Source organism: Rousettus aegyptiacus, unplaced genomic scaffold, assembly GCF_014176215.1.
Source record: "Rousettus aegyptiacus isolate mRouAeg1 unplaced genomic scaffold, mRouAeg1.p scaffold_m13_p_4, whole genome shotgun sequence".
NCBI lineage: Eukaryota > Metazoa > Chordata > Mammalia > Chiroptera > Pteropodidae > Rousettus > Rousettus aegyptiacus.
This window is the reverse complement of record NW_023416307.1, coordinates 98,331,222-98,403,310: the sequence shown is the minus strand read 5'-3', so window position 1 is coordinate 98,403,310 and position 72,089 is coordinate 98,331,222. Positions and strand designations below refer to the sequence as shown.

At 35.5% G+C, this 72,089-nt stretch overlaps 2 protein-coding genes across 2 annotated transcripts in view; both read right to left on the bottom strand.

The window, feature by feature from the left end:
• Positions 1–24,835, bottom strand: part of CPA3 (carboxypeptidase A3) — a 25,088-nt gene extending 253 nt beyond the window's left edge. The window contains 11 exon segments of the mRNA XM_036219669.1: positions 5,072–5,156; positions 6,857–7,056; positions 8,067–8,157; positions 9,085–9,195; positions 10,510–10,611; positions 11,626–11,727; positions 11,825–11,942; positions 20,134–20,258; positions 22,944–23,019; positions 23,114–23,209; positions 24,786–24,835. Coding sequence (XP_036075562.1) covers positions 5,072–5,156; positions 6,857–7,056; positions 8,067–8,157; positions 9,085–9,195; positions 10,510–10,611; positions 11,626–11,727; positions 11,825–11,942; positions 20,134–20,258; positions 22,944–23,019; positions 23,114–23,209; positions 24,786–24,835 — 1,156 coding nt within the window.
• A 4,173-nt stretch (positions 24,836–29,008) lies between these two features.
• Positions 29,009–59,841, bottom strand: CPB1 (carboxypeptidase B1). The gene is made up of 11 exons (XM_016150086.2): positions 59,713–59,841; positions 59,527–59,602; positions 53,072–53,196; positions 47,115–47,214; positions 46,927–47,028; positions 45,989–46,090; positions 43,468–43,578; positions 43,289–43,379; positions 42,302–42,504; positions 31,144–31,228; positions 29,009–29,380 (listed from the first exon to the last, which is right to left on the bottom strand). Exons 1-11 carry the CDS (start codon positions 59,781–59,783, stop codon positions 29,193–29,195), a joined length of 1,254 nt encoding a protein of 417 aa, XP_016005572.2. The 5' UTR covers positions 59,784–59,841; the 3' UTR covers positions 29,009–29,192.
• Positions 59,842–72,089: the final 12,248 nt, after the last annotated feature.

Sequence of the window (72,089 nt, the reverse complement as noted above, 5' to 3'; positions counted from 1 at the left end):
TTCACTGGAGTTCAATTAGCTATAAAAATAATTATATGTAAACTTAATTGCAGTAATGAATGGGGGAGTGGTCTGCATAGTATAGAGGGTAGAGTAAAATATAATCATGGCGTTGGAACACTCTACACATTTTAAATATATGCTGCATTTTCATAATTACATTTTCCTTAGGTCAGTACTTGAAATTGAGTTTGTTTCCTGGGAACAGACTGTCACAGATGGAGGTGATCTGAGCAAGTGCAAGCAGCTGAGAAAATCAAATGAAGAGGGGTCACTGGTCATTGAAAATCCACCAAGAAAAGCTATGTGGACAAACTATGCAAAGTTATGTTCTTTCTAGTTCAGTTCTATTTCTATTCATATTGCTTGGATAAACTCTTATAGTTAAAAGACCAAGAAAGCATAAATCAGACATATCAAGGAGGTATTTAATCCCCTAATTCAACTTCTCCATGTCAATTTTCATGGAATTTTATGAACAATGTCTTTATTTGATAAAAGATTGAAATTATAAACACATAAAGAGTTTACATATATGATTTACATGAATGCATATAAATACATAAATATAAATTTATGTATATTTTGCTTCACATAATAGAAAAACTTTTTTTTGTATACCTAAAATTATTTATGTTCCAGGACAAGTATTGAGTTTAATTGATATTAATATTTTAGGTTTGAAAGATAAGAATTCAAAGCTGTGATGAAGAAAGAGAGAAGGAATTATTTTGGTAGAAAGAGATAAAGTTGGCTCTTAAGTTAACCAACAAATAGTTATTAAATCTTTAATATGTACAATGCACTTTACTTGGGTGGTTTAGGGTGCAAATGTGAAAAAGATGCTATTGGTGTATTTGGTAACTTACAAATTAAAGGAGAGAAGTCAATAGAGACAGGGCAGAAATGGAAGTACTGGAGGTGAGGTACGATACCTTAAAAGATTTTAAAGAAAAAAGAGATTATGCCTGGTGAGGAGGATAACATTTTGTGCTCAGTGCCTGCTCAAATACCACCTTCATGATGGAGGTGGTATTTGCGGAGAACCTTGAAGAAAGGCTAGTACTTTTTTCCAGATGGAGATGGAAAAAAGGCCATCTTGACAGTGAACTACAAGAATGGGATATCATAGAGGCATTTTCAGGGACCTGTGAGATCCAGATAGACTGGAACAAACAGAACAGTGACAGTTTGTAGGCAAAACTCAGAAAACCTGGTATATCAACACAAAGTGTTTTGTTCAGGAGGTAATAAAAGTCATTTCAGTGCTGTATTTAGGATAGTTTATCTGGATTGGGAAGGTTAGAGACCAGTTAGGAGGTATTATGAAATAAAAGCCTGAACTAGTGTAGACTCACTGTGCTGGGAGTAGAACTGAGAGCTTTATGTAAGAAATATTGGAATGAAAGTCATAAAATATGATAAAAATAATTGAGATTTCAATTTAGGTGGCTTAAAAATATCTACGTTATTAGCAGAAACTGAAACTCTGCTTATCTTTTTTCAGTTTTTCTTTTCCTCTTCATATTAGGTGAATTCTATTGTTTAATCTTTGAATTCACTGATTCTTCTCTCCTTTATATTCAGTCTACTATTGAGCCACTCTAGTGAGTTTTTAAAAAATGTTTAAGTTATTGTTTTTTGGGTTTTTTTTGTTTTTGTTTTTTGTTTTTGTTTGTTTTAGTTCTCTAATTCTACTTGTTTCCTTTTCATATCTTACATTTCCTTGGTGAAATTTTCTGTTTTCATTTGTTTCAAGGCTATCTGTAATTGCTTATTAAAGCATTTTTACAATGATGACTTTGACATCTTTGTTAAATAATTCCAACATCTAAATCATCATGTCGGTGCTGGCATGCTCGTCTTTATTCGAGCTGTGACTTTTCTCACATTTGCTATAACAAGTGATTTTTGATTGTATCCTGGATATTTTAGCTATTCTGTTAAATCTTAAATCTTAACTGAAATCTTTTTTAGCAGCAGTCATCCTGTTTTAAGTTTAGCATGCAGGCCCTGGTCTTCTATTGTGACTTATAGTTCCAATGACAATATAGTTTCAGAGCCTTTGCATTGATGTTTTGATTTGATTGGTTCACCTAGTGCAGTGGGGGTCTCACTGATTCCTTTAGGTAACTGCTGCATGGATAAAGGTGGTTTCCTAGCTGGGCTACCTAGTACTTCTAGGTGGCAAAAGCAGGCTTAAGCCAGGGAAGTTAGAGAGTACTTCCTGATGAGTTAAGAAGAAGAAGAGGAAGGGCCTGAACAGAGAACCTTGTGAAGTATCTGTATATCACATCTATTTTTTAGAAAATATCTACTTTTAGAAGCTGTCAGCAGAGACAGAGTGGAAAAGAAAGAGGAGGCAGACCAGGAGAGTTCAGTGTCAGGGAAGCCAAAGGAATGGCAAGAAGAAAAGATATCAACAATGTCTAATGTTGCAGGGAGTTTGTGGAGCTTGTAAGCTGAGATAATTGTACCGGATTTAGTGATCAAGAAGACTGCCATTTTTAGCTAGAGTTGGGTTTAAGTTCATTAGGAAAAAAGCACATAAGGGTAAGAGTTCAGTAGCAATGGGAGTAGGGTAAATAGAAATTGTCTTGCATGGTAATTTAAAGTGTGTTAGACATTTTAATAAACTTGGCTAGTTTCTAGCAGTACCACCTCTTCAATCGCAGTTCAATAAACTTGTGATTTCAAAGAGTTAAAGAGTATGGCTATTTCGTTTTGACAAATCCACTTCATGTAAAACTTCTCATTAAGATTAATAGCGGTGATTGAAAATATATATAACTTGTGATTTTTCATAATTGTGTGTAACACATTTTCTTTTATGATACCACATTTTATATCTTCAAAACCTTACATTTACAAACCAAAACTATATTAAGGCATAAAATAAATGCAACAGTGAAAGCTTTTACTTGTGAGAATACATTATTATAGAACTTAATTTGTTGAACATGCTACTTAGCCTTTTATTATTTCCATCTGTACCCACAAAATATGTGTATATTTATAAAATATAATAACAATCACTTGTTAAATACCAGATACCCTTATAAGTGTTTTATGAGTGTTAACTCATTTTATCAATTCCTATCACAACCTTATGATTTAAGTACTAATTGCTGTTTTACAGAAGAGGAAACCTAGCTATAGAGAGATTAAGTAATTTGCTCAACGACATATAGCTAGTAAGTGGTTGAGTTGGGAATCAAACCCAGGCTGCCTGTCTTCAGAGTTTGTGCTATTAACCATAGTACTGTCCTACCTACTCTGTGCTAATTTATAATTCTCCAGATACAGAGTCTTCCTTAAGACAATTTGTTTTTGTGGACAATATTTTCTTAATGTATCAATGTTAAAATTTTTTTTACTCCTTTCAAGGTACATTAGATGTGAGAACCTTATTGAAATACAATCAAAGCAAGTCAAAATAAAACTGAACTGAACTAGGAATCTGGTTTCAGCCCAAAGGAATTCACATAAAGTGATGCTGGTGAATTAATACATGTTTTTTAAAAAAAGTATTATTGATATACATTAAACATAATAACCTGCACTTTTATATTAATACCAAGTGAAAATTTTATTTGAAGCAAGAGCTAAAGCTGGAAATACATGATGATAAATCGAAACATTTTTTCTGCACTTCTATTGTTCCTTAATATAATCTCACTTCAATATCTCATAGTATATAGATATTGGGTGTTGTAAGCTACAAATTCAAGGTCTTGATTTTCTCTTTTTCAAAACAGAATAAAACACAGTACAGGTTGAGAAATAAGAGCAGATCTAACAATTTCAATGTGTGGGGAAGGCAATAAGAAAGGCGCTTTGAACTTAACTTTTTGATTCATGATGCAACTCACAGATGGATGATAGTAATGATACAAGAGACCTGGTTCCTATTAATTTAATGAACTATTCTTGCTAACCAGGTGCTATGTTTAGTTATTTCTAAGATGGTAAAAGATTGGATACGCTGTCAATGTGTAAATGTTAACATTTCACAATCTTTAACACATCAATTTTTGTACTATCTAAATACTTCTGCTTTGTGACAAAGTGCTTGATATACCATTTGACTGTGATCTGGAATGAGATTTTTGTTCCTATTCTGCCTTAAAGTGATAAAAATCTTTCTATATCTTAATTTTACAGTCTATTTTTTTTTTCCTGGAGATCAGAAATCTCTCCAGAGCTTGGGTTTTAAAAATGTTCCCTCAGACTTTTTCTTCTGTCTTTATCAAATCAAAGAGAGAAAAACACCGGCAAGTACTGGATGCTTTCCCCAAATTCTGGAACTTGTTAAGTAATGATCAGGATATTGGAATGACTAAATTTTAATCGTGGGATGCCCTTATTTTCCATTTTTATCAAGTCAACAACTTTACTACCCCTTACTTATGAATGCTTAACATTGAATCAGATACTTTATTAAAGCAGTCACTCCTAAAAATTTTGAACCATCTATCAAGCTGCTACAGCCCTGTATGGAAGAGGCAATTCTTTCTATATCTGAATTCATTAAAAAATCATTTTGATAGAAAGTTTAAAATACTGCTGCACAGTTGTGCACAATAGTAATTCCTCTTCACCTTATTCTCTCATTTTGAAAGTGACACACGATGGCATGGACCTATGGTATATTTGTCTATCTCCTTCTCCCAGTTACAATATGACTCCTTGAGAGCAGTTATTGTGTCCTAAATCTCACTTATCTCTCAAAGCTCTAAAGTGCTGGGATATTACATCAATGCTCCAAAAATGTATTGCTCATTGAATGATTGTAATGCAATGCCATGCATAGCTCTAGTATGCTCATAATTTGCATATATATGCAAATATACATTGCATATGTAAATGTGGAAAGTTGAGAGTAACAATTCTTTGATTGTCTAGTTGCCATTTGCAGAATTCCAAAGGGTGGAATCTCCTAGATTCACATATAATTCAAAATACCTGTTAAAACTGAAGCTTAAATTAGCAATTCCAGAAGTTCTAACTTTAATTTACAAATTCTGTAATTTTCTTTAATATTTTAAAAAAAGAATTAAGAAAAACTTACAAATTGTTAATGCTATTGGACCATAGATGTAGAGGGTTTCATAACGAGTTGATAAAACATCGGTGCTGATTTTTGCAACTTTGGCCTGAAGAGAAAGGGAAGTTAGGAATAATAGGATACTATGTAAATGACATTAATTCACTGGGGATTGAGAAAAATTAATTTTACTAGTTATATGTCATTTGATCTAAATAAAATAAATAGTTAAATGAGAAATTTATTTTCAGTAAGATATTGTCATTATGAAGACTTCTAAATGTGAAATCAGTTATCTACAGTGATGGTTTATCTCATTTTGATTCTACACTTTCTTTTTTTCTCTCTCCTTCTTTCCTACCTCCCACTGTCTTTTTCTCTCTTCCTCCCTTTTATCCTTCCTTTTAAAAAACATAACTTCTTCCTCTCAGATTTGTTTCTGGCTTCAGATTTTTGTCTCTTCCAAGTCAGTTTCTCCTTTGTTCCTCCTTTGCCTTTATAGGTTCCACATCACCATAGGACTTCCTTTGCATTCAATTTTAGCATGCCAGGGCAAGAAAGGTGGTTGACTCTGCTTTAAAATAGTTATGTTAAATTAGAGTTTTTCTTCCAGAGTGGTATTTCATGACCTTTAAGATACATTAATGTTTCGTGCTATGAGAACGATTATCGGAATGAACCTTAGTAGAACATAGTAACATGTTTGTACTTTAAATGAAAATATTTTTTAGTCTACATGTATAACATATATAACCAAGAAATATTTTTTTCTTAATCAATTCAGTTGCCGTGTAAGAACTCTTACCTTACTCAAAGTGGTTTGTTGTGTATATTTGTATTTTTTTTTTTAGCCACAATACCATTTTTTTAAGGGAAGATTGAGATTGCATTGCTGCATCTTTGCATGAGTTATTCAAACTCATGGGTTCAGATTGGTTGAATAAATGACTCTATGGGCTACATATTGCTTATGTATTTCCTTTGTTGTATATACACAGATGGTTTTAATGATTGGTCTAAATCTCTGCTTCGATTCAAAATTAAATGTGCTGAAACAATCGACTGAAGTCAGAATGACAATTGTGACCTCTTAATTTTTTTTTTTAAATGTGTGAAGCAGTATTTGAAGCACAGCTTTTACTGGATCTAAGCAGTTAAAAATATTTATCCATTTTTATGGATATTCATTTATTTATACTGTCAATTCTTGTGATTCCTTGAAACCCAAATGTAGAATTTTTTTTTTTCAAAGCTAACATAAAATCGTTTTCCTAGAAAGGAAGGGCTGCTTAGTGGATCATAGTTCTGGGAAGACTGTGTTGTTAATGAGACAAAGGTTCAAAAACATTCTTTGGATAGTAAAAGAATTAATATTATTTCCAAGTTGATCAGGAAGATAAAAATACAACGGATCTTTTAAAATCTGGTGTCTTTGGAACAGGAATAGTAAATGTGTTTGCTATTCTATTATGCTTTTGCTGTGTGTGGTTTTATAGTGTGACACACTGCACATGTTTAAATACACAACAGTCTTTGTGGCAATGGAATTCTACTCTGGATGGCCTAGATATTTCTTCCTACTGGCCTTTTCTTAGAATCACGTTGAAAGATCTTATTATCTCTATACTTTTATCACCTGAAAAGTGAATCTAAGGATTATGATTTTAACTCCAAGGTCAACTTTATTGGTTCTTTTCTTTGGTATTAAAATATGGAATTTTTTAAAACATAACCCAAATTACTAATGAAGAACAAATTGAAAGTCAATAATGGTGTCAATGCATAAACCACAGGCTTTTGTTTACATACCAAGTCCTCATGGTTAGGTGGCAGTTCTGATGTATATTCGTAGGGAAACAACAGCATCTGGGAGTAGGAATGGATGGTGATGTAGGCCTTGATTGATTTCAGATGGCTTCGAATGAAGTCATTGACGGCTTTGGTCTCCTCAGATTCTGGAGCGGGGCCCCGATAGTTCTCCTTGCATGGGTTCTTAGTGTTAGGAAAAGCTGCAGAGGGCATGGATGGATGAAATCACCATCTGCTCTCCATCAATACAGGCCCCACTTCTTCTGATGTAGAGTCACAAAATCTTTTAAACATTTTAGTCTCCTGAGTTTACAGGGCTGCTTTAATGTCTCCGGCATCACAGTTACTGCAGACTAACTGTACACACAATTCAGTAGGTAACAGACAGCCCACTGGAGTATTCTTAGCTTTGTTTATTTTCCTGCCTTTTCCCAGGATTGCAGGACTAATACATCAGAAGCAGCCTAGTACCTGCAGCCAATAAGTCCCAGTTCCATTCAGCCCCAGCTCTAACTCTTTAGGAACTGGTATAAATTACCTTCTTTGAGCCCAAGTCTCAACCTGTTTCAGCAGGCAGTTCTCAACTGAGATAGTTGCTCTTATCATCTTCGTTAGAGTAGAATTGTATTAAAAGCTAAAGTAGTATTTTTAACAAAGTTAGGGAAAAATTTATGAATTGGGGTAGTGGTGATTTTTTCTTGAATATATGTGATGATAAGTAATACTTGTGAAGCAGCTACAGTGTCATCTGATGTAGCAGGCCTTTGCTTATTATTGCATTTCCATTAAACCTTTTTCTTTGCCTCAGGTGTTTATTTTCACTAAACATCTGAAGAGCTACCTTATGTTGGTTTTAACCACTGGTGTTTCTCAACTTTTTTCAGACCAGGAGGAGGGACCTGAGACTTCTCATCAGATTATCTGAAATTTTGTACATTTGGATTATGCTTGATTTTTAGCAAGCTAGATATATTAACTAAGAGATAGTTTGATAAACAACCCCACCCTCCACTACCTCCCACACAACGAAACATTCATAATACTTCTTTGGTAGTGATGATTATCTTTCTTTCTTTCTTTCTTTTTTAGATTAGAAAATTAACACTCACCCATCAAACACATATATTTACTGAAATAAGTAGGTGGTTTAACTAAATTTGGGATCTAAACACTCTATGTAGCTACCCTCCTTGAGATAAAGTCAACTCACAGTTCTATGAGGCATTAAAGTTCCTGTTGAGGTCAGTGCCGATGCATTTGGAGTTTTGGTTCTTGGAACGATTTTTTCTCCACATGCAGTTCTGTAGGATTCAAAGATGGAAATGTTTAGAGCAGATAGGTTTGCATTTTTCGATTTGTCATTTTAGATTCTCTCTGTAAGTGTCTATAGCTTTATTTGAAATCTATCTAGTTAACCTGAGGCTCTTTATTATAAAGAAAAATATATTGTTTTCTTATAACTTGTAATATTTTTAGAAACATAGCTTTTTATATTAGTATTCTGAGGCATTGATAAAATAATTCAGTTAGTTTTAAAAACTGTTGATTAGTTTTCAGTATTAGAAAATGATCAACGATGTTCTGAAACTACCTATAGTTTAAATTATAACTTCATTACATCTTTCACTGTATATATATATTCAGATATAAGACAGGTCAAATTGTGACCATTGTAGCATAATTTTTAGTAAAAAACTTGATGTGATAGTATCTGGCTGAAAGTTTATTATTAATCTTATTTAGCAATAGTAGGGCAACAAAGTATCCTGTTAAAAGAGAAACAAATATGAGTCACTTTTTTATTTTTGATACAATTATTCCTCCTCAAATTCTGTCCCAAGTTGATGGAATAGAGTGTTCGTTGCTTTGAAGTCAATGTGTTCCTAATATCTTTACATGACTTGTATTCATAGCTAGAATATGCTTTTGCCATGTCATATAATATACATCATACAGCATATAACATATATTTCCTTTATAATTACTGCTTTATTTAATTCATTCACATTACCATCACCAGAAAATATTTCATATTATTTCAAGGACACTTATGCAACTGGGAAATTGTGCTCGCCTTAGTCTAAAATTGATATTTAAAAAAATATACTTTTCTGAACTTGAATTAACTGGTTACTCAAATCTTAAACTTAATGCATGATAATCAGTGTGCATTAAAATCAGTAAATAACATACTATCTAAATGCAAATGAGAATTTACAGAACAGTACCTGTGTCCATGACCAAATATATCCATCAATGTTGAACACAGGAAGAACATAAAAATTCATTTGGTCTAGGTGTTTGGTCATGATTTTGTTTTTTCCATAAGTTTTGCTTGCCTGTAGGTTTAGGGAAAAAATAAGCGATTGCTATAAAATTTAGCAACCATGTGGAAAGTTGTGGTTATAATGACAATAGCTACTACTCCTTAAATCGTTTGCCTAAGGTCACATGATTTTAAACATATTTCCCCTAAACTGTACAAAAGTAAATGACCTATATAGATAATGAGGAAAAATGACATTTATTCAGACTAGCAAAATTAATTGAACCAAACTTTCTTTAAAGAATCATGTAATTATTGAGACTTGTGGCATTCTAAATGTAGCATTCCAAGATATATTTCATAGGAAGAATAGCGGACAAGTGAAAATTTAGCTGTACAACTCGTTTTAAATGGATTATTTCCCTCACATCTTTTAGGTAAACATGGAGTCTGCTGGCATAAGAATATATAAATATTAGAGAGGATTCATAAATTAATTATAAATAAGATCAAATAAAAATGACCTATTAATTAAAAAAACTCAAGTTGATCAATCAGCTTTTTCTCATATCTGGCTGAAATTTCTCCAATTATCTAGACTTTTTATGGCTACCTAAAATCTCATTCATCATTCTTGGAAAATCTCTTCCAGGAACATCTGTACCGAAGTTAAGAGATGTCTTGTAGTCCTATGATGTGTGTTCCTTTATAGGTTGAGTAAGGGGCACTCTGGACCATCATCTGGAAAAGCTAAAACAACCTAAGGGATAAATCAGTTCTACTGACAGATTCCTTCCTAGTGAAACTATCCATGCAAGTCATTATCATGCATATTCTATTGGTGTGTTGTATACAAAAGCTGAGGAAGAGAAAGTTAAAAAATAGTAGGAGTCAGAATACAATAGAAACAGAGTGAGAGGAATTACAAACTTATAAACTTAAAAAAAAGTGAGTTATTTTTCTTTTGGAAAGGAAAATTACATATAAAAATTCCAACTGCATGTGTGGACAATGAAATGCCTAGACAGGAACTAAAGGCCTATGCTTTGAGTTTACTTAGAAGAAAGACCACATCTGTGGGTAATAATATTAAGATAATTTCATATTTTCCATACTTAACTCCAAGAAAAACTCATATTGCAACCAAAAAAATTCTTTTAGTTTTGTGAACTTTTAGCTGTAGTTCAAGAAATTTGAAGGAAGGTGTCAATTTTATAAAAACTGAATGCTGAGTAAAGTCCAGAGCATTTATTTCCTGACAGCACCAAATATGAGCTCTTCTAGGTAAGTGGAGCTGCTCTTGTTTGGAAAGGGGTGCTGCTTCTCAGTGAAGTGCTGGAGACCTGATAGTCACGGGAGAATCATATGTGCCTTCCAGTTAACTTACCTGATAGACAAACCATTGGCAGAAAGCTGGGGAGATCCATTCTCGTGCATGAATGTCACAGTCCATAAAAATAGCCTTTTTTCTTTCATTATTTTTCCCAATCTATTTAAAAATACAGCTTAGATATCATTTTGCACAAATTTACACATTGATCACTTGTTGTCCAATAACTCATTCATATTCTCAAAGAAAATTTCTCCTGTCTCCTGTTGAATGAGTAACTCTGTTAGCATATATTATTCTCTGGGAAAACCATGGCATATATCCTTAAACATCTATACATAGTTCATAGTCTAGTACATAGTATATTTTTCAAAAATTTATCCTACTGTCAGAGTTGCTTTTAGGGTTTTTTTTTTTTTTTAAATCACAACCTATTGTTTTTGTTTTTTACTTTTACTGCTAATGTTCTTTGGTCTGAGAAATAAATTATAAAGTTCTTTTGTTTTACTGTCTTCATAAACTAGGATGTTTTACTTGCAGTGGAAAGATTTTGTAGTTGTGTTCACAGTGGGGAGGAGGACTAGTGGCTGGATATTGCTTTGAAGATAAGTTAGGTTGTTTTGAGTGGTTGGAGAGAATGAATGGATGGGAGGTCAGGGTAAGAAAGGGATTCTCAGTTTTTAAGAGAATGCTTCAGGGAGTGTGTCTTCGGATGCACAAAAATCCAGCAGAAGTTGAATGACCATTGTTGCTTCGATTATAGAAGGGAATCCCAATCAACATAGGTGGAAATGGTTATGATTCTGTGATTATTTCTCTCTTCTTCATGACGTTTTAGTCATCAGTTTCACTGAATTTTAATGGATGGAAAACTGTTTTATACATCAGGGAATTATAAACTCTTACAGTCTAGATATAGGATAAAATATTTGTCTGGATTTGTCCACTGTGTCTGACAAATGGTTTAATCAGAGAGTTTCTTGGTTCCATCTAAAACCACCTGTCACTTTTATTCTTGAATGGCTGTCTAGAGCTTAAATGTTCTTCAAAAAAAAAAAAAATAGTGACTTTTTATTGTATCAAAATTTACTGAATGTGACAAAAAAAATCACAAGTTTTAAATTCATGTTTTCCAACAATAATAAAAATTGCTAGTTCCTGAATTATTTTTACCTTGAGAACATATAGTGGATTGTCTTCAAAAGTGGTTCCAATTTTAATATGAGAGACCAATTCAGGATGCTTATGCACCATTTTTTCAGTCCAAGCAACAATCTTAAGAGCAAAACCAATGTTAGGAATTAGAATAAAAGAAAACTAAATGACAACATGTTTTTATGTTGAGGACAATTTTTTTTTTTTTTGGAAGCACAGGCATTATATACTGTATCTTGTCCCAGTTGTTGTATTTTGCATAGCTGTGCCTGCATGAGATATCTTTGACATCAAACTGTTTCTCTATCTCTTCTTGTAGAGTATGAATCAAGATTCTGTTTAACAGGGAAATAATAAAATCCACGTTTACTACGGAAAGAAAAACACAGTTATCTTTCAGTTGCAAAAAATTTCTTTCTTTATCTTAGATCAGGTTTTCTGTTTCTTGATTATTTTCTAACCATTTCCTTTAGATATGTCATACATCTGGCTTCATATCTTCCCATTTATCTAGAGCTATGCTATTTAATATAATCACCTATAGCCACACATGGCTATAGGCCACTTAAAATAGGACTTGTTAAAAAATAGAGATTGCTATATGTGTAAAATATCTTGCTAATAAGTTATATACATGTTGAAATGATACTATTTTGGATATATTTTGCTAAAATTAATTTAGCCTGTTTTTATTTTTTAATGTGGCTTCTAGAATATTTAAAATTACACATGTGGCTCAAATTATACTGCTATTGGTCAGCACTGTCACTCCCAATCTTTCTTCAAAGCACACACACATTCACAAACACACAACACAGGCAACAGTGGATATTCTTATGTGTACATTTACTTACCATTCCTATCATTTCACATTTTGAGAGCTGGGAAAACTTGAGTAATTACAATAACAGTAAGCACTTACTTGGCACTTACCATGTACCAATCTTTGTTCTAACCAACTCATGTATATTAACTCAATCTTCACATGAGATTATCATCCTCATTTTGCAGATGAGAAACCGAGGTATAAAGTGTTAAAATAACTTGCCGATGGTTACAGACCTAGAAAATGGCCAGGCTGGTTTGAAGAGGGTGAAAAAAGATGCAGCAAGAATCACTGGGAGGTTAGTGTCAGAGACCAGAAGGCTCATGTCTATACCCTCTCATCTATTTTCATCTCATCACCTCGTTGAATCCATGGCTATAGTGGTAACCTAAGAGTCACCCATATTTGTATCTCCAGTTACAGCCTCTGCCCTGAGCCTCCTCTCCCTAATCTCTTCCCCTCTCCTTTTGGGTTTCATTTCCAACTGTCTGCCTCACATTTTCATTTGGACATCCATTTACTTAATATGGTGCAGATACTGCTTTATACACATCATTTTATTTGGTCTTGTTAGTATTCTTGCCATTTTATGGATGGGGACATTGTTGCTCAGAAAGCTTAACTACAATTTGTGTGTGGTGGAGTTGGAAATTTGAATACTAGTTCCCTTGTCTTCGAGATTTATGCTTCAAAAATACTATTGTCATCATATTCACAAATTTTTCTTTTTTACTATTTTGTCTATTTAAGGATTTTCTGTTGTGCTCTATTGATTGTTTTCTTACTCTTGTGTAAGCACCAAACCATATTTAATTATAATTTAAATATTAAATTTTAACATTTTTAAAGTGTCTCCCTATTCTTGTTCCCAAAGTTTTTGAGTAATTTCATCTGTTTTTAATAAATTTTTTGTCAGAATCATTTTATAAATTATTAGAAAAAATGGGCTTTTAATTAGAATTATATTGTTATGAATAAGTTTGAGAAGAATCTTATTATTAATAATAAAACAATATAGTCTTTTTGATTCTTCAGTAAAATTTTGTATATTTTTATTCATGTACTTTTTATTGGTCTTGTGAATGGCTTTTTTCCCACTAAACAATATAACTGATTATTATTTATATATTTAAAAAATTATTGACTTGGTTATACTTATTTATTAGGCACTGTATTAGTATAAAAATTATCCTTTTACTTCTAAGATTTTTTTAGTTATGTCTCTAGTGTTTTCTATGTAGTTATTCTTCAAAAATTATACTTTCTACTTTTTTCTAATATTTTTTCTTTCTTTATTGCATTGGCTAACTTCTCTGAACAATGGAAATAAAAGAGGTGAAAGAGGGTATTCCATTTTTTTCTGGTTTTAACAAGAAATCTTTCACTATGAAGTATAATGTTGATTCTCATTTTGAGATTAACAGCAGTGTTTATAAGATCAAATTATTATTATTATTGTCCATTGATGTATAGTTGTATTAAAATTTATTATTAGATTCCTCAATACGTTAAATATTATGTTGCAACCAAAGGAGATTCACATACACTCTCACAAAAGCCTTTTTATTTCATTTTAGATACAGTTATAAAAAGTTTGTTTAACCTTGGAGAAATGCATTGGACAAAAGGAAAATGACTTAAAAAGGAAGCAAGCACACTATCTGTAGGTAATAGCTAACAGCAAAAAACAAAAACAGAAACAAACAAAAAAAAAACAAAGTAAAACTACCTAGATAGAGGACTTAGGAAACACAGGGGTCAGCTATAAGTCCAAATGACCCAACATATTTTAGGAACTAAAATAATCCTTGAGGATATCATTCTTTTATAGTATGAAAATTTGTGTTGATAATGATAATCACTCAACAAAAGTAAACTATATTCAGTGTACTCTTTTAAAAGTTGTATTTATCTGAACAATTTATTTAAATTATCTTACTTTCCATTAACATCATATACAAAAAGGCAGTACCCTACTCATGTTGATGAAACACATATGAACGTTCTTCTATTAGCAGTGAGTCCTATGTAGGGAAATGCTATCTATTTTTAAATATTCATTCTAATCATTGCAGACAGTATCATGCACTCTTTCACTTCAATAAATCCTGTCAAATTAGAAATCAGGAATCTAGTGGGAAGAGGCTCTGTGGTCAGACATTCTTGGGGTTCAACCCTAGCTCAGCTACTTAACACTTATGGTGATCTTGAGCAGGTTAATTATCTCTTTGATTCTCAGTTTACTCACTTTCACAACTGTACCGAACATGCCAGCCAGCATTGTGCTGGAGATGAAATTAAGTGAGATATGAGATGTACTTGGCATGCCATGGGCACTCAGTTAATTTCAGTATAATAATGAAGATGCATCCCCAAACTGACACAGTTTTAACATGCCTTTAAACAACACTTTCTTGGTATGTACTTTTTTGATTTGAATTTCTTCAATTTCTTGTGATAATGAACTGCGACACTGCAGCACCCACTCCACTTGTTGGTTTCTTCTTGCTGATCTGAGTTTGGAGGAAGAGCATAAATGAAGTATATTCCTAATTAGAGTTTATTTAGCACATGAGACCAAATACTGCTCATGAATATTGATTCCCATTAACAGCACTGACAAGCACATTATTATGTACATTATATGCAACTCACTGTTTGCTTGGTTTTTGACTTATGATGAATCTGGGATTTCTGAGGAAAAGAAATTATGACAACAATTTTGGAATTGAGTGGGACATGTTGCGCTAAAACTCACATAAAGCCTGAGAAGGTTGGGAATTATATTTTGGGTGGTCACTATAGACATAATTAACTGTTTTAAGCTCTAAGGAGAGCATTAATAGAAATAGAGGAACCAGGAAAAAAAGAAATTTTATGGTCCCAAAGGTTGATTTCCAACACAAGAAAGTATTAATCACAGGAAGCTTGTATCATAGAATATTTTTAGACTTAAATGTATTAATTTAGCTCTTGCGATAACAGCAGCAAAAGAAAATCATGTGAGCTGAAATACAACATTTTCACAAATGCAGCTGCATGAGGACATCAGAATGGTGCCAGATTGTTGCTGATAGGGACAAGAAATTAGGCCTAAGGCTGAAAATTAAGTACTAGAGCCAGATGTTAATTTCATGAGCCCTTTCACTAACCAGCAGGCAGGTTTAGGAAGATAAACCAAATTACTTTCTCTCAAATATAACTTTAGCACTCTAAGATTTGCTTAATTTATTAAAAATATTTCTAAATGTAGGTGAAAGGATAAATAATTATTGCTGAGGATTTAATAATATAAATGATAATGCTTATCCAGTCTTTCTTATGTATCAAGCACTCTGCTCAGCATGGTATTTACATTTTATCTTTTACTCTTCGCTTCAGCACTATTATTTGGGTACTGTTACACTCCCATTTGTACAGAGGTTAGGTTGCTTTCCAAAGTTCTCACAATTGATAAAATACAGAAGTTGGGATTGGAACCTAGAAGTGTCTGACCTTGAGTTGTGAACCATTACACAACAATGCCCCCATCGCAAGGAGTGAAATCCCTGGGTATTGCCATAAGACTTGTAGTTTTCTGATGAGACTCAGCTCAATTTGCCCAGATGACCACCAGCTCTTCTAGAAACCTGTGTCTCAATGTCAAGGAGCAGATGAGAAATTCAGAAGAGAGGTAAGATGAATTCCATTTTGACAATTTCAGGGTGACCTCCTGCTGCTGCTTTTAGAGAAGAACAAAGAAGAAATGGAGAACTGTGAGCTAGTGTAGAGTAGTCCTTCTTTATCCAAAGTTTTGCTCTCCATGATTCAGTTACTTGCAGTCAACCACGGTTCAAAAATATTAAACAGAAAATTCCAGAAATAAACAATTTGTAAGTTTCAAATTTCATGCTGGTCTGAGTACCTCACTTCATCATTTCACATTATCACAGGAAGAAAGGCGAGTACAAAATAATAAGATATTTTGAGAGAGGCCACATTCCCATAACTTTTATTATAGTATATTGTTATAATTGTTCAATTTTATTATAGTTGTTAATCTCTTATGGTGCTTAATTTATAAACTAAACTTTATCATAGGTATATATTATGTGAAAAAACACTGTGTGTGTGTGTGTGTGTGTGTGTGTGTAAGGGCAGCAGGGAAGGATGTTTCAGGGAGGCAGAATCATTGTTATGGTGCCTTATAAACTGGTCTGTACTGCTTTCTTCACCCATGCCCACATTCCGGCAGGATAGAGACTACTCAAAAAGCATGCTTTCAGGTTCCCCAAGATCCTATTTGTCTCCCATAGCTCCCTAATTGGGTTACTATGTATCAAACCCAGCACTTACTGACATGGCTTTCTCAACATTTGAGCCATACCTCAGTGTTGGATAATAAACTTTCAGGCTCTAATTTAGTCACTAGGAGGGAAAGGGGGCATTTGGTGATAGCCTCTAATTATCTCCTGTTGCACAGTGTGTGTGTGTGTGTGTGTGTGTGTGTGTGTGTGTGTGTGTGTGTCTGTGTGTGCACATGCGTATGCAATTGTGTAAACACGTGTAAGTGGTTTTCTTCCCTAGATTTAATAGAAGTAAGGGAACCAGGCAAAGAGTGATTTTATGGTCCCAGTAAATCTTCATGAAACCCCTATGAAACATCTTTTAAAGATGAAGAAAATGAGATGGAGAGAAGTTAAATAAATCGCCAATGTTAAATACCTAATGCATGATTTAAGTGGCCCTGGACCCAGACAGCCTCACACCAGAATCCACATTCTTACCTACCACACCCTCTACTCTCCACCAAGACCGACATCTCTTCAACATTTGTAGCAGGTATCAACATACCTGTTTTACTCTTGGGCAAGAAATATATAAAAGTGTAGAGCAGAAATAAAATGAGTGGAATGAGACAGAATGATTTATTTGATTGAAATACTTATTTTATAGGAATATATTTATTTGGAATATGAATTTGTGTCTAACTGAACATTATTAGGTAATTAGGCATTAATATGAAGTATTGATGATTGCTGTACCAGTTTGGTATAGCTCTTTTTTGCATTTACCACATAATCTTATGTGGATCTTAGTAAGATTCTAGTTAATTAATTATCATTTGAGTTTTATGTTAATAGTGGTATTCTGAATTACCTTTCATTAACAACTCTTTGCTTTCTAATTTTAAATTTTGACCAAAGAAAAGATATTCTAAAATGTATCTAAAATACAAATATCTAAAATATAAAAAATTAGTAAAAACACCAGGGTTTTTAACTGCTCAATCTAAATATGATGTCTGCCCTTTTAGGCTCAGTTCAATGGATGTGCTTTCTTTTAGACATTTATTCACCAGACTGTTCAGGTTGGTTAGTATATACATATTATTTGTTTTTTGGAGTGGCTTTTATGATTTTGTAAAAGTGCAAATAAAAAGGGAGCAAACATGCTACTTTAAAATCAAATCTATCTTAGTAATTTAATTTTTGAAAATTAAAAAAACATCACACACAGATGCTTTAAACTAAATAGTGGTTTATATGCACTGTCTAATGAAGGGTGTCTAAGTAAATCATTGTGTCAAACCAGCCTCTTAATGTGGTTTTATTCAGACTGGTGCCTGGGTCCAACCAGATGTTTCTGTTCTTCGAACCCTCTTCTGTTACTGACTGACACCAAGTAACACATATAATTAATATGCAAATAAAATTATCTATATAATTAGTACTTAGAGACAAGATTTTAAATAGTTCTTGTCTGTACAGATCATTTTACATATTTATATTTCTGAGGAAGGTACCTATCTAATTATGTGGCTTTCCCACAACTGTGGCTAATTTAGACCAATTTCTAAAAATCATGTCCTAATTAGATCAAACTAATTTTTATAGTTAGTTTAACACTTTGATTTTTGATGTAGATAGCAAGGACCTCTCTTGGCATAAGGCAAAGTGAAAAACACACTATTTCTGAAAGTCCGAATTTAGACTTCTGTTTGAGTCAGAATTGTTTCAGGCGAGGAGAGGCCTATAGAGGACTAGGAGGAGAAGACTGATGTAAACTATTTGATAAAATGGGAGGGTGTCAGCCACTTGCCTAGGTGTCTTCTGTCACAGCGATTTGTTCCACTATCCATACTCATGTCAAGCAACTAGCTTTTTGTTTACATAACCAGGATATTAAGGAAAGTGTAATACTTCATTTTTACCCTGCTGTCCAAACCAAACTATACAAAATTGGCTAGCTAGAATTTATTTTAGCTTGGACTGAATACTTTGTAAGAATTAGTTGATCACAACAATCCAGATCAGGTCTATATTTATGAAGTAGAATGAAAAGTGTAAAAATCAAGGCACGCATTTGAGAAACTTGGCTGTGAAGCGAATCGAGAGACACAGTCACCAGGGGGTCCATAGGGTGGCGGGGCAATGTCTTTTAGATGGAAGAATCAAGATGTCATCTGAACCTTAGTATAAGCAGAGAGTCTGTAATGTACTACTAGTTTCTGCAGTCTCGAAGGTTTATTGCTTTGAAATAGTTAAATGCCGATGTAAGTTAATTTTGAATACATTTTCCCCATTTATTAACTTCTACATTTGTTTCATATCCTTTTTCAAACAACAGCAAAAACAAAGACAAATCAACAATGGCCTGCTACTTTTTAAGCCATTAAGCCATGAATGAGTTTTCTTGTTTGTTTGTTTACTTGTTTTATGTATGTTTTTCCTTAATTTCAATAGGGTTTATATTTATTAAGGGTATTGTAGCAATATTATAAATATAACCAACTCATGATGAGTAGTAGTAAATCCTGCTCTGCAATGTAATATAGAATCTTTGTTTCAGCGGGAAGAAGAAGGCCTCTTGAGCTACAGCACTAAGTTAGGGAGCAGGGGCATGAAACAGCAAGTCAAAAAGAAAGAACTAGTGCTTGGCAGTGTTTTGAGTGGTGAGGATCTCAATGAAAAGGAGTCCTGGGATGACGAGGATTGGGGGAGTTAAAATAGCACCCCTTAGTACATAAAATCGCTGAATGTTTGACAGTATAAAAACACATTTGATTTTCTATATTGTGTTGATTTGTAATAGTCATCGTTGGGCTCCCTTCTTGTTCACTGCTCCAGGGCCCAGACTATGCATGACCCATGGCTAGTTTCTAATTTCTCCTTATTTCTCTGTGGCACCACGGTGACTTATTTTGGCATCTTTGGCCATTAAAAAATTCTCTCCTCATGGATTTAAGTCTTACTCTATTGCATTGCTTTTGCTTTCTCTAAGGAAGAATTTCTTTCATAAAGATTGATTTATTTACTATATATTTTACATTCCCTCATCTCTGACTTAAAGATGAGAACTGTTATTTGGGTCTCTTTTTATGTATCAGGAGAATTCAAATACAAAAATGTTATGCTGGTAGCCAGGGTCGTGATGAACGTGGCTAAACCATCCTTGCCTGCTCATGTGCACCCTGGCCTCACTAGGGGCTGGTTTTGGAGATGGCAGATGTAGATAATTGTCATTCTTGCATATCAGAGCAAACATAAGATGGAGTCTGAGTAGCCAAGTGTGATTTCAACACCTCTATAAGCAGGCCTCAGTAATCTGTTTGGAAATCATTTTTTTTCCCAGTTAAAAAATAGTACTTCCCTTTTAATTTTAAGACTCCCCAAACTTTGAGTATCCAACACATTTTAAGACTGAATAATAGGACTTACTCATAGTGTATTTTATTTTGATCCAAGGCAGACTGGATGAACTGGAATTTCTTTTCACTAACTTGGAAATCCACTGTCATGTTAGCAGCCACATGGTGCGTGGCATCTGGATACCAGAAGTCAAGCTGTGGAGACGAGGTCAATGTTAGTCACAGCTGTTTATTCACTCAACATTTACTAAGAAATGACTATGTGTCATACACCATGTAAGGAATTTGGATTCAATATGATTAAGGTATGGACCCTTCTCTTAATAACATTATGAGATTTTTGCAAATATGTTTAAGAACTGTTGAATATTAATGAGTGGGAAAGAAATCATTTGTATTGATCACTTTTACAGGATCATAGTATCTGTAAATACAAAAAATGTGATGAACTTTTGATTAATCTGTTAGCTTCAATGGTCTTGGGATTGATTGAGGTTGTTTCATAATTGATTTAACCACAGCATCTGTCTCTAATCGGAATTACAGATTAAATATATGGCTCCTTACCCCGCTTCCCAATCCAGCCTTCAAAACCAAATGTCCCTGTAAACGCTGGAATTCCTGGAAGGTTCGTGTCCAACAAAAGGCATAATTTTCAGCCCTCTCATTTTTATAGCAACGTCCTTGGGAAAGTTCCTAAAATTCTTTGAGTTTCAGTTTGCTCCTTTAAAAAATGAGGCTAACAGGGCTCCATTGGGAGTGTTGTGAAGATTGTGAAATAGCTATGAGGTCTGGGATATGCAGACATTTAATAACTGCTGATTCCCTTCTTTTTCTCTTCCTCTGGCTGAGAATTTCAGAAATTTGGTAAATGGGCCCAGAAGGATAGCATTTAGGTTAAGATAACTTTGAGAAAATTGCAATTCTTGTTCTTCGAAACTGCACTCAATTATGAAACCCAGTGAAATACAATTCTCCAACCTGGGAAATGTGAAGGAAATTCTGAATTTCCACTCATCACACCAAGCTTGTGGGCTTGTCTAAGTCTACCTGGCTGTTTCGAAGTTGAATCCCACTCTACCTCTAGGCCAATCATCATGAGACAGCTATGAACTAACTAATGTTTATTGGTTTATTTTGATCAAAAAGCTACAGCTGAATTGGACATATCAGAGATGGAGTGTGATTTAAAGGTGAGTTAGGCAGGGCCATCTAATCATAATAGCAGTTTCTCTGTTCTAACAGAGTAATGTGGAGCAAGAGTTTAGGACTCAGTGAACTTTCATGAACAATTATTAAACAGCAGGCACAGAGCTGGATGCTACCATTATAGAGGCTAATGAAGGATTTATGAGAAACAAGAAGCCTAGTGTGAAAGACAGCCAAGTATGCATTTCCAGTGCCGGGGAGAAGCATAATGTACTCCAGGAGCACAAAAAGCAATCCAGACTGGGTCATGAGAGGTGACGGGCAGAGAAGACTTCAGTAGGAGACATGGTCTGAGCAGGGTCTTGAAGAATGAGAGTTAGCCAAATAAGGAAGAAAACACATTCCTCCTGAGAAAGGGTGTGTAGGGCCAAAGTGAGTCTTGGTGCTCATGGGGTTTGAAGGGTAAGAAAGAGGGTGGGGGAGGAGGAGGCTGCAGAGGCTAGCAGTCTGGCAGATCATGAAGGACTTCGAATGCTATACTAATACCAATAGAAAATGCTTCTCCAGTGCTTATTATAGCCAGGCCCACTTCTGAGCACTCCCTAAATATCAGCTCACTTAGTCTTTATAACAACCATAGCAAGTAAATATGATTATTATCCCATTTGGTGGAGAATGAAATTGAGACCCAGAGAAGTTAAGTAACGTGCCTAAGGCTACAGAGCTGCGATTGGAACCTCTGAAGACCATACTCTTTCCACACTTGGCTACATCCCATGAAAAAAATTTTAAGGGAGGAATGTAATCAACAAGTTTTAGAGACAGCAATCCAGTTGCCCTGTGGACTGGCTTTGTGGGAGAGAGGACTAGAACCCTGAATACTAGAGGAGGGGCTGGCTATTAAAATTGTTCCAGTAACAGGTAGAGAGCCAACATGAACTTGACAGTGGCAGGGGAATGGAGAAAAAAATATGGATTTGAAAAACATTTGGGAATTAGAGTAGGTGCAACTTTTGATTGATATGACGTGGAGATAAGGGTGTGTGTGGCTAGAATAAATCCCAGATTTGGTCTTGGGGTTAAATCTGATGTGTAATCTTGATCATTTGATTTATTGTCTTTGAACTTCAATTATTCTGCTTTAAGCATGTTAAATTATGACACTAACATTGAAAATCTGTTGGAGAATTTGAAATGATGTGTGTAAGGTGGTTGGCACGGTGCGCCTTTGCATGGGAGCAACTGAATAAATGATAAAATGATTACGTTAACCTGTTAGATTTTAAAAGATCGATCTAACTTTAAATGAGAGTTCCTTGTTCTTGGAAAGGGTCACAGCTTGATATTATCAGGCAGGTCCTTAATGTCATCAGTTAATAATATTAACAGAAATTATGCTGCTGGTGAAGATGAGGGTGGGAGTGAGCAAAATGAGGCAAAATACTAGCAGGGAGGGAAAAGAGGCCCCCCATGAAGCGGTCAGGGACATCTCCTTATTTCACAGTTTCAGCTAGAAAAAGTTCTTGTTTGCAAAGCTTTTGGGAGGGAAAGTGGAAGCGAAGAGGTAATCTGGGGAAAAACAAAAAAAAAAAAACAAGGAAGTATTGGTAATTGACTCCATTATCCAAGTGGCTCCTGCCACTTCCTCTTACCTGTGTCTTTGGGCATTAAACATAAAATAAAAATGAAATAGCTTTTGGAGAACAGAAAGAAAAGATAAAAATGATTTACCTTATTGGTTTTGGCCAAGTCCTTTATGACGTTTGCTTGTTTTTCATCCTGGGGCTTCACGCGAAGCACCTTCTCCCTTTAAGAAAGCAAAGGATGAAATATGTGAGCTGTAAAGAAGCATTCTTTAATCTTCGCACACAGAGACTGGAACACAGGGTAGTAAGAGTTACCTGTCAAAGCGAACAGGAGCAATCGCAAGGGTGGTAGCAATCAAACTCACAGGCAGGATGCACCGCGTGGTTCGTCTTTGCCTTCCCCCAGACCCTCTGCCAGTTTTATGCCTCAGCTTTTATCTCAAATAGCAGCTGATTTCCTCTTAGGGTTCTGTTGAATGAAATGTACCCCGCCCCCATCCTCACCCCAGCCCATGTTTCCTAGTTGGAGAGTAAGAGGTAGTTGGAGTGGCAACACTAACACTGAATGCCACGCTAATTGTATACCTTTTACAAAAGGGAATACCCATTTTACAGATGGCATGGGAGGCACATTTCTTTTTTAGCAAATAACTTGCCTAAGTTAGCAGAGCTAGTATGTCCACAGAGCTGGGATTTGAACCCAGCTCCTGGTTCCAAAATACTACTCTACCATATACTTAAATTGAATGATGGAGGGAATCAGTTTAAATTTGCAACCTGAGATGAATTTGGGTATCTGGCCATAGAACATTGGTGGGTGCTCCTTAACAACATAAAATATGTTTTTGAAGCTACATTGAAAATTGCTAAATTAAAATCATGTAAATTATAAAATATTTTGAATATATAAAAATATGATAAATAACCTGGAAAAAATCGATGTGTGCATCATCTGAATTTTATGGTGGTTATACATTTGCCATATTTGTTCTTTACCTCACTTTGTAAAAAAGTAAACATTACAGAAAAAACTAAAGTACCCATGTTCCTACTCCTTTTCTCTTCTCCCTCCGTCCTCAGAGGTAGCCCCGATTCCTAAAGCAGCTCGAGAACTCATATAGGGCAAGATAACACTGTTTTCTTCAGGGTCTGGATGCCCAATAAATGCTCTTTGAAAGCTGAATTAATAAAAGTCATTTATAGGCCATTTAAAACAGTCTCATGTGTGTGTGTGTGTGGGGGGGGGTGTCTGTAGTCTTGAACACAACTCAGTTTGTTATGGATTATTTGAGAGAAGGTAACAACTTTACCCAGAATCATAAGTAATCTAACAGAGTGAGTGAATTTATCTAATCATATAACTTATTAGAATTTCCTTTTAAAAACTACCTCTTTACATTGACAAATGTATAGGTAGTCACATATGAAACTTCTGAGTCATGGATGCATATTTTTATTATCAAAATGATATTTTTGGAGAGATTATAAATTATAAGTAGCAACAATAGCTTTATTAATTTCCATCTGATAGGTGTGCGAAATAATATGACTTTTTCAAAATGCCCCCAAGGTTTCTTTGCCCAGTCTGCATGTAAGGAAGAGGAGGGTTTTATAAATGGCTTCACATTTTTGACATTGAACAAACTTATCAGCACTAGAAACTTCCAAAGCAAATTCTTGTTCCATTGCTTCTTAGGGCATGTTTGGCAGAGGTACACAGAAAAAGAAAGACCTTGACTTTGGACTTGGATGTAGCCTCAGAGCAGTTCTCAAACACTGAATTTCACCTTGAGCAGTCTGCCTAGTCATTCTGGGCCTTGGTTTGCTCATCTGTAAAATGGGGACACAAATGTGACTTTAAAGAGTGGCTGTGAGTGCTACATGAAATAGCATATATAAGGGACTTGGTGGATGATAGGTAATAAAAAGGCATACCCGTATCTTCTAGATAGTTGATAAAACCATCAGGTTCCCTAAACAGACTTACAGTTGACCAGCCGTCAGACTGCAGAACTGATAAATATCAGCATATATCATGTGGTAAAGTGGTGGTTGTGGCATTTAGGGGTGAAATATCTCTGCATTCACAGACTACTTCAAAAAAAATTTTTTTTTATGCAGTAGCTTTGCTTTTTGGAGTTTTATTTTCTGATTCTAAAAGTAAAATGCTCATTGAAAATAATTTAGTAAAACAGAAAATTTGGGAGGAGAAAATAGAAATCAGCCTTAATTCTAACATTCCGATATAGTTTTTCAAAGCCTTTTTCAGTGTGACTAGTTTTAAAACTGTGTAGAGAAGGCTTCTATGTCTTTCTTTTTTTTAGGTCAAGTAGCAAGGACACTTCTATTTTATTTTGGGATCCGAGTAAATGAAAGATCCCGGTATCTCTCAGGATAATACTCCGATGATAAATAAATATTTGACTTCTTAATATCTGTTGCATATTGCCAGTTCCCTACTTCTGGAATAGAACATAAATATATGATACTTTAAAGACCTCTCACTCTTCCTCAATCTATTTAGGCCCTGAAGAACTGTACGATAGATAGATTTCAAGAATATACTGGAGTTTTTTCTCAGAACAGGTATGATTTCTTAGCAAGCATAATTCAGTACAACCTTATATTACTGCATCAAGATTTATAAAAGGTCTTGGAATATGTATGGAGTAGGATAAATAGTTGTTGGGACATCATATCATTTTAGGATTGACTGTATAAGATGATATATCCCATAGGTTAAATTAATCTCTTTAAAAAGAGATTTAAACTTGAATGCTTCACATGGCAGTAATTTTCCATCTTTCTGGATTTTCGCACTCCTAGGATTTTTCAATAGTGTATGTCTATCCATGGTTTAAAACATCACTTTATTTTTTAAAACTATGCTTTTCTGCATAGTTTTTCAGACATCATTACAAAAAATATCCTAGAAAATGGAAGTTTTCTTGTGATTTATTAGAATCTTTCAACTAATTTTCTATCTTAAAGTCAAATTCAATAAACTTCTGGAATACCTTTAGATAGTCCATAAAGAGTACATTGAAAGAAAAATTTGTATCCTTAGTCATTGATATTGAATTCTTTTTCCCCCCGTCTTTATAGAAATATAATAGACAATTGTTTGTTTTTACATTGTACAATTCAATGAGTTTTTTCAGTTATAGTTGGCATCCAATAATATATCAGTTTATGTTGTATAGCATAGTGATCAGAGATCTACGTAACTCACAGAGCGATCGCCCCACTAAAACTAGTACCCTTTTTCCTCCTTACATATTTATTACGACATTATTAACCATCTTCTCCATGCTACACTCTTCATCTCGATGTCTATTCTACAACTATCCACTTGCACCTCTTAATCCCTTTGCCTTTTTTTTTTTGTTGTTGTTGTTGTTGCTGTTGTTGTTGATTTTGTTCTTTAGATTCCATATGTATATGAAATCACGTGGTATTTGTCTTTCTCTATCCAACCCATTTCATTTGGCGCAATACCTGCTAGGTCTATCAAGGCAATATCTTTTTCCATCTCCTTTTAGTTTGCGGGTGTCTTTTAATCTGACATGAATCTCTTGTAGGTTTCTTAACATTGAAACAAAACTGCCTTGTAGAATGCTGCAGAAAACTTGTCTTCATTAGTTGCAGCAAAGGTGGCATTTCTGGACAAAGATCTGAGTGTGTGATTCAGGCACTGTCAGAGGTGGCTAGAGGGGGAGTGACTCCCTGCTCAAATGAGATGACCCGTGAGTCTCATCAAAATCCCATTTGGCACCAAAATAACCTTCTTAACAGTCATGGTTCCTCCTTCTCTTCCTTCTAGGCCTGAAATTCACTGGCCAGTTCGCACAGGATAGCTTGCCAAGGCAGATGAACACATGGGATTTGATTCTAGGTATGTAGAATTTCTAGAATCCGGACTGGAAAACCAATTTTGCTATTTTGTAGCCAAACCATTGGAGAAAGGAAAAATTCAGAAGGCTGTTCCTGAGCTGCTGGTTCGTTGCTCTTTTGGGGAGATGAGAACATGGAACTGAAGGAAGGGCCCAGAGCCTGTCCCAGGCTCTCAGGCTGGGAGAAGGTTAAAGAAGGGAGGATAAGAGGTGCCCTCATGGCCGGTGGGCAAGGTTGGGCAGGACCCTTGGCAATCTCTGGTCAGTCTGGCAGGAGGGATATGGATGGCACTATTGTACTGGGAAGGACTAAGACTCTTCTTTCTGTCCCAACTCCCCCCCCACACACACACTTCTTGGTTCAGCTTAGGCAAGGAACACTCCTAGGCAGTTAGTTAACTTCCAGTTGACAAGAGATACAGTAAAAAGATCTTCGAGGCAGGAAATCTCAAATACACAGGATGTTAAATGAGAATGTTTGTGTATTTGCTTCCCTAATCTTTAATCTTCTTCTTAAAAATTTCTTGTAATTTTAGAAAAAGCCCATACATATTTCTGATTGTTATTTTAAAGCACTCAATTTAGGGACTTCAGAGAGTTCTTTATTATTTACTCACATGACTTCTGAACTTAGGGCCACAAGACCCCTTAGATAGAGTTCAATGTTACTTGCTAGATGCAGAGTAATTCCTGTGGAATTATCTATATATTGAATAATATACTTCCAGCAAGAAAACCACCCAGGTAACTACTACAGAGTTAGCCCTCTGATTCATGGTATGGATATATGACTTAAATAGAATAGGGGAAAGATAATTTAGCTAAATTGCATCTATTTTTAAATTGCCATCAGTCATGCTTGAGAATTATGGGAGTTTCTTTTTTTTGCAATTAAGGATGCCTCTTTCTCTTTTCCTATTTAAATAATGTATTACTAAATTATTTAGGAAATGATTACTGCACTGCTACCATCTAGTGGACAATTAATGCAATTAATCATTCTGTGGCTTGACAACTTCCAAACAAAGGGTTGTTACTTAATAGGATTCTTTTTGTACTATTTTCTGTCACATAGTATCATTTAATTTTTTTTTTATTGAAGTAATGTTGGTTAACAACATTATATAAATTTTAGGTTTACAACATTATAATAAGATATCTGTATACTCTATTGTGTGCTCTTTTGGTGGTGGCTACACAATAGATTTTTTTTTTTTTAGAATTCTTTGAGTAGAACGCTGTTATAGATATTTCAACATATTATCCTAGATATGGAATCCTATTTTCCTTGAATCCACATAGTAAACGATGAACTAGCACTTTGTTCTATGATTTTAAAATAAGAGATGCTCCCAAATTATAACTAAATACATATTATATTTTAAAATTGAACTTTATACTATGCTCTCCAACATTAGCATGTTCAGTTCTAATTCGAGAAAACTTCAAATCATGGAGTGATTTTGGGTACAGCCAGGGCTTCTGGCATCCTCTTGGTTTACTTCCAATCTGCTTTCCATTCCTTAGCCTCGTTGGTGTTTTAAAACTGATCATGTCATTTACAACTTAATGTCTTTAATGGCTTTTCATTGTTCCTAGACCAATGTTCCAAATTCTTGACATGACTTCTAAGCTCTGCCTGATATGGTCCCCACCTCGATCCTCAGCTTCTACAAGTGCCCTTCTCTCCCCAAGTCTCTAAGTTCCACTCTCTCTGACTCTCTTCCTTCAGGTTCTAAATAGTCACAGGGCCTAGAAGGGGTGCTCCCTTCATCCAGCTAATTGTGACCTGTTCTTCAGATTTCAGCACTTCCTGAAAGAGCCTTCTTTCCCACATCGGGTGGGTAGACTTTCTATATATTCTCTGTGGGTAGTTTTCCAACACTTGTTTAACGTAAATTAAATCGCAAATTATTAAATAATAAGTTAAATAGCTAATTATTTGTTTCATGTCTGCCTTGTATAACCACCACTGAGGGCAGAACTATTATCTTTCTTTTTCATTGCTCTGTCCTCAATTGCTAAGTGCAGAGTAGACCGCTCATAACATAACTTGAATGAACTGAGATGAAAGATAAACCAAGGTGGGGCCTTTTCACCTATACTGAGTTTTGCAATCTTAAATTTCCCCTCACATTTCTTCATTCTCGCAAGCCCGACATTGTAACTCATGCACCTCTGTACTCTGCCAGAGTGTTGGCCAATCCCCCAAGGACTTTAGCTTCTATATGGCTCACCTGCATCTTTACCTGTGCACAGCTTGTTTAGTCATTCATTCAATCATTTTTTTCCCCAGAGAAGTAGGCAATCTATCAAGTTTTCCAATTATAATGATTCATGTTTATTAGGACAAATATTAAAAGATCTAAGTAATTTAATAGACCCAGAAGCTTAAAAGAAGGATTGGGATCTGGCAACATCCAGGCAAATGAAACTTAGAATTCGGGATAGAAAAGAAATGAAGTGTGAGCATTTTGAAATAAGGCTCTCAGCATTCTTGACTAGTACAGGTGTTCCAGGACATAGCTGGCAATGTGCTTGATTGCCAGCATCGTCTCCTCACAGGTTGGCCGGATCTGGGATTCAGGAAGGGTAAAGCCATATTTGCCTTTATCCCGGAGTTCAAAGGTGAAGGAATATTTGATACCTTGGTCATAAGCCCAGTCGTCAGAGCCTCCGGCAGCAGGATCTGAAATGTGCAAACAGCAGAAAGAAATCTTTACATCTTGGGAGGAAATTTTTTAAAATGTCAACTTCCTTTTATAATCGTAGATGCTGTACTGTGCAAAATAATATAGGTAGGCCAGTTTGCCAGTAAACTGGATCACAAAAGATATGGGGGGCTATTTTTTTAAAAAATTAGTCCAATCTTATCTCTAAGCCTACTTTGTGGGAATGATGTGTTTAATGCCCTAGGAAGTATGTAATTTGTAATATATAAACTTCTCAGTGTATTCGTATGCTATGGTAAAATATGCTATCTAGTATGCAATTTGTTAAATATATAGATATAATTTCTGAGAAAAAAAATTGTATCTCCCAGGAAAATAAGGAAAGCTATGTGGTGATGGGTGAGAGGAGAAGACTCCAAACCTGCTGAAACTGCAGGATGAGGAAACTAGAGCACCTAGAGGGCAGGGCTGTATGTTCATTTCTGTTTCCTTAGGGTCTTGTATATGTTCTGGCACAAACTGGATATTCATTCAGTTATTCATTCAATAACAATTATAATGTCACTACCATATAGCTTATGTATTTTTATTTATTTTTTCATTCATTCATTCATTCATTCACTCATTCATTCAATCATTATCTATTTATTCAGTCAACAATTGTACAGTCCCCCGAGCAGCAGGCTGTGTGGGCTTACCTCTGGAAATGTCAGGACAAGCAAAAGATGCCTTACAAAGGCTTACAGTATAATGAAAAATTAAACCTCATTGAAATAGTTTGAATAAAATATACAAGAATTTCACAATGTATGGATAGATGGGGAATTTTTACCAGAACCCCTCAAGAAAATAATGTATTCCATCTGATTCAGAGCAGTTTTAAATAGGACCAGAATGTAGAAAACTGTATTCTGTATAAAGCTGTAAAAAAAAAAAAAAAAAAAAAAAAAAGCCTCAGGTTTGGAGCCTCTCCATCTGCAATAGAGGCCTCTTGGTGACAGGATTGGGCTTTTTCCCTTGTATTTTTAGTCCTTTCAGAACTGGGGCAGAAAGAAATCATGCAAAGGCAAAGGAAAATATAGGTAGAAACTGAAAACAGAACCTGCAGAATGTGAAATCTAAACTCTCTAGCATCCAAGGCTCTACGGTCTAGCCCCAACCTAATGCTCCTTGCTGTGTGTCTCTTGTCACTTGTCTGCACACACTGAGTGACCTGTCAAGAGGGACTGGTTTGAGCCTGAAGTAGCCCTCGCACTGCAGTCTTTTAGCCAGGAAAACACTCCTTCTTATGCTTTCCTCAAGCAACTGTCCTTCCAGATAAAGCTTCTGTGTCATCATTCTGGGAAGTCATCCCTGACACTGTGGGCTGGGTTGTTTAGTTGTTGGGTGTGCTCTTTCCTTGTGCATCCTTCTGTCCCAGCACTTACATAGCTATGCTCATTTTTCCTGCTTCTCTACTGTGAGTTCTTTGGAGACAGTGCTGATCTCCTTCCTTCCCTTTCTCCTTTCCTCTTGCCTGCTCTCCATCTTTCCTTTCTTCCCTAGTGCACATAGTAGGTGCTCAATAGATGTTTACAGAGAGCAAATGTTTCTGTGGGTTGAGATGGATATTTCTCTCTCTTTTTTTTCTGAATAGAAAACTGATGACAAATTTTACAAAAAAATTCACTGTCTGGCAAAAGCCATATGCTTTAAATGATCAGAAAAGAAAAGGCTCTGGGAACCGTTTTTCGCCTTTTTCGGCATGTGGTCTCTGCACAGTGCTGAAGCCAAGACTCACAGATTGTTGAAGCTCCTGGGCCATATGTGTACTTGGTGCCGTACAGTGTGGCAAGTTCTTTCACAGTAGCTTCAGCCAGAGCATTCTGCAAAAGAACCAGCAGTAAGTGAATAAATAAATAAAAGCACTCACTGACAAGCAAACAAATACATTATTTTTAAGACATTGAAGATGTGTAAGTCATAATTCATGTTAGCATTTTATACTTATTCAGCGCCCATTCCAATTTTTCCAGCTAATTTAGTCATGCAATCCAGGTGATTTCCATGAAGGGATGTCTTCCCTAACCCCGCAAGCCGTCACTCTGAGCTACCCTCTTTCACATACAGAATGTGTCATATTGTGTCAACACCATTTGCTGGCCTCTGAGTTCTCAGTGACTTTTCTGTCTTTTATCTCTGTTTCCCTAGGGTCTAGTTTAGGGCCTTAGTGTTTGTCTAGTAACTATTTGTTAAAACTCTGAAGACGGTTAGCTCTCTTGTTACCCTATTATTTGAGAATTAGGTCCTTCATTTATTTTAAATTGTTGTAGTAAAGTATGAGTCCTAGGAATAAGTTTTGTTTTAGTAAGAGGACAATATTTTACTTCATTTTTTTTTATTTACATAGAAATTAGTTGGTCTTTTTTTTTTTTTTGCTGGATTTCTTATTTAAGCTTGTTAAACTTTTTTTTAAAACTTTAATTAAGGCTGGAGGAATGAGGGTATAGTGATTGTAACTGTCCCACGTATCACATTTATTGACATAGTATAATGTCACTGTGTGTTAAAAGTTTAGGTTATGTCTAAGGATTAATTTAGAGCATGTATCTTATCTAGAATGTGTAAGAGAAAAGCAGGCGGCAAAGCAGTCTTTATGATTGTGTGAAGAGGTCGTTTATCTATTATAGGCAAACAAACACAAATCAAATGCAGACAACCCCCAACAAAAAACAAAAACTAGCTGGAAATGTGGCAGGTTATAAAGCCAGGATAAAGTTGTGACAGAATTATGGAGGTCGGGGCACGAGCATTATCTTCTACATGTGAGAATGACTGAATAGTCAATGCAACACTCAGTGCCAGTGTAGAAATACTTAAGAATTGTGGGTTCCAAGGATGAGGGGAAGTTTCAGCTCGGAAGATTTTTAGACTGAATAATTAGAGAAAACTGATTCTATTTCAAAATGCAGAACATTTGAATTCTAGAATTAAAAAGCAGCAAGTATTAACTTATGCGTATTTTTTTTTCTTAGAAGTAGCATCACCCTCTCAACAGACCTGCCACCCGCCAGCCTCCTGCACTCAGTTCCTCAAGGAGACAGGCTCCTCCCTACATAGTAAAAGCCCTGACATCTGCTTTCTTAAATGAGTCACATGAAAAGCAAGGACTGCTTAGGCTGTCTGGGGAATACCGATTTTGAAAACTGATTGTTTACCACAGGAAAATAAGTCACAATTCATCCTGGTTATGGAACTAGCTATCTTTCATACTTTGGCATTATACTTATGTCTTGTACATATGCTTGGAAAACTGTGAGGTTGGTGATGAAATCAGAATAATTTTATTTTTACAGATAGCAACTTCTCTTAGTTCTTTTTCTAATAAAACCAGTTTAGTAGAAGCTTATGTAAAATTGATGAGGGCACATTTGTAAGACTTCCAAAGACTTAATGCTTTACCAACAAAGTGGTAAATTAAACAATTTAAAAAGAATAATAAAATTTAAATTATGATTTTTCTAGTTTGATCCACTGAAATGATGCAATCAGTTTTTTGGAACTAACTTATTCTCAGAGTTTTGGGTCAGTAACTTGAAAATTTTAGGATTTCACTTTCCTTTTCTCCAAACTGGTAAACTAATTTGTGCTTTCTCTTACTGCACAAACTCTTTATTGTCATGACCCGCAGGTATAGTTCCTGTTGTCTGGTCTTATTCTGACCAGCACACTAGAGCTGGTTCTTCTCGCCACCCTTTAGTGTAGGGTCTAACGCCAATTAGAATAGGCATAATCTACAAACATTGTATTATGTTCAGAGTAGATTTAAAATCATCTTTTAAAGATGTGAAACATGGTAAGGTACTGACCCTTTGATAGGCAATCAGTATGTTTTTACTATTCGACAATGTCTTTAACTTGCCATTATCCAAGGATGTCTCTAATTCATTATTTTTCCCCATAAGGCAGAACCTTTGATCCTTAAAAACTTTTATTGTTTCCCTAGTTACCTTCTTCAGGCTTTTCTTCAGTTCTGCCCCTCCCCCACACCTTAACCTTGAATTACTCCTTTTATTTAGCAGAAATGATTCTAATAAGTTCCAGAGATCTAAGGTACAGCATTATGACTGTAGTTAGCAGAGCTGTGTTGAGTACTTGAAAGCTGCTATAAGAGCTTTAATGTTCTCACCATAACAACAACAACAACAAACTAATAATCGTGTGAGGTAAAGGATGTGTTAACTAACATGGTAAGCATTTCACAATATATACATGTACCAAATCATCATATTGTACACCTTGAGCTTACACAATATTATATATCAATTATATCTCAATTAAAGCTGGGAAAAAGAAGATATCTGATTTTTCAGGATTAGTTCTAAATGTGAAAAGTTGTGAAGACTAGAGAAGATTTAAGACAAGAAGATCATTGTCATCTGTTGAGCTCTTGTGGTCAGTTGACCTTTAAGTCTCTCAATATATTTATTGGTGTAACATAATATTTAAGTTATTCTACAAAACTTCAGGGGCCTACTCATGATCTGTCACCTCTTTTGACTTAAGCAACTTATCAATTTAGTTATAACTACCATTTGGGCCACATAAAAATGTTCCATTTGCCTTTCCTATATGTGGTAACCAAGCGCTTTCTAAGCCTCATTGGCATCTTTTGGAAACAGTTCCTCTTTCTTTGATACCGAAGCAATATCTAAGATTGATGTTATCTTAAAACTGCTGCCGTTTTGTTTCTGTCACTGGTGCACATTGCGGGAATTTGTAGTTCGTGCCTCAGCTTTGGCTCTCCTTGTCCTCTGTTGCTCTCTCATCTGGATGTATAAAGCATCACTCATCCAATGAATGCCACCTCATCACCACATCTTTCAGTGTTTCTCACCTTCTATTGAAGGTAAGTCTCCTTTCTTGGCATAAAGAGTCCCTCCCTTCTTTCTCAGGCTGCATCACTTGCTGGGTATCCCCATGTTCCTTCCAAGCTAGGTTTTCCTGAGCTCATCCTGTACACCCTTCCCTGAGCCTTCCCTGACTCTCCTTACCTTATTCTCCCTTTGTTGGAATCCCCTTTCTTTGTTCACATGGAGAATTCTATTGTTCTTTGAGATTCAGTTTTAGTATCATCTTTTTTGCGAAGCTGCCCTAACTCTCTTAGGGAGCATTTAGTCCCCTCTTTTGTGAGGGCTCACACCTCTATCAGAGTTTCTATCACTCTATGCTGTAATCAATATATATATATATATATATATATATATATATATATATATATATATTTGCATATTTGCATTTATTTCCCCCCTCCCATCCCAGGGGAACTTCTTATGAGAAAAGATTCTTAACTAGTCATTTTGTATCCTCAGCACCTAGCACATGGTTGCTTGAGTGAGTATTATTTTAGGACTTCAGGGCGTTAAAGATGGGCCTGATTGGATGTGTTTGCAGAGTGCTGAGCTCTGCAAAAGATGAACTATAACCCACCTGTGTGGAGATTGGGAATGCTCGTGAGGTGGGTGGCAGTACCATGTAGTGATAATCGACGGGTTGCCACATTTAGACATTGACCTCTGTTGTTCACTTTACTTATTTCTATTAATTTTTTAAAATGAAATCCATAGACCCTTTCTCTCAGTCCCTCAAAGCCAAGACACAAAAATGTCAGAACAGACATTAATCAACCAAAATATCATGTTTTAAATTCCAATTATCTGAACAAAAACCCCTGGAATCAGTGTGGGTCTTTTCTTTTGAAGAGTTCAAATACTTTCACAAATGTTACTCATTTATCTTCCCAATGTTATCTGTCCACATTTCATCGACACAGAATTTTCTAACAGAATGGAATGCCATGGAGGATAGCATGCTCAGTGGGAATGTTTCAACCAAGCTAGGTGGCTGACCCCTGCCAGGAATAGGAGAGAGAGAGGCAATTCCTGCATTTGCTCAAATGTTAGAGTGGTAACTCCTTTCCTTTGCTTGGCTCTGTAAAAATGGACTAAGACAGCTGACTAAAGACTCACAGAAGCAATAGCACGTCAGAGAATGTGATCTACATCTTGAAAAACTCCAGTTAATGACACTTTCTATACAACCTGTCATTTGAGGGACATCTTATATCCTTGCTCAATGGGTTCAGAATAAGAACTAACATTTACATAAACCTTAGACTCTACAAAGAGCTCTTGATAAGAGCTAGATATTTTTATCCCCATTTTACAGATAAAAGAATTGAAACTCAGAGAGGATAAAAGAACTTTCTCAAGGGCACGCAGCCCTGGTAAGTGGCTGACTTGAGCTAGGTTCTTCTTGCTTTAAATCCTGTGCTCTTTTTTGCTTTTTCTTGTGGCCTTCAAATACTTCAAATGAAGTGTTGCTGGAGCTGGTTTTACCAATTGTAAAGAACAGAAGGAAGCTAAATATAAATCAGCCTTAGAGAAAACTTTGCTTTCAGTCAAGGCCAAACATGGCCAGCCTTTATTAATCCTTAGATATGAGTTTCCTACCACGTCTTATGCATGTTCTCTTTTGTCGCATGTTTTCTTAAAAAGAGGCCTTGGTTAGAGAGCAAAAGACAGAGAGAATCTAAAATGTCACATCTAACTCAAAGCCCAAGAGACAAAAGACCAACTAGTGTAATGGTTCCATAGGCTCTGAGCTCCAGGGGGCTGGTGAGATGAATAAGATGAGGGTGTTTTTTAACACTGACCTGTGTTCCCAGGCACATGTGATCAGGAAGCCCCTGTCTCATGACCATGCTCATGGTCCTCATTGCAGCCTCCATATACACAGCCAGTGTCATGACAGGGTGGGCTGCCTCTTCTAATCCTCACTGGTCCATTATTACAGTGCAAAAAAACAAAAGCCCCAAACGGACTTGGAGGATAAACCAATTTAAAGGAAATTTTCTTCAGAACTTTGTTTCTAACCTGAAGTCCTGAGTTTAACCACCCCTCTGGGTGGATGCTTGTGATAATGGAAGCATCAAAATGATCTTTAACTGCAGTTTCCTTCCTCTGTCCTGTGATAACCGGTAACTTACACCAAGGGACTAATGAGGAATTTAACTTTTATAATTGCGGTGCAAAAGGAGAAGTCTGCAAGGCCTACAAGCAGGCCCTGAGGAGAGAGCCTTTGGGACTTGAAAAAACAAATATATTTCTGAGAAAAAGAAAGAAGGTAAACAAGCACAGCTCTCAGAAAAAGGCAGGGAGTTAGGGGAAAGCTTGGCTTAAGAGAGAAGGGCCTGCCTATCTCGGCAGAGCCCATGGGGAGTGTGGGAATGTTTTCACTGATGTAAACCAAATTTTTTCTTTGGCTGATCTACAGACATATTTTTAAGCTCTTTAAAATTCAAGGAGAATGTGAAGCATGAGTCAGCTGAAATTTTAAAGTCCAGATAATTTTTTTATCTGGAAGTGGTGCTTCTTCCAAATAAAGCTTAAAAAATAGATGGGCAAGTACAGGGTCTCTTGAACTTCAAATTTGTAGAACATTGTAACCTATTTGTGAGGAGGGTGTAAGATTCTGTGAAAGTCAGGTACTTTTGGCTAGGAATATGACTCTGTTCTTATCTTTGTTTATAGCAGAATTTCTTAATTTCAGCACTCTTGACCTGTGGGCTAGATAATTCTTTGTTGTGGAACTGTCCTGTGCACCTTAGGATGTTTATCAGCATCCCCTGGCCTCTGCCCACCAGATGCCAGTACTACTCCCACAGTTACAACAACTAAAAACGTCTCCCCAACATTGCTGGATGTCCTCTAGGGTCAGGAAGGGGGCAAAATTAGGAGAAAGGAAAGCCAGATAAAGAATGTAATTATGGTAAAAAGAGTATATTTTATAAAAAAATAAAAATAAAAAAGGAAGAGAACTGGCTTTAAAGGTGCTCTGAATCCTTTTTTTTTTTTTTATTGATAATAGTGCAATTGTCCCCTAAACACTGCTTCTAGTTCATTCTTGCCAGAATTATCCCTATCATCAGGGTTGCCAGATTTAGCAAAAAATATAGGATACTCAGTTAAATTTAAATTTCAGATAAACAAAGAATACTTTTTCAATATAAGTCTGTCTCATGCGAGACAGACTTATACTGAAATACACTCTTTCCTTCCTTTGCCTTCCAAATTCTGCCCATCCTTCAAGGTTCAGAACAAATTGTATCTGCTCTCTATAACCTTCACTGAATAGCTGAATCACATACTGCTATGTCCCTGCCCTGAATTCCTATAACAGTGCCTAGTTGGAAACGCCCATTCTGTACTCCTCTTGAATGGTATCTGATACCTGAGTCTTGCCATTTCAATAAGCTCCTATGTTCTCAATCGCAGGAATCATGTTATGCTGAACATTTAATAGGTGCTTGGTGAAATTTCTGGTAACTGCCTGATGAACAATACTGACCAGGCCCCATAGGAGAATTCTTACAGGCCCAGAAGTCACTCAAAATGTATTAATGGTAAATCAGCAACCAGTTTCTCTAATCAAAGAAATTCTGCAATTGTCACTTAATTTTTGTTGTTGTTGTTGTTTTTAAGTGAAATGAGAAATTCTGAGAAAATTCCTGAAGCAAATGTTTTGTGGCTCAAGTCCTGTGTGCCTTAGCTGCTGGTAGCTTGTCTGACAGTGGGACTGCGGCCTTGCTACTCTTATTAGTCGGGGACATGGTGACAGCTGTGATTGGGTGTGCACATGGCCCTCCAATTGTTGACTTCCTAATCACAATATTGCTTCCCTCTGAATTTTATGTTTATCTCTACCTAATCAGAGTCTTGTTTTATACTCACATGTTTGAGTGGAGCAGTGGATTTCTATCTTGGTGGCTCATTAACTAAGCTGCAATTAAGAGGTAGTGAAGTATCACTAGACTGGAATGCGTTAGACTTTAGAAATAGATTTCTATCTTTTGGTCAAGTTTAATACTTTTTCAGAAAGACTGACCCCTTTCTCCTGGTTAATGAATACATATCTATGGAAGTACAGGCTGGAACCATAAAGACTGGGCCCTGAGAAGTCAGGCATCTAAATTCTTAGCAAATGTCCAGGGACAGATTTATGAAAGACTTTATCTGATGAATGTTCTTCTGCAAAACAGCTACATGAGGTACGAACATAGAACATGGCCACATAAATAGGTGTGTTTGTCTTTGGAAATTGGGGCAGCCTAGGAAATTCTTCGAGATCCACTGGTTCTAGGCCCTAGGCTGCCTCTACTACTGCTGTTGGCTTAACCAGCAGTTGTCTTGGCTGAAAAATGAGAAAACAGAACGGAGAAATTCCAAAATTTCTAACTGAAAATTTCTGGGCTTCTAATGCAGATATGTGGTGTAAGATGCATGCTCTGGATCTTCATCTTTATATGTAGAGTGCACATCAGCTTTTCATTGGTCAGTTTGGGGAGTGGGTCAAGATATCTTGTTGATCTGTTATTATTCTGGATTCCTGCTTGAACTAAGAAGTGGTAAAATAATAATAACTATTATTAACAGTGTCATGTAGGCCTCTTTGTGGGGAAAGGTGGGCCAAAGATTGGGATCTTCTTCCTACTCGATAAATGCAAAGATATGGATAGGTTTGGGAGCCTTTTCACTTATGTCTCCTAGTTTTTATTTCTGAAGTAAAGAAGTCATACAATTCAATATTTCATTATCCTTTTACATTTTGGAAATGTAAGTATATTCTGTATCTGGGCCTTAAAACTTCCTTTGAAGATAGTGATACTTTATATTGAAAAAATCAACAGTGAGGAACTGGATAGTTTATGAAACCATTGGAAACTCACAGTGTACTTAGTATTCTTTCTTTAAATAATATAGTATGTGGAAAAGTGGATTGCAAACTGGAAAGCATTATGCAAGTAAGATACTATTATGATTCCTCATACTTTTTACTGATTCGCTGAAGATATATTTTTTGATAGCCTTCTTTGTAATCTATGATATTACTTCTGTTTTTCTACTTAATTGTTTTTTTTTTTTTTTTTTTTTGCATTTCTACCTCTGCCTTTCTGTCCTCTGAAGGTCGTTTCATTATATGAGCAACTATTAGGCAATCTACATGTAAGATATTTCAGAAATGAAGCCGCAAAAATTTTCATCATGACTCAGATATCAGAAGATTGCTACTTATGATATGTTCTAGATTTGGGTCAAGAATGCTAATATAAGTACAGAATAATTTCCTTCAACCTAGAGTCTTATTCTCTTTGAAGCATTAATTTTTGCTACAAAAATAATCGTATAAACTTTATAAGTATGAAGAGAAATAGGAATTATATATGCATATATAGAATACATATGCCAAATTTTGTATGAGTCAAAATCTGCTTTGCGTTTCTTTAAGAATATTCTGACTTAAATCATGTGGTATGCCCAGAATTTATCCTCGTAATCTTCTTCTGCTCTTTATTTTCTGCCATACAATCACACTTTTCTGAGAATTAATATGGAGGCACTAGATTTGGATGAAACATTCACCTTTCTAGATCAAGACTTTTACTTTTTCCCCTTGATAACCTCATAACAAATGAAAACCATGAAAAAACTAATGTTTTTTTCTTTGAGAAACTCAAACTCTCTTTTGTCTATCCAAATATCTGTAATAACACTACAGTTATCAGTTTTTCTAGCAAAATGTGCTTAGGAAGTAAGTGATTTGGAATTATACAAAATAATAAAAAGATTAAAAGGATTTGTAGTTATTCAAAAGATTTAAGTTGCTTTGGGTTGCCAAATGAAATTCAGACCCCCAGGGAATTACATAATCAAATAACATTTACTAGTGGCATTTATATTTCTTTAAAGATGCTAGACAAAAGTTTAATCATAAAAAATTATTGGAAATTAAAGTAACTTTTAAATTAACTAAAGTGATGTAAGTAAATTAAGTTTTGCATTTTAGTCACTTATTTAACTCTGGATAAGATAAGGTTCTATGAGTATAAAAATAAGATTTGTTCTCTGGTTTGTACTTTTTTGAGAATAGATTATGAATATTTTCCTTTTATATAATTCTGCTTATTCCACTTCTTTGCCAATTAGAATTTAAAAACAATTTCAGAAGACAAGATTTATAATATCTTTTTTACTATTACCTCTTTTCTTGATTTTAAATGAAGAGGTGATTCTTAGAGAACAGTATCAGTGGCTCACTTTCTGCTGGAATGGCTTCACACCACTTGGGGCAAATGTGAATTGGTCCACTAAACCCACTAATTCTGAGTCGTGGGTCTTTTCCTGCATAAAACTCTCATAAGCAGTAGCAAAAATTATTCAGCGTATTCTAAAGATAGAACTTATTTGATTCTTTTTTTAAAAAGGATAATCTTTAGACTTTTAGAGTAGTCCAGATACTGTGTTGTTATTGTATGGAGCCAATGGAATGACAAAGCTTTTCATTGCTAAAAGGGCTTACATTGATTCTCAAAATAAGAAAAGGTATTGAAACCTTGTGAGGCTGTTCAATCAAAGTACACGTTGAGCTTTTCTGTTAGCATTAGTCTTTTAGAATTTATGTTTAAAACTGGTTGCTATTAAGCAAACTGGATATTGGTTATTGTTACTTAATATGGTTTACAATTTTGGTTTTACTATTTGACTTATTAACTCATTAGTGCTTAGTTTGTGTGGCTTTGTCTTTTTCTCTTCTGATGTGGTACAATTTAAACATAGTCACACAAATTAAGCAAACAACATAAACCACAGCCTGTCCTCTGGTGGCCAACAATCTAGGACTGGAGTGAGAAGCTAACCACACCCATTCCTGGGACTGAAGGTCTGTGAGTGCCCACTGGGGACAATGACAGACCGAGTATAACTGAAAAACTGCAATATTTAATGGTTCCAACTAATGATGTTTTCTTTTGTGTTTTGGCTACAAATAGAGAAAAAGGGAAACTTTTTGGAAAATAGTATTTTTTTAAAGGACTTGGCCAACTGACAATTAACAATCATTTTTCTAAGTGGTTGACTTATTTTTTCATTTTGTTCTTCACAAAATATTTACAGCATTACAAATTTTATTTGGTCTCCGAACAACTGAATCTGAAAGTACAAAACAACAGTTACTGGGTTTTCAAATTTATGTATTTAGGTCAGCCAAATATCTGTGTCATTGTCTAAGTGGAATACTTTTCTGTTATCTATCTATCTATCTATCTATCTATCTATCTATCTATCTATTTATTTATTGCATAACTCGAATGCTTTAAATCTTAATCTTGTTCTTTTAGATCAGGTCCCAACTTCTGGCAGCCAGATGTTTCATAAATTAAAAAAAAAAGAAATAGTTTGAAGAATTCAAACCTTATTTAAAAGAATTATGCATTGATGTATGGTATTTGATAATGTGAATGTTATAAAACTCATTTAGCTTTTAATGTTATTATATCTTGATTTTCCAACAAGATTGCTAGTTTTTTGAGTGAGGAATACTTAAATTTCTTTGCATTATTTCCTATATCTAGTAAGGACCCATCACTCATTTGTTCATTGATTGATTTACTTCTGTGTCTCACTTAATCAAACAGTGAAATAAGCAATTTTAGGATCTCATCACTTCCCCAGTGTCAACCAAATGTGCCACGTTCCTAATGACATCTGCCATGCTCTGCCTATGTCAAATCTAGCTCAGGGCAATTGACAAAATCAACTTTCTGATTAAGATAATGTATGAAATGAAGAACTTTGATGATCCCAGATGCATCTGAAATCATCATGTGAGTCAGTATTGTAGTGAAGCAGGAGGAAGAACTATTGTCTTTTTGAAGATTAATGAATAAACCACAAGAGGACCATTCCCTACATCAAAATAATATTTCTTTTCGCTAATTTATCTAGTCGATTTCAGATTCTTTGTAATGGAACTTCCGGAAATTGTTCTTATAGTTTTTTTTAAGAAAAATAATTTAAAAATTTCAACAGTGAAATACTATTTCTACTGTCACGACTACTTACCAACTCAGCATTATTCTCTGTGAGTTTGTAATCATAAGAATAAGGATAAAGCAGCATCTGGGAGTATGAGTGGATTGTCAGATATGCTTTGATGGAAGCGAGGTTTTTGCGGATGAAATCAGCTAAGGCCTTGGTCTCTTTTTCAGACTCTGCAGCAGGTCCACAGTAAGTTTCATCACAAGGCTTCTTGGAGGCTCCAATTTCTGAAGAAAAATACATTATTGTTAGTGGTAAATGGTCTTCACAAAAAAGTTCTCACAAGGCATGTTTCAGACTTTCAAATCAGAGAGTTAAAAACAAGTGGTTTTCACAGGACTACTCATAATCATCCTCCTATATGTATACATTTAGTCACGAGATTAGGGTAGTAAGTTTTTAAGTTAACAGGGTAAAAAGTTGCATGTGAAATCACCAATGTTTTCCTATGTAGTATTATATAATTAGGTCAATGTAGTGTAAGAAAATTAATCAGTATGGGACAAAATATTATCCATGAGAAATTTTTTGTGCTATTGTAATTATTTTCTGAGCATCTCATCACAATTTTATCCAAATAACTGTTTAACGATGGTCTCCTCTAAATTGTATATTCCACAAGCAGTAGAAGAAAGTCTGGCTTTTTCTGTCTTATGTGTCCAGCATCTAGCACAGCTGGGAACACAACAGAGCACATAATACATATTTATCGACTGAAGAAATAAACTGTTTATTGTCTATGTTTTCAGAAGTTAGAATTCTAAAATATAAAAGTTTATATTTTTCTTGTTTTAGACAAGAAAAAGTCATCCCTAACTTACTAGAAATAGGTCTTACCCTCATATCCTACTAACTTTAAAAAATAGTTATTGCCATCATTATTTCAAAGGAAGTGAGTACATACATTCTTTAAAAGACTTTCATTTTGTTTTTTAAAGTTTTTCTGTGTTATTTTTCCTCCCATGCTTCTCAACAGACAGACACATGCAAAATGGTTAGCTGGATACTTACCGCACCAACCAGCATTAAAATTTCTGTTGGGGTCTGTGCCGATGCAGCCAGTTCCAGCATGAGTGGAGCGGGTCTTTCTCCACATTCGGTTCTGAAAATGGATTATATGGTCAGGACAAATATAATAGAAAGTGGTCAGTTTTAATTTCATCAGCACCTCTCAGTATTGGTTCACATACCTTGCTCCAGGTGTAGACGTAGCCATCAATATTGAACACAGGCAAGATATAGAAGTCTAGCTTGTCGAGAAATTCTGTCATGTGGCTCTCAACTCCGTAGGTGCGAACAGCCTGCATATGAATTATGAAGCAGAATTTCATGTAAAAATGAAATGTATGATGCTGCTAACATTTACATAGACTGGATAAATGTTGACTTTGGTAATGAAAGCAGTATCCCTTATGAGGTAAATATTATTAATGTTTAAAAGTCAACTAGCAAAATACTACTAGTTTTGTTCAAAATACTGTTTCCAGTATATTCTATTTTGTCCCTATATAACCCACAGAATTATTTCTTTAACTTTTTACTTTAAATATCAATACTTAAAAAAATTAAAAACTTTAAAAAATAAAATGAAAGTCTTTTAAAGAATGTAGGTACTCACTTCCTTTGAAATAATGATGGCAATAACTATTTTTTAAAGTTAGTAGGATATGAGGGTAAGACCCATTTCTAGTAAGTTAGAGATGACTTCGGGTGGCTATGTGTGTTCCTCATAACATCATCCAGAGACATTTAATTTTTGTGAAACTATAGATGGTCTCATCAGAAGGAGTGTCTGACATGGCAGAAGAATATGAAAGTCTTCCATTATGAAATGAGCTCACATTGATGGATTTTGGGGAGCTCTAATTAAGGCATCAAGCTGCATCATGATGGAAGTATTCTCCTTACTCCTTTTTCTTGAGAAGGGAACACTGTTAAGGGTTTGGACTAGTTCTCCGGGCTGAGTAATGTGGACACCTATCTATGAATGAGGACCACATGCCCATTTATTATGTTTTCTTAGTTACAGTCCCTCAGCTCTAGAATCATTTTAACTTAAATTTAATTTTTTTAAGCCCTCTCAAATAGACTTTAAGATACTTAAGGCTTTTATGTGTTAATAATTTTTATATGCTCTTTGTGACTCTATATGTATATATTCATTATGATAACACATGATAAAGCATGGGCTTCTTAGATGGGAACAGCTATAGAACCATATTCTTTTAATGATCCATGATTGGAGATAACCAAAGTAATGACAAAAGTTCTTTCCTTCTAGAGGATAGATGGTGAGACATACACTAAAGTTAAATGGTGCCAATTGGACACATGTCTAAAAAATAAAACCATATAAATAGACACAGAAGTGTTTCACAGAAAAAGATTTATATTGTATACAATAATCTTGTATTTTAAATCACATTAATATTTTAAACCTTGAATTTTAAAATAATTTTAGACTTTTAGAAGAATTGCGAATACAGGGAGTTCCCATATACCCCTCACTCAGCTTCCCTTATGTTACTATCTCACATAACCATGGTACAGTGATCAAGTGAGAAAATTAACATTTGTACAATACCATAAACTAAATTCTCAGCTTTATTCAGATTTCAGCAGTTTTTTCACTAATGTCCTCTTTCTGTTCTGGGACCCAATCTGGAATCCTACCTGGCATTTGCTTGTTATGTCTCCTTAATCTTCTCTTATCTATGACAGTTCCTCAGTCTTTCCTTGTCTTTTTTGGCTTTGACACTTCTCTTGAAGAGTACTGGTCTGGTTATTTTGCAGAAGATCTCTCAATGTGGGCTTGTCTGATTCTTTTTTATTATTAGAGAAAGCCTATGTATTTTGAGGAAGAATATCACAAAGATGATGTACCCTTCAGTGCATAATATCAGGGTACATGGTACTGATTATGTCTAATACTGGTGATGTTAACCTCGATCACCTGGTTAAGGTAGTTTCTGCTGGGTTTCTCCACTGTAAATTTTTACTTTGTAAATTTATATATATATTTTGGGGAGATACTTTGAGATTGCAAATATCTTATTTCTCTTTAAATTTTTACCTATTGGTTTTTATACCTATTGTTGATTTTCCTGAAACAATTATTACTGTGGTGTTCTAATGGTGATTTTCTATTTTGCTCATTCTTTGTACATTAGTTAGTTGTGATTCTATAAGAAAGAATTATTCCTTCTCTCTATTTATTTAACTGTCTAATTATATAAATATGGGCTCGTGGATATTTAAAACTTTAATTTTTAAAGGGTTTTCACATATCTCTTCGCATTAGAATTATAAAGAATAAAAACAGTATCATTTAGAGAAGCGATTAGTATATAGTGCTTTCTTTTATGCTGAAGTATACAATGACTATTATCTAGGAGATAATGATCAGGTTAGTGGTTTATCTACAAGTATTAACTTTTAAATTGCCTATCCATCATACTACCTGTCACCCTCTCCACCGAGTATGAAAGTTCAGATGAATGAAATTCAAATAAAATTTGCTAAATGCTTTTTAAAAATTCTTGCCTTATAAAGGTCTCAGTGAAAGTTGAAACTAATATCCAAAAGTGGGAACATGGAGTTATGATTTTTTTTTCTGTTATTCTCTTTTATTTTAGCTAGGTTATAAGGAATTGATTGAAGTAAAATAATACTTTCTACTTCCCTCTGCCAAAAATCACTCTACATACTGACCTCTCTCACAAACCACTGGCAAAAGGCAGGGGAAATCCACTCTCTGGCATGGAAACCGCAGTCCATGAAAATGGCAGGCTTATTTTCTCCAGCTTTGCCAACCTATTGCATACAAAAGGAAAAGGAAAACTGTGATTCATCACATTCAGGGCTTAACACTCTCTATCCTTCTGGGCTTTGGATTCAACAGGTGAAACTTGACAACAGTAAGAGATTTATCCCATGATTAAATTAAAACGTAATACTAGCACAGTATGTTCTTGACACAGTATTTGAGCTGAAGGCTTACATGTCTGTTTATTATTTTTATTAAGCTTGACAGGCTCGTATTTTCAGAAGATGCTTGATTACTCTGCTTAATTGTACTCACGTGGAGGTTATTTTCAGCTGCTGTTATTAGGTGACATGACCAAGACAACTGGATGAGTAATTAGAAGTAATCATGATTGTTGCTAATCTTATAAGAATTTTTTCTTCTCTCCCACTTAGTCCTCATCTTTTTATTTTCTTCATTAGAATTACGTGACAAAAATGGCATTAGAGGATGGCAGAAACAAATTGTCGATATGCTTTGTAATGGTGTCTGATAGACACGAAGTTTATGAACTTCTTTAGCAAATGAATTTGCAAACAACATCTGGGAGAGAATTTCATCAAGGTAGATGATCATTTACATTGCTTACAGGAATATGGTTAAATTTATAGGATATCTCTTATTTAATTGTAATTTTCCTTTTGAATAGATAAAAATAACAATTTAAAAATCCACACAGGATAAAAGAAGCTGGAGAATCCATTTGATTCCCTGGGGGATATAGGCAGGGAAGGAGTTATAACAATATTGGGGATAAGCATATCTGTGAAACAGATGTTAATGTGTTAGAAGTCATTGATTTAAAGCCCTTGGATATGGCAAGGTGAAGGCCAAAAACAATTACCTTGAGGAGGTATATAGTGCGTCCTTCAAATGTGGTGCCGATGGCACTGCGAGAGATGAGGTTTGGGTTCTCCTTGGCAACTTGTTGAGTCCAAGCCTCTATCTACCAAATGGAACCATATGAATTAATGTGACATTCTTAATTCGATTCCCAAAGCAATGCCTGACTAAATCATGTGCACATCATACCGTTTCCCAATTGTTGTACTTCTCATAACTGTGTCCAGTTGCACGGGCCTGGCTATCAAACTGAGCCTCCAGCATAGATCTCAGGTTGCTTATCAATACTCTGCAATAAACAAAAATGGGTGCTCCTGTGAACATAAACGTACTTCCCAGTGAACACATGTGAACACCCAGAGTCACTGTTAGTTGATGGTACAAAGCATTCTCTATGGAGTAACATGTGTTCTCTGATTGTTCCAAATGTTCTTCAACCTCAGCTGATTATCATAAAGATTGAATAAGTCATTGAGAAGGATACAGGAGAATGGGAGCAAGGCAGGCTCTTTCTTGACTTAATTTCACATATTTGAGTATCCTAGGAACCTAAACTTAGAAAATTGTTTACCCTGGTACCTGGGGCATTCTAGGTCAGGGCCATGGACTGCCATGCAAAAGCAGGCACCTGAGCCCTATCTGTGATCTTTCTTCCTCAGGACTTCCCTGGTTCACCATTAAAGGTCCCACGTCCCAGGAACCTACTCAGTTCCAGGTAAACTGAGCCAGTTGGTCACCTGAGATCTTTCTCTAGGTTTTGAGAAAAGTATCTCGATGGGTGAAAATAGAGAAATATTAACAAACTAAAAATTGATTACAGACAAGAATACTGGGTTTAAAAGCCTACTTCCTGCTTGCCTGTTTTTCGGCTGGTTTAAGGTAATCTAAGAATAGTTCTCTAGTAAGGTAATATGAAAATTGGTGACAGAAACTTAGAGGCCTGCTTATTTCTATAAATGATGGTTCAGGTGAAATTTCCCATTATAAGAGGCAGGCCTGAGGGTGTGTATATGTGCGACCTCGTTTCTGTTTGCTGCTTGTCAGTGGAAAGTGTGTTGTGAAGGGACAAAATTTTATGAGCATTAATGTCCTTAGCCACAGGACAGAGGCCAGCTTGCAGAAACATCTGTTAACCACAGTCAAGCCTTGAAATGTTTTTATCTGACACACAGAGAACTGCAGTTGCGCATCAGAAGTCTACTTCCCCTCCGGCTGCCCCAAGGGCGTTCTGATGAAGTATGTCAGAGACATCCTATGAAGCTCCCTCCCAGTTTCTCCATTTGGTTAACTTGGGCATGAACTTGTGTCTGTTTATGGAAAATGCTATAAATTAATACTAAATGATATTTGCTTCCTAGCAAAAGGCAAATACTGTCTTAAGGTCTTAAGGTAGATTTTGTTTTAAGGAAAAGGAGCAGATTTTAAAATTTATTCTATGGAAAGAAAATTTCTCATTGAGCAGCCATTAGTACTTTGTTAGTGCACTAGTTTCTATGGCTGCTGTAAATTACCACAAACGGTTTAAAACTACACAAATTTGTTATTTTACACTTCTGTAGGGTAGAATTCCAACAGAAGTCTCACTGGCTAAAAGCAAGAAATCAATGGGGCTGTGTTCCTTTCTGGAGGCTCTAGGGAAAAACCTGATCCTTGCCCTTTCCAGCCCTTAATAGCTGCCACATTCCTTGGCTCTTCGTTCTCATCTTCCATCTTCAAAGCCAGTAACAGCAGCTCAAGTCCTTCTCACATCGCATCATCAGATCTTCTCTTCTGCCTCTCTCACCTACTTCTGTGGACCCTTGTAATTACATTGGACCTATCTGGACAATCCAGGATAATGTACCTATTTTAAGTTTAGTTGCTTAGCAACCTTAATTCCATTACAACACTAACTCCTCTCTGCCAGGTAACATGTTCAAATGTTCTGGGGATTGTGATATAGACATTTTTGAGGGACAATCATTCTGCTTGCTATAGTTAGGGACAATGTTTAGAGTAAGTGCTATAATTACATTCAATACCCACATTGGATTGTTAGGGAAGAAGGTGGAAGTAGAAGAAGTCCTGAATTAGAAATCAAAAGTTCAGGGCCATAGTTTTTCCTAACTCATAAACTGGGTTGAGAAAAGTGATTTAGTCTCTGGGCCTTAATTATGGTTTTTAGTATGAGGGCATTTGATTAGCTGATGTTTAATGTCCTTTTCAGTTTTAAGACACAATGACTTGACTCAAATCCATAGACCTTGGTCATTTACCTAGATGTCTTCCAAAGTTTATGAAAAAAAATTAAACTATGGTAAAGTGGCTAGTTACCATTTTCGTAAAATCCAGGAAAACAAGAAGGAAACTAAGCCTAAAGTAGAATTAGTTTAGGAAAATAATTGTCAAATATAACTTAAAACAAAAACAAAACAAAAACCTTGAAAACTTAAAAAAATAACAAACAGAAACTTTTAAGAAAACGACTACATTCTAAGATCATAAAATTGAAAGAACAAATCCTGCCTAATAAGGATGAACTCTGACCTGATGACAAAACTAAAAATCCAAGAGGAAATGACATCTATTTTCACTTTAACAAGATTTTCCATTGTCAGTGAGCACGTAATATATCATCTAGGTCGCATGGCTTCTTAGTGGGTGCCCAGAGAAAAGAAATCATTAGTTAATTGCTGCCAGGCATTCCACAGCCTCAGGACCTTCACTAGACATTTGTATCTAAGACCGTAACCATGGCAATGATTTCTGATCTACCAAGAACCAGGTCTGAGTGGAGGGGACGGCAGAGCTCCCACAGGGTATCAGTGCTCTTTCTCCTGCAGCCAATCGTCAAGTTCAAATTATTTAGGAGATTCAGTGACTATATAGGAGCTAGTGTTTCATTTGGTACTAAGTTGAGACATTCTGTTAGAATTATTACTATGTTAAATATTAAACATTTTTATTAATAACCAGGACAAAGAAACATTAAAAAAAAATCAGTTAAATTTAAGATGATACCTAAGAGTAAAGATATCCTCTGGTAACTTGCAAAAGAAACATCAGAATGAGGTTGAAATTTAGTGCTGACTTCAAATAATCCTTTCCAGCCCTATGATTATTTGATTTTATTAGATTTAGGACAAAGCACTACATTAGCTCCATTACAAAATATTATAACTAAATAATGAGCTTCTATTCTAGGAGATTAAAACAATGCCTCTTATTATAATAGGGACTGCATTACAGCTCTAAAATATAGAGTCATGTACATTATTTTGTGCTTTTATATGTTCCTTTTACAGTGCTATCCAACTTTTTTTATTATTATTATTTAAACATGCAGGAGCTCTCAGCAAAGCAAGGAATACAGTGTCTGAGAAGGAGACATGACTCAGTTTTTTTCTGCCTTTCAGATTCCTGATTAAGGAGCATTTGGTCAGTTCCTGGCCTATGTGCCCTTGCTATTTAAGAACACTACTATATACCCACTGTTATCCCAGTATACTTTCCTGTCCGAATCTGACATATACAGAAAAATGATATTTTAGACACTTAGCAACAATCAATTTCTCCCTGGATTGGAGGGGGCAAAGACAAACTTCCTGTGATGTGTAAGAAGGAGTTCCATGGAGGGCCGCTCAGGGAAAGGGTCTGTCAATGTGGCTTCAAACCATAAGTTGGAGATTGACACCATCCAATTCCTAGTCTGTCTGTACCTAGGGGTGTAACATACACATTTAAAAATAGTTGTTTTTCTTGGTGCACACACTGTGAAATTTTTCCCATGGTGGTTCAGAATCCAATTAAAGTTGCCAAGTGATACAAGTCTTGGTGAACAGGGTTGGAACCACTGTAATAGCATCTGAGAGGCTATTTTGGTAGAACTTGTGCAGTAAATGGTTCCTGTTGTATAAAAACACAACTGCAAGTACTTACTGGCAGGAAACTATCTAAAACAAATTAGTTACCATATGAGGTAATAATGGGATGCACAGGGACTGCCTGTAGCCCTGGCAAGGATATTGCTGGTTTGCTTCTCCAGGATTTCTAGGGACTTATTATTATTTAATATTTAGAGAATTGTATGCTACGGATATGCTAAGAAGTAAACAGAGAAGCAAAAATTAACAAGCTCTTAGCCCTCAGGGAACATCCTGTGTTTTAGATGAGACAATGTGCATGCACAATTTCCCAAAAGTTTACCCACTAAAATATATGTATGTTTTCCACCCGATAAAAGGAGACTGATATGTGATTAAAAGCCATTTTACTGTTTTGTGATATGAGTAGAATTAGGACATCATTCAGATACCTAGAGTTAGCTTATGGTCACTGATCTTCCTTTTGTTTTTCTTAAAGAATTACAAAGAAACCATTATCTTTTTGATTGTTACTGAAGATCCTTAAAGGCTAGGAATTTAGAAGTCCTCCCTAGTGTAATAAGAAGGGCAAAATGTCACAGACATAAATCTCAATCACGTTTTGAAACTTACAGTATTATATCTTTGTTTTTAAAAGACAGTCATTTCTTAAGGTCAAATTTTGACTTCCCACAGGCAGAAGCAGAGAGCTAAGCTGTGTGAAGCATGATAATGGGGTTAAACACAAGTTTCTGTTGACCTTTAAAAATGTATAATCTCTCTCTTTGTACAATACTAAACCATAGCAGCATTCTCAGCAATAGTATCAGTTGCAGTTTATTTACATATTGTTTTATTTCATTTTCACAAAAGCCGTTTGAGAGAGACAGTGTATCCTCATTTTATGTAGATAAGGAAACTGAAGCTCAGAAAGGTTAAACAAATTATCAGAGGTCACACAGCCAGGAGGTTGCAGAGCCAGGATTTGAATCTGGGCTGTTTCCCGCCACACGCCGCCCCCCGCCCCCCCAAGCATTTACTTGTTGCATTATGCTGTACCATTTCTGATAGAGGTACAGATTTTATAAATGAAAATTCTGATGTACTAGCATAAATATTCTTCTGCATCCTTGAGATGTGAAGAACAAGAGAAATTTTCTTTGAAAATTATGTAGGCCACATTTTCTTGAAATGTAATGAAGACTTGAGCTTGTGGTGGGGGATTGTTGGATAAACATTTGAATGTTCAGAATTGGAGCCCAAGACTATCTTTTTCCTCCTCACTGATCCACTCCCTGGAGGAAGAGCTCTGCTTTGAACTAAGGACCTCACTTCCTTTCTCCCTCTAGTGTCAACACAGTCTCCCCCAGTTCTAAGCCTAAGCACATAGTCTGTATTTTTCCTAGAATGTGGTTTTTTCTTGTCTTTGGCTAATTCCTACTCACCTTTCAGTTCTCAGCTAAAGCCTCATTTTGTAGGGCAGCACTTTCTAATCCCTAGACTTGGTCTATTCCCTTGCATCTCTAGCTCTTTACTCTTCTTGACATCTATTATACATTATCGCAATCTTTTATTTAAAGTCTGTTTTCCTCAGAAGGGGTTGGGGCCATCTCTATCATTTTCAGTACTTGGTATGTGTAGGCACTCACTATTTATTAGATGAACAAGTGGACAGCCGCCTCTACTTAGGAGGACATGCTCATCTTAAAAGGCTTAGATGGACCAGTGTGCTATTTGGGGACAGGAGACATGGATGATCAGTTTAGCCAACTCTACTCTAGGCCTCTGGGAAACCACTTTTCTTTTTTTTAAATCCTTCTCTTCATTCCTTCTATTATTTGAGATAGTGATGGGGCTTTGCGGGGGAAACGGACAGAAGGACCACTCAGTCTGACTCTAGTCTGATCCTTAATCTAAAGGAGCATCAACAGCCCTAGTGGCTCACAACAGGTCTGGCTACTCACCTGGAAAGGAGACTTGATACAATTTGGGACTAAAAAGGTGTCTAACGGATAATAGAAGGTCAGCTGGTTTGGCCTGTAGTCTATCACTTGTTAACTGGTAGTAGGTCAGATATCTGACTGAAGATTTGGGGTTCGAGAGTCAAAACCATTTTTGTTAGAGTAATAACTAAACACAAAATCTACCAGGCCCAAAGTCCTAAGATTCGGAATTTAGGGCCTGCTCTGCCATGATCCAGAAGTCATGGTCTTAGTCTTGTTTTTACCTTCCCAGGGTTATTCAGAGGCTTGGATTAGACCATACCTGGTGGAAAATTTTAATAGCTATAAAACATAAACTTACTCATATTGTAGTTCATTCTGCTCCAAAAAGTCTTCCACAGTGGAAATATCTTCTGCTTTAACACGGAAGTCAACTGTACTGTGAGGTTTGATTTGTGTGACAGAATCTGGTTTCCAGAAGTCGATCTGAGTAAAAAAAATAAGGTATATTGTATTGGACAACTATAATTTAATGGGTGAATTATCATTGGAAAACACACGATTGCTCTACTCATTAAGTTATTTTCAAACTCAAATTATTCATGAAATAAATATCTTAGAAATATCTCTTTGAGTGAACAAGAGTTGGGATGAAGTACTTACATGTCAATAAAAATGTTTACACATATACACATAGCCTTAATTGATTATCAACAGGCATGAAGAACATATAATTATTTCCCCTAATGCTAGTTACTTGCAGTATTCTAAAACTACCTTTTCTACTTATTGATCTTCTGGAGCAATTGTTTATTATAGTAACAATGTCTGTAGTAATGAATAAATGTGCTGAATGAGTGATTAACTAGAGCCACAAAATTTAATAGAGAGAAACTGAGCTTTCCTTTTTACTTTTTAATGCTCTTTATTTATGAATTTATCTGGAAACTCAATACTTTTCACGTCACAGTAATGTGTGGACCCAGGAATGTCCCTGACCTGTGGAAGATACAAAAAGGAAGAAAACTGTATCTTTCTGTAGTGGTCATCATGATACCATGGCCAGAAAAAAATACTCTCAAGGATCCCGTAAAGTACTGGCATTTTCATTTGTTTAATTATTCGCCAGCTATTATTGAGGACCTACTATGTGCTGGGCTCTGTGCCTGAGACTAGAAATACAATAGTGAGCAAATCAACCATGGTTTCTATCCCCAAGGGGGAGATTTTAGAGAAAATTATGAACAAAAATAATAGGATGACATATTTGATAATTCTAATGTTTGTCTTTGTGAATTTGTGATTTCAAGTCTCCTTTATCCATGGAAAAAATATTAACTGAGGACATGCTGTCTCTTGTAGGTGTTTGTTTTCCTGTTCTTTCCTTGAGCTGAGTAAAGGCCTAGAAGCCTGAGGTAAGCCCAATAGTGGGTCTTTCTTTGCCTCTATATCTTGCACAATCCCTGTCTAGACATTTACGAGCTAGTCTCAGGCTAGAGATGTGACATGTGGCGATATTTAGGACCTTTGCTTGGAAACTGGGAAGGGAGTTTGGGCAGACTTAGAGATTGTTTAATAAAAACTGGTGAGGCAAGATATTAAGATGACTCAATTTCAGATATACCTGTGGAGAATCCAATAGCCTATATCCTGTCCTGGGAATCTTCAAACCACTGTAGATATCTAGTGGCTGCCAAGTCAAGTTAGGGCCATGTGGAATGTCAAAGTAATGGGAGGTAGGGATACCGGGATTATATCAGGAGGGATTCCAGAAGAAAAAGTGTGAACATGGTTGTCACTAAGGTGTTAAAAGGAGAGAGTCCAGATGATTTAATAAGGACTGGCTACAGAATGTGACCTAGTGAGTCAAAAGTGAGAGGATAAAGATAAGATATTAAAAGGTAAAGGAAGAAATGTAAAAGCATGCCATGATAAGGACAAAGAAATCAAGGGGCTGATAATTAAGTTAGCCAACACTGTAAAGGCAAGGGTAGTGAAGACAAGCACATTATAAGAGAAAGCATATTTTTAAAAGTGAGCTCTAAATTTGTGTTCTGAATAAACACTTGTCATTCCAATGTGGGATAGGAGAGAGAGGTGTATCTTTATTAAAGACACAGAAATTTAGAATCGGTAAAGCACATAAAGTCCTCCAACCATTTGTAGGCAAGTTGGCAGTACCCTGCCCATACATAACTTCAGGACCTGTTAGCGTGCTCGGGAGACTCTCCAGTGCCAAGAAATGCATCTCTGTGCTTGAAAGCTCTTACCCTGTGATTGGAAAAAGACAAGCTAGCAGCTCAAGGCAGGCAGGAGGTGCCACAGAAAGAACTGTTTCCAGAGAAGTGCTCAATCAATGACCCTGGCAGTGGATTTCTAAATATTCCAATTCCCTCACTTCCTAAGTGGGGTATTTCTGAAGTATGCAATTTGCACCTTTTCCTAAAGTTTCTCTGCAGGATTAAGCTCTAGTCATCCTCTGTGGTAGCTGGCTTAATAGTGCCCCGTTTGTTGGCTGCCTTCCTTCCCTTCTCTGTATCACTTCCCTTCTCTGTATCACTTTGCACTTCCCAGTACTCCTTGCACTTCTCAAGTAAAATCTTTGTCCTCAAATCTTTGTCTAAAGGTCTGTTCTGGAAGAACATATATTAAGATGCCAGTTTTCCACTTGAAGCAACAAATGCCTGCACAGTCTCCTTGGCGATGGTTCCATACAATGTCAAGTACATCTAGTACCACTTTAGAAGTAAGCCTAATTATTTTATGGATAGTTTTATTTCTCCTATTAGTTGAAAGTTGCTTTCCCTGATCTCCTAACCACTTGCCCATTGATCTTGGCTCTGCTAAATATTGTAGGGGCAGAGAGAGAGAGAGAGCGAGAAAAATATATACATTATGCAGTGAGAATAATTAATTCTTTAAAATAGGATGGCTAAATATTATGAATATATTTGAAAGAAGACTTGCAGACCCACCTGAGGTCCCTTAAAAATTTCAGTTTGACGTAGAGAAAATTGTTCAGCAAAACACCAGCATCTAACACTATGGAGTGCTACAAGTATGATGCAAACTTACACTGAAGTTAGTCTCCAGTGCTTCTTAGGAGAAATGGAGCCAAAAATTAGGAGCAACACTATAGCCTCAGATTTTTACCAATGCATCAAGTATGGATACATACTTGAATTATATGTTAAAAAGTTAGAAAACCGAGGTGACAAAGAACCATAGAGAACATTTGCTGGAAGATAAAAGAATATCTTTAAGTGATAGCACTGTGGGAATGTCAACTTGATTAGCCAGCTGTTTAATAATTAATAATCCTTTCTAAAGTGCATCACAAAGCCAGCACAAAAACAAGATAAAGTAGTGTGTCCATTTAACTTAAGATAAGTAGTTTCTATCTTAACTTAAATTCTTCTGGGAATAAGATAGGTATGTACAAGAATATTGGTGTTGAGGAGTTTTGATTTTTCACAAATTGACACAAATTTGCTTCTTCACATTTCATTTGACTCTAAGTTGAGTATCTTATAGAATTTTCATTTATCTTGATGTAATTTTCCTTTGTTATTGGAAGAGTAAGTGATTTCTACCCTAGGCCTGATTCCAGACAGTGTAGAGGAACTTACTAGGATAGTAGGAATGTTGGAAACATTGGAAGACTGTAACCAGATTACTCTAGGCATGGATAACATGTACCTTAAACTAGAGAAACAGAGTTCAAGAAAGTACAGAGAAAAGAGAGTAGGTTTTATGGTGAATGTCACAAATAAAGGAACAAGTGTAAGGCTTATTGCAAGGAAATAAGATAAAGTCCTTACTATACAATTACAGATGAAAAGGGAGAGGCGGCTAGTGTGGTCATAGTTCTCTCCAATACATTCAACTTTTAAAAGGACATGTTCAAAAGCTGGGAGGAAGGACACATGGCCAAGGATGAATACAAAGACTAGATGCCCTTGTAATGATCTTATCAGGAAGGCTGCAGTCCACAATATGCTGTACTTGCAGGATCGCTAAGGAGAATAAAAACCTCTTCTTCAATCACGTTGGAAATAAATAGATAAAGAAGAAGCATGCAGTCCCACTGCTCAGAACTAAAGCATGATGTTGGTAGCTGGAAGAGAGAAAGTAGCCTTATTAAACTCTTGTTTAGCTCTGTCTTTTCAAAAGAGTTATACTGTATCTTGTTTCTTCTGCTTGTACTAAGATATTAAATTAACATAAGTAAAGAATTTTTCACATGTTATAATTTTAGCAGAAATAACCTTCTTTGGAAAGAGAAATTGAGGCTCAAGGTAGATGAGGAGAGAGGAGATTACACTGACCATGTAAATTCCCTTCCAGATCCTGGGTGTAACGATGGCAATAATAACAGACACTTATATAGTTCTTACTATACATGTTCTTTCCACACTTATATCAGTTCTTTTAAATCTCACAAAAATCCTGTAGTATTATTCTTCTTGTTTGGTAAACAAGAAAGTTGGAACCAAAAAGTGTCCAAGGTCCAGCTAGCAAGTGCTAGAGTCAGGAATTAAACTCAGGCAGTCTGCGTCCAGATTCTCAGCTTTTGACCACCATAAAATAATGAATTTTAGGTAACTAAAAAAGTACTGCAGATGTGATTGCAGAACTTTCTCAGCAGTCTTAGAGGAATCAGAGCCTGAGGGATTACTGAGGAGCTGAGGGGGCAAATCTTGAATTTTATAAAGAGGAAAATGGGTGAATTCCAAAAGCAAGAGCTTCTGGAACCAGGCATAAATTCTGAAAAGCTGTAGAGTAAACTGGAAGCAGATGGATTGTGAATGCTTAGAAAAGGAAGCTGTGATTCCTGGGAGCCAGCACAGTTTAAAGCAAGAATAAGTCAGGCCCAATTAACTTCATCTTATCATTGGAAGAGACCAGTAGCCTGAATGCCGAATCTGGATTTTAGCAAAGCATTTGACCTAGGCCCCCTTGCATTTATATTCTTCTTTACAAGCTGGAAAACATGGTGTTATCTGTAGGTAACACCCCACTAACGGATAGTTGAGCCAACTCATTCATCCAAGAAGAGTTGGTTAAAGAATCACTTTCAGTTCTTAACACTATGTCTAGAACATTAGAGACTCATAATAAATACGTATTGAATGAATATGTATTGAATAAATGTGCTGACACCTGACTTAATATTTTTCTTTATTAGTGACAAAGATAAAAGTTGAGAAGGCATGCTTATCAAACTTTATGGTGATGCAGTTAGGGGGAGGAATTATTACCCTGAATGCCTGAATTTATTTTTAAAATGATCTTAACACACTGAAAACATGTTATCAATATAACTTTTGACAGGGTAAATTTAAAATCTTGCATTTAGGTTGAAAAATCAATTAGGCAAGCACAGAAGAAAGGATATCTTGCTTGAGGATGTTTCATGTGAGAAAAAAATAACCTAATGGTTTTGATTAGCCAGAAGTTTGCTAAGAGTATGCCATAACTCTTCAAGATGCTAAGAAGAATCTTGCGCCCCATTAATAAATGTCTGCTTTATAAATGAAGGCAGGCAATGGTCCTGTGGTATCTATTAATCAGAGCACACCTAGAAGTCCATTGTCAATTCTGAGAGCTAGATTTTTAAAAATATATAGACAGAAAAATTGAGCAATATTCAGAGGTGATCAGAATGATTAAGTGTCTGTAAACCAGTCCTAAGAGAAATGATGGAAGGCCTGAAAAAGTAAATCTTACAGATAAGACAATATTTGGCTCAGCAGGGTCCAATGGGTCAAAGTTAGAGAAGGTAGCTTTGAGCTTCATATAACAATTAGAATGATTTTTAAGGCAAATGGGTTACTCTGAAAAGCAATATTCTTACTATCATTAGAAATACTCAAACAGGTTTTATTAGGGCTAGCAACCAGAGATGCTATTTTTATGAAGGAAATTTCGGATTTGAGTGGAAGACTAGAATAGATGACGTTTTATTTTTTTTTAATTCTAAACTTCTGAATCTGTTTCAGATTGTGACACTTTCTACCTTTCCCCCACCCTCCATCTACATTTTAAAAGCTAAAGAAAAAAATCTGTAAAAAGAAAGATATATAAATGGATAGACAGATAGACAGATATTTAAAAGCTAGTAGATTATTTTGGTTTATATATTTAGAAGAAACAGAATTGGCAAAACTGAATTATTTGTCATCAGCAATAACTTCCTGCCACACTACATATATAATTAAAATGTCAGTTTTCATCCCATATCCAGTGGATTTTTAAAGAAGTGTAGAGATTTTGGTTTCTTAGAAGTAAAAGAAAAGTAAGGAAATCGCTTATAGCTTTTTACCTTCTTTTCCCCCTCCGCATGTTATAACATTAAGAGGGCCTGAATCAAGGTCATGAAAACTCAAGCTGTTTGATTTGGAATGAAAGAAAATCAAAGAGAACAGATGATATATGAGATGTGGAAATGAATTTAGAGTTGGACAAAAGCCCAGTTTTTCAGTAATATCCAAGTTGATCATTTTTCTTTTTTGCCTTAGAAGGGAAGTGACTGTACATTAGATGTTCTATGACCTTTACAACAGTTCCAACTCATCCAGTTGTCATGTTCTGTCAGCTTTTAAAGAAGTTACCTTGGATTTATAATACTATAGGGCTTATGGCAATCTAATTTAAGCAGAAAAAGAAAGTATGTGGCACTAAATATTTTTCAAGTTTTTATTTCTTGCTACAAAAATGCTATAGTTAATATTTCATAACATTCTTCTTTTGATAGAATTACAATGCAATCTAAGTAAGTGTGAAGCCAAGCTATAGCATAGAATTGTTATTTACCTGGTTGGTGCTGGCCAACTCATGGAGTAAGTTGATGTGATTTTTATCTTCAACATTGATGCGGTACACCTTCTCGCTAAATGGTGAGATAACACAAGAAGAAGAGAGAAATTAAAATTGAGTAATATATTCATATTCTTGAGCTAGTAAGGATGAAGGACTGGCTCATTTGAGTTGTTTACTTACCCTTCAAAGTGCTCACCAGAATGGTGAGCAGATGCTAGAGCCACTGTCCCAAGAACCAAAAGCACCAACATTGTGCCTGACTAGGTCTTTTGGGTGTGTTTCATCTGCTTTTATAATTCAGAATGTTCTTTGTTTTCTTCTTCTGATGGCAAGTAGGTACTATCAAATCTTGATTAATAGTTTTCCTGGCACTGTTGCCTTGGTGGCTATGTAAAGTCTGAGAGGATATCTCTTTCCACACCTGTGAAAACAGCAAGTAATCTCAGCTTCAACCTATCTAATTTGGATGCCAGACCTTGAGTAATCTAGAAGTAAGTGAGTTTTAAATAAAATGCATTTTTAGTCATACATTTTTATTTGAACCGAGAATTACATACAATAAATTCTATAGATTTAAGCGTAAAGTTTGATGAGTTTTGACAAATGTGTATCCCCATGTAATAAACATCCCAATCAAGGTATAGAACATTCTCATCACCCTGAGAAGTTCTTTTGGGTACAATTTTAGTCTATTTCTGTACTCTCCTCAGGCAACCACTATTCAGATTTCTAGCTTCATACATTAATTTTGCCTGTCCTAAAACTTCATGTAAATGAGGTCATACTGTATGTTGAAAATTTTTTTTTGTATTTATTGACTATTCATAAGTCTTCTTTTGTGAAGCATTTATTGAAGTCTTTTGTCTTTTTAAAGAAATTAGCTGTTTGCTTTTTAAAATTGTTTTATAGCTCTCCTTTATACATTCTGGATACAAGTCCTCTATTAAAAATACACATGGCAAAATTTTTTTTCAGGATATGCCTCACATTTTTATTTTCTCAATATTATCTTTTGATGAACAGAAGTTTTAAATTTTGATGTTTTAGTTGATCAATATTTTCCTTTTAGAATTCGTGCCTTTAGCATTATTTCCAAGAAAGTTTTGTCTATTCCAAAGTCAAAACATATTTGCTTATGTTTTCTTATAGGAGCTTTGTTCTTCAGGTTTTTATGTATGGTGTGAAATATGGATCAACATATTTTTAAAATATAGATATCCAATAGATCCAGCACCATTTGTTGAAGATTCTTTTCTTTCCCCATTGAATTGCATTGGTTTCTTTGTCAAAATTCATTTGGCCATGTATGTGTGGGGATAATTTATTGACTTTCTATTGTGTTCCATTGATCTATTTGTCTAATTTTATATGCTTATCACAGTGTTTTGGTTATTATGCTAAATAGTAAGTCTTAAGGTATGTAAGTCTTATAGTATTTAAGTCCTCCAACTTTGTTCTCTTCCAAAATCATTTCGGCTATTCTAAGTACTTTATATTTCCATATATATATTTTAGTGTTGACTTGTCAATTTCTATGACAAATTTTGCTGGGATTTTGGTTGAGTTTCCACTGAATCTATAGAGCAATTTCAACTTATAAGCATATTATCTCTGTACATTAATCTGGATCTTTGTCAAAAAGTGTGAAGGGTCTGAGATTTTTATCCTACCTGCAATTTAAAAAGTTATCCTGCTAGAGTTTCATAGATGCTGACAGAAGACAAGAAACTCCTGGGTTAGAATCAAAGAACTTTGTTATTTATGGCACAGGGGGCAGCATAAACTTTATATTTGTGCCAGTACTTTTATGTTCCAGTACCATTGGGACAATGTGGAGGTGGGCCCACATGGGTACTGGGTACATAGGTTTGTGTCACAATTGAGGTATAATGAATTTAGGAAACTCTCACTTTAATGAGGGAGCTGCTAGTAAATCTGCCCAAACTTTGCCTCAGAAGTGACATTAGCTTTATTATCCTGGAGAACAAACGGAACATTCCTTTGCCCTAGAGGGAGATACCATTTCTATATTTCAAGCTGTTTGCTGTAAAAATATCTTTGAAAAGATAGTCCAGAATAAAAGCTGTCCTGAGACATACAGAAGCAGAAGGATTCATGGAGAATTGTCTCTTAACACTTCCTACCCCTTTCTATATACTCTTGACTTCTCATGAAGTTTCCCATGAATGTGCTACTCTGTTGGTCACTTCGATTAATCTGACTGATAGGGGCTGGGACCAAATCCATTCAATTTGTCTATGTGGCATTTAATTAAGATTAATATCAACAGGACTCTAAGCAGCATGAGAGACCAATGTATAACACTGACCTCAGCCATGCCTCTCAAGGGTACTAAACCCAATAAGCTGAACAAATTTCATAAACTATATTGTCTGCTTTAAAAAATCAGGTAGCTTTCTTCTTAAATTTCGGTATCAACTATTCTACTTTGCCTGAGGCAATAATATGGGTACAACAGACTCTATTAGCTGTTGTGCATACTACACCACGGCCTGCAATTCTATTATGCAAAACAACCTTGGTCTTAACTAGCTATGTGAAAGAGAGAGCCGTTATTTATGTAACTGAAATTCCAGCAATAGTTCTGGCTTTACAAATTCAATTGATAATGATTGTTAAGCCTGGGTCTCTCTTTTTGGTCAGTTCTGCCATGTAATAACAGGATGGCTACTAATAGGTCTAGTTTTACATCGTACTGGATTGGCAATCTTATTGGAAATATAGTTTCTTTTTTCCAAAAATTCTATCCCGGATCTTCATATTGAATCTCTGGACTGACATGGCAAGTGCCTCTCTATTCTCGAAGCAATTCTGTGCTCAGGATGATGGGATGTACTGATGGCAAGGCCTAACTCATTTGACCACCCCTAAAACCCCATAAGCCACACACAAAATATGTAATAAAGCTATTACTGCTGCTGCTGCCACCCTTCACAAGATGGATCTTGAGCAGTCCTCACTTGTGTTTGTCACCAGCTTCTAAGTCAAAGTCACAGTTATAAGCATAGGTCAGTGCCTAGCTACAAGAGAGGCTGGGAAAGTGGGAGTCTAACTTTTAACTTTAAAAGTAGGAAGGGTTTCCTATGATTCCTTAGCTAGAGCATTCTCTAGACTTAGAGAAGGGATTCAGATCTGGATGGCTAAAAAGAATGACAAATATATACTAAGGGAGGACATAATCATTTGTGAATGACTTGTGGTGTTGTTATTTGAAACTATAAACACACAAGAGAGTTAATTTCAAGCAATGCTTTCTGAATCCAAGTAGAGGACAATTTGGATTTTCAGTTAGTAATTAAAATTTGTTTTTGTTAGTTGCAATAATTTTTCCATAAAAATTGAAATATCTGCTTTCCATCGTGTGTTTATATATTTAAATTCTTTTGTAATGCACAGCTGTGGTGATTAATAAGCTGAAAGGGACCTTTGTGTCTGTGTTTAATGTAACAGCATGAAATTTTAGAGAGTCTGTAAATTGCCCCATGGTGTTATAATTCATCTTATGTAATGTCTCATTTTCTAGAAAAGCATTTCCACAAGCGTATTCCATGGTGTTAAATAGGAAAGGGTTCTGAGGTCAAATGTGTTTGCTTTAAACCAGAACAAACAAGCTTTCTATTGCGGGTCTTTTTAGAATCTTTAATGTGTATTGCAAATCATCAAAAAGGAACTCTGATACAGCATTTCCCAAATGTATATGACAGAAGTGCTGGGTTGGTTAAGTCCATCTAAAATTAGAAGACTTAGGATCATTGCTACATTTCATTGTGTTTGACTATGGAACACTTTCTTCAAAAGCATCACTTAAGACCAATGATTTGGGGAAAACATATTGAGCAATTCTAGACAGAATTCACAAATGGAATTACATTAAATTAAAAGTTTGGCCTTGTGGCTTCAAGGCCAAAGAGTTTATTTTGACTTCAATATTAAGGTCCCTGGGCTAAGTGCTATGGAGTATTCAGACATGAAGAAGGTTTGATTCCTGCCCTTCAAGCCCTGCTGTACCAGACATGCAAGTGGTTAGGTACAAATATTAAGGGAGGAGTTTTCTCGACATCCTTTTCCTTGTTTGTTTTAGATTGAGGGTTTAACAGTTGGGTCAACTGATGATTCTGGGTAAACCATTCTCTCAACTTGAATGCTACCTTGAACTGGTGAGTGAGGAGTAAATAGAGGGTTCTCTTTCACTAAGGGACAGATGATACAAGGGAAGAGAGAGAAATCAGAAGATACATAATTTCAGGGAAAAAAAGTTTTAATGACCGGGAATAGTTAAAGTGCTCTGTACATATATTTGTGTTTACTGGCTATTGAATAGGAAAATTTTTATATAAAAGTTATTTTCTCAGAAATCCCATATCATCATTACCATTGTTCTTGTCATTATCATCATTCTATCCTATCACCAATTGCTAGACCATTTACTATGAAAGGAGAACACTTGCTTTGATTCTGATGTTAAAATAGAATTTTAGGTGATAGAAGAAGGAAGCTACTAAATGTGGAGTTATTTCTGAAAAGAATTAGCTTTTGTTTCTGTTTGCATCCAATTAAGATCACAAAGTGGTTGAGTCAGTTTAGTAAAGATTCTTCTCACACTCTTATCTCAAGTGAACTGTCCAGTTGTTTGTGAGGCAGCCAGAATTTCCTTGCAACTTGATGGCAATAACTGATTGATGACTCAATCTATTGGTATTACTCCAAGGAGGACAAAAACAACCTGAAAATGTTATTCAAGAGCACCAATGGCCTGTCAACTTTGTGTAATTATATTTAATATAAACTGCCTTTCAATGAATATGAAGAGGGAGGCTAGTAAACATTTTCTTTGCTAGCTTTTCTCTCTGGCATCTACTGATGTTGGGATGTGTGTGTATGTATGTGTATGTGTGTGTGTAAACATGATCATCATCATTAATAGGCATAGTATGCATATCTCTGATGATAATGTTGTTTGTTTGTTATTGAATTGCAAACCAGTATTTTTGAAAACTATGAGATAAACAAGACAACTTTATCCCATAAATCTTACCACCTGACTCATCATTTGGAAGTTCCTTATTGAAACAAGGAAAACATCTTTAATCATGCAAATATTTAGAAACTATTTGGAATTTGGGTGATAATTAAAATGGATAGGTTATGATTGATTAACTTATGAAGAATGGGTTAGTTAAAAGGCAGTTGGTTCTCTTTCTATCCTTATACCAGCACTCCCTCAATAGGAATTAAGAAAATAGCGTAACTAGGTTCCAGCTCCTTGCTGAGGGCAATTAATCAGGACAGAGACACAAGTAGGTAAATTGAAATAGTGCCAAATAAATCAATCTGTTTTTGTATACACATTTATCTTTGTTAATTCTTATAGACCATCTTAATATTTTGATCTTCGATTTGTGTGTGAGATGATGGATTTTAGGGAAGAATTCCCAGGTATTTTGAATTATTTTATAAATAAGTTACATGTTATATTTCCATAGTAACATCTTTCTTTACTGGAAACAAAAGTGTAAGAAGATGTACTTTTCTACTTTAAATTTATATATGAAAAATATTTATTTTGTTCTAGTTTGTAAGGTAATGGGGAACTATTTTTATTCTTAAATGCTGTAACAGAACATTAAAACTCCTTAAAACCTTTTGAAGAAAGGGCAGGGTTTTCATAAGTAAATGTTAATAATATAAAATGTCATATGGCTAGAGAAATAAAAGCATAAAATCAATTAAAAAAAGAAAATATCAATACTTTCTGACAACCTGTTTACTATTTACCTGATACGAATCTTCAAAAAGGTCTGTGTTCTACTTTACATGGCTTCAGTTCAATTTTGATTTATTCATAAAATTAGTTTGGAAGGGCAACCTCCAGGCACACAGGTAATACAGCTGATGCTGTCATTTGGAAGTCTGATTCTAAACACCAGATTATTTTTTTCTTGTTTCCAGATTTTAAGTCATTGAGATGCTTGTGTTTCTGTCTATTATGTTACTATAAGGACTTTCATAGACTGACCCTATGACAACCACTCTGGTTGAGACTTGAGAATAATAGATCTCTCCAACAGATTCATTTGAAAAAGTTGAGTCATTTGAAAAAGTTGACATTTGGGTGCTCAGAAAGAAGATCAGCACAATGGATGTTAGCACATGAATTTTCACTGTCAGGAGTGATATATTTTAATGTTGAAATGTTTTACGGTTCCTTTGGAAGACTAGGTGTTATATTACCATACCTCTATATAATAAAATCCTTGAAAGTACTTTGAGAATTAAATAATGAAATTGACACCTCAAATGAGGTTTAAAAGAAGATTCCAGAATCTTTGTTTAGTCTCCTTTTACCTCAGAGTTTTAGTTTCCAAATGCAAGGAGGGTTGAGCTTGGTTCACGATTAATGATCTAATTTTGTAGTACTGCATACTGCTCCCCAACACTGATGTGACTTGAAGGCAAGTCTGTTAAACATGATGTCAGCAGAAATTATTTTGACAGCCGCTAGAAGGGGTAACATAATACCTGAGAAGTTTTCATTTTAGAATGCGGCAGTCTAGAATATTGGTCTGATACACACACACACACACACACACACACACACACACACACACACACAAATGGACAATCAATGACAGTAGCAGAATGCTCAAGGGAAAAACCCACAAGGAAAAGTGATCACATTGATCAGTCAAACAAAACACACAAAAATCTCTAATTTCAAATTAGAACAGCAGAATCAAAGGCACATTCTTCCTCTTGATGGTCCCTGGTATTGCTTTACTGCTATGAACAGTGATTCTAAACCACATGAAATGCCACCCCTGATACACAGAGTATTGGCTGTTGACAGATCCCTCTTAATCTTAGGAGAGCGCCCCTAGGTGGGTTATAGTTTTCATTTTCAGGATTGATGACCCAGAATCAGATTACGTCATACACTTGCTCAAAGCATGGTCTCGTGTTTTCTAACAGTGTTAGATAAACATTCAGTATCTGCATTTCAGAGCAGTAACACAAAGATAAATCAAATAGCAAATTAAATTTAGGTATGCCATCTGCTGCCTTTATTTTATGAATTCCAGCCCATAGGACATAGATGGGGGCATGAATGTATAACCATTGTCTTTTATTATTGGACTTACCTCAAACATGGGACAAGTGTTCATCTATACTATTGGTCTTCTTGGAAAGAGTAAAATTCACAAAACTGAATTTTTTTTGGATTTTGTAAGTTATTTGTTTTAATAAAAATAAACCACAACAGAAGAAAACCCAGCATGTACTCGTTTCTTCGAGTGCAACATCTCAGCAGGCTTTAGGAACTCATCCACAAGGGGTAAATTGTTTAATGCATAATTGTAAGCAGAACTGTAAAAAGCCATATTAGGCTTCCATGATTTTATTCTCTTCCCTGGTAAAAGATCATTACTTCTCCCTGGGCCCCTAATGGTTAAGCCTTTTACAACTTTCCCATTTCCAAGTAAGTTCTTGATTTCTTCTGATGGTTACTCTTATGGGACGTCTTTACTTCATGGTGATTTTTTAAAAGAAACTATGTTTTTCCAATGTTTCTGAGGAAATTTTCAATTCTGCTTTCAAAACTTAAAATTTAAAAATTCTCCATTTTTGGAAGGAGAGTTAGTATATTTTCTTTGAGCAGTTTAATATAAAGTATGACTTTAGAAACATGAAACTACATTTTGGCGCTATCATTTGGAAGTATTTGCATCTTTTAATGTCTATTGCCAATCTGGTCCTTTAGCAGCATTTGCTCAGATGCAGTGGTTACCAGGACTGGTAAGAGCTGTTTTTCAAGGACTTTTGTAGATTTTCAGCTAACACCAATAAAATGGATTCTCTATTTTTGAGGCTAATAAAAGTCTTAATGATATGTGCATCCAACAGATGGGACAGAGGGCATTTTGGCAGTGGGCAGTTGAAAGCTGCCCTCAGTTGTTTGTATAAGGCTCTCACTAAAGTCAATAAAAGGTAATTTTCACACACGATTTAGCTCAGAGTATAAAATGTGGAGAAGAGTTTGCTGGTTTAAGTCCAATGGGCATAAGGGTAGCAGTTGGTAAAAGTTTTGTTTGATGGCAAATTGTAACTGGCAGGCTGACAAGTTGATCGAGAGAAATACAGGACCAAGTCACAAACTGTGGACAATGGCAGGGCTTCAATAGCAGAGCAAAGGACACAGCTGAAGTAATTATCCCCAACATCTCTGGTATAAGCCTTGATAATAAACAAACAAATAACAAAAAACACCAAATTCTTTTTGTTACCAGTCTTCTTTCTTTACCACTCTCTCACTCATACCCGTTTTTAAAACCATTCATTTGTTCGTATTTCTACTTAGCATTTTGTCCAACAAACAAAATGTTTGCATAAATCAGTACTGCATTGTAGGAATATCATAATAGGCATCGGGCAGATGCAGATTATATACTCTGGGTGTGCAGGATCGGGTGTGCAGCTCAGATCTCCTGACATGAAAGAGGCACTCCACATATCCTTCCTTGTTATGGTGAGGGGTTATCATGTTTAGTGCAGATAAGGCTTTCAGGGGACTGAGAAACAATCTGGAGAACAGGTTCATAAGTGAAAATTATACATAGAAACCATTAGTGACTTTGTTCTTTCATACACTTATTTAATACACTTAGTTAATAATTTATGCATATTAATAGCTCATATTTAAAAAGTCAAGAATGTTTTTGACAAGCATTATTTTACCTGATGCTGGTGATTTCTGAATGTGGAAATGTATATGTGGAAGGCATGCACAACAGGTTCATATTCTGGTTCTTTGAAGGCAAGTACTGTAACTCTATATACCAAGAATACATGACAAATGAGAAATGAGTTTATAGTCATGAAATTAGTAGCCTTTTGTTAGGCCACTGCAAGTTTTCATAATCTTAACAAAATTGATATTTTGCGCCAGATAATTGTAGTGGGGGCTGTCCTATGCATTGTAGGATGTTTAGCAGTATTCCTGGGCTCTGCTAGTTAGATGCCAGTAGTAATTCCCCTTTCGCCCTCTAAGCTGTGATAACCAAAAATGTCTTTAGACATTGCCAAATGTTCTCCTGGGACTAACTCTCTTTTGTTGAGCACCCCTGGTCCACCGATATGATTAACTTGATTCCAAATCAAGCTTAGGTTTCCATGAACTTTTAGAAAGACTGTGGACAGAGATGGGGAGGGAACTCAGGAAAAAGATATTCATGTAGTGTGTTTAGATTAGACATTAGTCCTGGTTTTTTGATGGCTCCATCAGTATCCTTAAGAACCTATTAAAGCATTAAATCACAAGACAACATCAGCCACAATGAGGTACCTACATGCTAGCATGAAACCAATGCTTGTTGCAATAGATTATTCTCTGGAACTGTGCAGAGCAGAGAGGTTGGTGGCCTTGGGCTCTGTGAGGTGAAGTGGAACAACTATACCCAGGGCAAAAGAAATGCTGAAGCATGGCCTGAGCAGTGGAAGCTGTGATGTGACAACCTGGAAAGCAATAGCAGTTGCCTACAAAGTGGGTGGCAATTACAGAGTGGGAAGCTTTTCTTGAATAGAGGTAACTTGATTTCTTTAAAGTTTCTTGGCATTTGTCCCTTCTGAACATCTGCAAGTGCTTCTAGTCCCCAAGGGAACCTGAGTTCACTGCACAGTCCAGCTGGGCTTAGAGGCTGTGACCACAGTAAATAGGCCTGGATGCTTTCTTATTATTCCTCATCCTTCTTGGGCTTGATTTCCACTACCCTTTTCAGGTGAAGACAAGCTGGGGTAGGGGCAACTAAGAGGTGTTAATCCTTATTACTATTTTCTTTGTTTGAGTTATTGATATCATCTCCCCAGAGTGAAGTGAAGAAGAGGGACCTATTTCTTGCTAATTCTTGTTTCTTTGTGATCCAGTTGACTGGGAAACAAAAATCCAAAAATAATTTTTGCTATTCTTGATATTTTCCTGTAGACTGTAGCATGTTCTGGACCTTGGCCTACCTATTATTGTTAGTAAAAATCTGTGCAAACACTAGACATTCCTCACATTTTTTCTTTAATCTTTAATGTATTTTTATAAGAAAACCGTTATTCTAGAATTCTAAAGAGCCAATGTAATTTGATAATTTCTGAGTTCAATGTAATTTGCTAATTTCTGAGTTATAGAATTCTTAAAAATGTAACTGCTCTGTAGGTGATTTAAAAGATGGTAGTTTCAAGATTGAAGTGAATGGTACATTTTCATTTGAAATGAGACTGTGCTTCAGTGAGTTCAAGTGTGGATACTGAAGTACATTTCAGAGGTAGGAAATTATGGATGATTGATGAAAACCTGATTAATTGCTCAGATATTTTCGATAACAGGCTGTTTCAAGTTGGCTTTGGTCTTTCCAGATGCCATAGTAGCCTAAACAGACTAGGCATTTTCAAACATCCATGCCTTTGCTCATGAGCTGCCAGCTGCTTGAAATATCTTCCTTTATGAAGTCCAGCTGAGGAAATGCTTCATCTCTGTACAATAATTTATTGAACCCAAGGCACAATGTCCTTCTTTCCACCCACACACATTTTAATGTGTCTGAATTTGCTGTATGGTTCTTACAATGAATACCATATTATAATCAAATTGGTGACTTTTTAAATTAACGGTATGTAAAGTAATGGTTTATTTTATAATTGATGGCAATTTAGAATTGATGAAATACAGTGTCTGAATCTATACTGTCAATGTGTTATCCAAGTGGAAATGCTCAGTAGGTAGATTGGAAGTGATGGTGTGGACTTTGGAGAGCTGAAGGTGTAAAATACACCCACCCAACCCAACATTCTCCAAAGTCTCAATTCATTATAGCATCAACTCTAAAACACAAAAGCATACTACTTAGAGGTGGTATAAAATAAGGATTGATGGGGAAGTAAATTTACAGAGCTATGTATCTATCACCAAAATCCTATTTTAGAACCTATCACCTCAAATAGATCTCTTAGGCCCCTTTGAAATCGATTCCTGCTCCCCACCCCAGTTCCAGGTAATCACTAATACGTTTTCTATTTTTATTTTTTATTTTTATTTTCTGGGAATTTAATATAAATTGAAGAATATAATATGTGGTCTTGTGTACCTGTCTTATTTCATTTAGTGTAATGTTTTTGAGGTTAATTCATGTAGCGTTTATTAGTAGTTTATTCCTTTTAATGCTGAATAATATTTCACTGTCTGGATGGACCACATTTTGTTTATCCATTCACTGGTTCATGGGCATTTAAATCGTTTTTACTTTTTGTTTATCATTACTAATGCTGTTAAAAACATTCATATGTAAGTCTGTGTGGATGTATGATTTCACTCTCTTGGGTAGGTACTGAATATTTTCTTGATAAAACTATGATTCCTGTTCTCAAGAGCAGGAATTTGTTCTATAGACATCTATGAGATTTTCTTTTTACATGAGTTTGTATTAAAACCTTGTATTGAGTTATATACTTAAAAATTAAAATATTAATTAGTATATGGATATGAGAAGTGCAACTAATGAGAAGTGTTCAGATTTACTTGGCATCTGGTACAATTTACTGTCATTCACTAGTAACTACCTCCAGTCTTGTTGTCTGGAATAAAAAATGACATATACATTATATTTACTACTCTGCTAATACCACCAAAAAGCCTATCAATTGCCATATCCAGACTGTCTGTTGTGAGGCAATGTAGCAATATAATTCTTTAAAACTGTGTCCTTGAATATGTCATTTCATCTCCTCCCTTTTTGTTCTTTTATGGTTGAAGGACATTTTATATTTGAAAAATGGGATTTAGGTTGATTTTTAAAGAGGTCAAGATAAAAAAAAAAAAGCAATTTGTTTTAAAACCTTTCAAATCCAGAACAACATGTGGGATAGTTAATTTATAAGAGAAGTTAAAGAGATTGGGGAATTTCCCCCACCTTGATTTGCTCTGTTCTCTGCCTTCTTATACTACAGAACAATCTAGAGTTTAATTCTACATTTGCACAGTTTTGACAGTATGAATAGGAAAAATGTGATGATGATGAATGTTAACATATTGATATGTTAATATATTATTAACAACAACACTTCTCAGGACAGTTCTGCTAAATTGGTAGTGATAGATTAAGACTTAGAATATGGTCTTCATTCATTCCTTCACTCACTCACTCACTCACTCACTCACTCATTCATTCATCTAGTCACTAAATTAGCTTCTTATTATTTATAGAGATATCTCTATGGCATCTTCCATGTACAAGGCTCTGGGCTAGGCACTTAGATTACAACTGTGAACAGCTGTTTAAATTGTACACAGTAAAGAAAGAAGCTATTTAACAGATGGTTTTCCAAACTAATTAAAAAGAAAAAGTTGATTTGCTTTAGAAGAAGAAACTTGCAACTTTTGGTTACTTGATTTAAAAGATCTTTGGGGCTTCCCTTCAGCTCTTTGGTTTAATGCCTTATTCAGCATTTTTTCTGAATCACCTATGGGTTTGGTATTTAGCAGCTTCTAAGACCAGGAG

Excerpts from the sequence above, each read along its gene's own strand:
- CPB1 (XM_016150086.2), bottom strand. The coding sequence starts at position 59,783 with ATGTTGGTGCTTTTGGTTCTTGGGACAGTGGCTCTAGCATCTGCTCAC. Across the intron at positions 43,380-43,467 it reads ACGTCTACACCTGGAGCAAG|AACCGAATGTGGAGAAAGAC; the intron begins GTATGTGAACCA and ends ATCCATTTTCAG. Across the intron at positions 42,505-43,288 it reads TTTTAATGCTGGTTGGTGCG|AAATTGGAGCCTCCAAGAAG; the intron begins GTAAGTATCCAG and ends ATTTTTCTTCAG.